This window comes from Prunus mume, linkage group LG7, assembly GCF_029339155.1.
Source record: "Prunus mume cultivar Tortuosa linkage group LG7, ASM2933915v1, whole genome shotgun sequence".
NCBI classification, from domain to species: domain Eukaryota; kingdom Viridiplantae; phylum Streptophyta; class Magnoliopsida; order Rosales; family Rosaceae; genus Prunus; species Prunus mume.
The window spans coordinates 123,586-195,674 of NC_142704.1; the positions used below are offsets into that span (position 1 = coordinate 123,586).

Sequence of the window (72,089 nt, forward strand, 5' to 3'; positions counted from 1 at the left end):
CGATTAGTCCTTGAAATCGGACAATTGAGGGTCGTACGAAGTTCGTTCTGAGATGGAATGGTTGGTGGATTGCATAGTTTTAGGAATTGGATTTCACTCAAAACACACCAAATGACTCCTCCCACCATATTATGATGTTCCCCAAGTTTTTGTCTCAATCCCATATCGATTAGTCCTTGAAATCGGACAATTCAGAGTCGTACGAAGTTCGTTTTGAAATAGAGTGGTTGGTGCATTGCATAGTTTCAGCATTGGATTTCACTCAAAAGCCACCAAATGACTCCTCCCACCATATTATGATGTTCCCCAAGTTTTGGACTCAATCCTGTATCGATTAGTCCATGAAATTGGATAATTCAGGTTCGCACGAAGTTCTTTATGAAATGGGTGGTTGTTGCATTGCATAGTTTTAGCTATTGGATTTCACTCAAAACCCACCAAATGACTCCTCCCACCATATTATGATGTTCCCGAAGTTTTAGACTCAATCGCATATCGATTAGTCCATGAAATCAGACAATTCAGGTTCGAAGTAAGTTCTTTATGAAAAGGAGTGGTTGGTGCATTGCATAGTTTTAGCCATTGGATTTCACTCAAAACCCACCAAATGACTCCTCCCACCATAGTATGATTTTCCCCAAGTTTTGGACTCAATCCCATGTCGATTAGTCCATGAAATCGAACAATTCAGGTTCGTACGAAGTTCTTTATGAAATGGAGTGGTTGGTGCATTGCATAGTTTTAGCCATTGGATTTCACTCAAAACCCACCAAATGACTCCTCCCACCATATTATGATGTTCCCCAAGTTTTGTACTCAATCCCATATCGATTAGTCCTTGAAATCGGACAATTCAGCGTCGTACGAAGTTCGTTCTTAAATGGTGTGGTTGGTGCATTGCATAGTTTTAGGCATTGGATTTCACTCAAAACAAACCAAATGACTCCTCCCACCATATTATGATGTTCCCCAAGTTTTGGGCTCAATCCCATATCGATTAGTCCATGAAATTGGACAATTCAGGTTGGTACGAAGTTGATAACTCATATATTTATACATTTATACCATCCATTTCTAGTCTATTTGTGATGTTTTTGAGTTAAACATGTTGCGTTTTACCCTATTTTGTGTTCGTATGCAGTTGCACCTACTTTAGGATCAAGTTGAAGGCAAAAGAAATCAAAACATGTCATTTTTGGAGCTGGCCACTATTCAAACGTGGAAAGAAATTTTGTGACTGTTTTGAAGTCCAAATAAAGATCCAAAGTGAACCTGGCTTGTTTAAAGACTAAGAGCGGAATGGGAAAGTAATGGGGATTTCTAGCTTTGATTTGGAGGTGCCAAATAAGGCAAAAACGTGCAAAATAAAGGCTGATTTATTAGGATCTCTTTGGAATATCTGACCTCTTTTACCCCATAAAAACTTGCCTTTTAGCCACTTTCACAGACCCTATTTATTTTGGACGAATTTCACAACCCTAGACATCCTTCTTTTTATTCTCCCCTTTCACACACACTAAAACCCTAGCCGCCCATATATTTCCACCATCAAGACTCATCGCAGGAGGCTTGTTCTTGGAGAAGTTCAACATCAGAATTGGTTCAAGGGTTTCCTCTCATGAATTTATTTTCACTCATGTTGTTTATTTTTGTTTTAATCTTTGTGAACATGATGTGTAACTAAATTCATAGCTAAGGATTCGATGTAGCCGTTGCAACATTGATCCATGTTTCTAAGTTAAAGTATTCATTCATCAATCTGTTTCTTGTTTCATTCACTGAATCTATTGTTAAATTTGTTTGTCAATTTTAATGTCTGATCACCATTAGGGTTGCCTACAGATTATCTAGTCAAGGTTATTGTAAACATCATGCTTAATCTTGGTAGACATGTGAATGAATGAAGAGAATGCTATGCAAACATCCTGCCATGTGTTTTTTTCGGTTCTTTGACGTTTTCTTGCATGGTAATGACTCTTAACTTGGAACCAAAGTTGAACATCCCAATTAGGTTGCATATTAGGAGAATTTGATCAAAACCACACATCATATGGCTGATCATATATATGTAAAACGAACTCTGGAAACAGATTGGTAGTTGAATACGGTTTAATTTTATAAACATGGAATTGGTTTTGCAATGGTGAATTCGAAATCCCTGGTCTCATCCCTATTCTTCTTACATCAATATCTCATTCGCTACATTCGTCTTGCATTTTAAGTTATCTTTCATTTACAACACAAACTACTCTCAATTTGTTACTTTCACTTTTAGTTAGGGTTTTTTCAAAACTAGTAATTTATAGAGGTCCAATCGGTCCCTGTGGTTCGACACCCTTACTTGTACCATTATACTAACCATATATTGGCACTTGGAAGGAACACAACAGAAGTTCGTTATGAAATGGATTGGTTGGTGCATTGCATAGTTTTAGGCATTGGATTTCACTCAAAACCCACCAAATGACTCCTCCCACCATATTATGTTGTTCCCCAAGTTTTGGACTCAATCGCATATCGATTAGTCCACGAAATCGGACAATTCAGGTTCACAGGAAGTTCTTTATGATATGGAGTGGTTGGTACGTTGCATGGTTTTAGCCATTGGATTTCACTCAAAACCCAACAAATGACTCCTCCCACCATATTATGATGTTCCCCAAGTTTTGGACTCAATCCCATATCGATTAGTCCTTCAAATCAGACAATTCAGGGTTGTACGAAGTTCGTTACTGAGCAGGAGGGGTTGGTGGATTGCATAGTTTTAGGCATTGGATTTCACTCAAAACCAACCATATTATGATGTTCCCCAAGTTTTTGACTCAATCCCATATCGATTAGTCCATGAAATTGGACAATTCAAGTTCGCACGAAGTTCTTTATGAAATGGAGTGGTGGTGCATTGCATAGTTTTAGCCATTGGATTTCACTCAAAACCCACCAAATGACTCCTCCCACCATATTATGTTGTTCCCCAAGTTTTGGACTCAATCGCATATCGATTAGTCCAAGAAATCGGACAATTCAGGTTCGCAGGAAGTTCTTTATGATGTGGAGTGGTAGGTACATTGCATGGTTTTAGCCATTGGATTTCACTCAAAACGCACCAAATGACTCGTCCCACCATAGTATGATGTTCCTCAAGTTTTGGACTCAATCCCATATCAATTAGTCCACGAAATCGGACAATTCAGGTTCGTACGAAGTTCGTTATGAAATGGATTGGTTGGTGCATTGTATAGTTTTAGGCATTGGATTTCACTCAAAACCCACCAAATCACTCCTACCACCATATTATAATGTTCCCCAAGTTTTGGACTCAATCCCATATCGATTAGTCCTTGAAATCGACAATTCAGGGTCGTACGAAGTTCGTTCTGAGATGGAATGGTTGGTGGATTGCATAGTTTTAGGAATTGGATTTCACTCAAAACACACCAAATGACTCCTCCCACCATATTATGATGTTCCCCAGAAGTTTTAGACTCAATCGCATATCGATTAGTCCATGAAATCAGACAATTCAGATTCGAAGTAAGTTCTTTATGAAAAGGAGTGGTTGGTGCATTGCATAGTTTTAGACATTGGATTTCACTCAAAACCCACCAAATGACTCCTCCCACCATATTATGTTGTTCCCCAAGTTTTGGACTCAATCGCATATCGATTAGTCCAAGAAATCGGACAATTCAGGTTCGCAGGAAGTTCTTTATGATGTGGAGTGGTAGGTACATTGCGTGGTTTTAGCCATTGGATTTCAATCAAAACGCACCAAATGACTCCTCCCACCATAGTATGATGTTCCTCAAGTTTTGGACTCAATCCCATATCAATTAGTCCACGAAATCGGACAATTCAGGTTCGTACGAAGTTCGTTATGAAATGGATTGGTTGGTGCATTGTATAGTTTTAGGCATTGGATTTCACTCAAAACCCACCACATCACTCCTACCACCATATTATAATGTTCCCCAAGTTTTGGACTCAATCCCATATCGATTAGTCCTTGAAATCAGACAATTCAGGGTCGTACGAAGTTCGTTCTGAGATGGAATGGTTGGTGGATTGCATAGTTTTAGGAATTGGATTTCACTCAAAACACACCAAATGACTCCTCCCACCATATTATGATGTTCCCCAAGTTTTGGACTCAATCCCATATCGATTAGTCCTTGAAATCGGACAATTCAGAGTCGTACGAAGTTCGTTTTGAAATAGAGTGGTTGGTGCATTGCATAGTTTCAGGCATTGGATTTCACTCAAAAGCCACCAAATGACTCCTCCCACCATATTATGATGTTCCCCAAGTTTTGGACTCAATCCGTATCGATTAGTCCATGAAATTGGACAATTCAGGTTCGACGAAGTTCTTTATGAAATGGAGTGGTTGTTGCATTGCATAGTTTTAGCTATTGGATTTCACTCAAAACCCACCAAATGACTCCTCCCACCATATTATGATGTTCCAAAGTTTTAGACTCAATCGCATATCGATTAGTCCATGAAATCAGACAATTCAGATTCGAAGTAAGTTCTTTATGAAAAGGAGTGGTTGGTGCATTGCATAGTTTTAGCCATTGGATTTCACTCAAAACCCACCAAATGACTCCTCCCACCATATTATGTTGTTCCCCAAGTTTTGGACTCAATCGCATATCGATTAGTCCAAGAAATCGGACAATTCAGGTTCGCAGGAAGTTCTTTATGATGTGGAGTGGTAGGTACATTGCATGGTTTTAGCCATTGGATTTCAATCAAAACGCATCAAATGACTCCTCCCACCATAGTATGATGTTCCTCAAGTTTTGGACTCAATCCCATATCAATTAGTCTACGAAATCGGACAATTCAGGTTCGTACGAAGTTCGTTATGAAATGGATTGGTTGGTGCATTGTATAGTTTTAGGCATCGGATTTCACTCAAAACCCACCAAATCACTCCTACCACCATATTATAATGTTCCCCAAGTTTTGGACTCAATCCCATATCGATTAGTCCTTGAAATCGACAATTCAGGGTCGTACGAAGTTCGTTCTGAGATGGAATGGTTGGTGGATTGCATAGTTTTAGGAATTGGATTTCACTCAAAACACACCAAATGACTCCTCCCACCATATTATGATGTTCCCCAAGTTTTGGACTCAATCCCATATCGATTAGTCCTTGAAATCGGACAATTCAGAGTCGTACGAAGTTCGTTTTGAAATAGAGTGGTTGGTGCATTGCATAGTTTCAGGCATTGGATTTCACTCAAAAGCCACCAAATAACTCCTCCCACCATATTATGATGTTCCCCAAGTTTTGGACTCAATCCCATATCGATTAGTCCATGAAATTGGACAATTCAGGTTCGCACGAAGTTCTTTATGAAATGGAGTGGTTGTTGCATTGCATAGTTTTAGCTATTGGATTTCACTCAAAACCCACCAAATGACTCCTCCCACCATATTATGATGTTCCAAGTTTTAGACTCAATCGCATATCGATTAGTCCATGAAATCGACAATTCAGATTCGAAGTAAGTTCTTTATGAAAAGGAGTGGTTGGTGCATTGCATAGTTTTAGCCATTGGATTTCACTCAAAACCCACCAAATGACTCCTCCCACCATAGTATGATTTTCCCCAAGTTTTGGACTCAATCCCATGTCGATTAGTCCATGAAATCGAACAATTCAGGTTCGTACGAAGTTCTTTATGAAATGGAGTGGTTGGTGCATTGCATAGTTTTTGCCATTGGATTTCACTCAAAACAATCCAAATGACTCCTCCCAACATATTATGATGTTCCCCAAGTTTTGGACCCAATCCCATATCGATTAGTCCTTGAAATCGGACAATTCAGCGTCGTACGAAGTTCGTTCTTAAATGGTGTGGTTGGTGCATTGCATAGTTTTAGGCATTGGATTTCACTCAGAACAAACCAAATGACTCCTCCCACCATATTATGATGTTCCCCAAGTTTTGGACTCAATCCCATATCGATTAGTCCATGAAATTGGACAATTCAGGTTGGTACGAAGTTCTTTATGAAATGGATTGGTTGGTGCATTGCATAGTTTTAGGCATTGGATTGCACTCAAAACCCACCAAATGACTCCTCCCACCATATTATGTTGGTCCCCAAGTTTTGGACTCAATCGCATATCCATTAGTCCATGAAATCGGACAATTCAGGTTCGCAGGAAGTTCTTTATGATATGGAGTGGTTGGTACGTTGCATGGTTTTAGCCGTTGGATTTCACTCAAAACCCACCAAATGACTCCTCCCACAATATTATGATGTTCCCCAAGTTTTGGATTCAATCCCATATCGATTAGTCCTTCAAATCGGACAATTCAGGGTCGTACGAAGGTCGTTAGAGATGGAGGGGTTGGTGGATTGCATAGTTTTAGGCATTGGATTTCACTCAAAACCCACCATATTATGATGGTCCCCAAGTTTTTGACTCAATCCCATATCGATTAGTCCATGAAATTGGACAATTCAAGTTCGCACGAAGTTCTTTATGAAATGCAATGGTGGTGCATTCTTGATCGATTCACAATTGCATATCATTTTGTACCCTTCTAACTTCGATTTGGTTATGTTATTGAGTCAAGCGTGTGCTTTTAATCCCTTTTCTGTTTATCATTCAGTTCATTGAGCCTTAAGTAGCAATGGTGCCTTTGGATAAGAAAAGATGCAAAATGGTGCAAAAACAGATGGGTTGGCAACTCATTTTGGCCTTAACGTCTTTCTCCCAACTTTGATTGGCCCATATAATATGTGCTGGAAAGATGAGAGTCTGAACTGCAAGATGGACTACTCAAATAGATCAATTGATTAAGTCAACCCCAATCCGTGAGCCCATCAAAATGCACTCCATGCTCAAGAATGCAACTAATTTGTTGAGTCATGTCTTGACAAGACAAAGATGGAAACTTCGAAGGCATGGGCAGTGACATTCCTAGAGGCATGGGCTACACATCAAATCAGCAGCATGGGAACCTAATGGGCAGCTCACAAATGGGAATAGCTAGGAATGGTGTGCTTCACCAGCCAATGGGAGCACAATTTGCACTCTATAAATAGAGTGATGCACACTCATTCAAAGAAATGTCACTCCATTCAGCCTAAAATTCACTTCAGCCATCCTCTAACACTCCCATCCTTCCCAAACACTCCATTCAGTCCCAAATCACCAAAACAGCTCCAACAAGCCTTCCTTCCATTTCCCTACGAATTTCCTCTTTCTCTGCCATCACCACTCACCCAAACTCATCCCAAATCACCTCTTTAGTTGCCATACTCTAGATGTGAGAAAGCTCTTGGAGCAGCATTAGGTGTGGAGAAGCACTTGGAGAAGCCTTGGACACCACAAGTAACTTCAGAAATGGGTTTTTCCACTCTTATTACATTCATTATGTTTTCTCATTTCTGTTTAATTTTCATTTCCATTATGAGTAGCTAAATTCATAACTAGGACTTCGATGTAACCTAACATGAATATTCTGGGTTTATAAGTTGAAGTTTTGAGTTTCAAGTTTGATTCATGATTCATGTTCTTATTCATTATGCTTATCAGTTAATATGCTTGTTTGGATGATTGATCACCATTAGAGCTTGTATATTAGCTATCTTGGTTTGAATCAAGAGTAGACACCATGCTTTGATTCGAATTGAACTATGAATAAGAAAAGTATGTATGGACATTCGACAACAGGGATTAGATACATGCTTGGTTGTTTAAATTGTTCTTCTATGCTTAATGAGTTCCTAATGCTTAATTTAGGTTAGACAACAAATGATCAAGTTAGGGAATTAGGAACACAAGGTTAGGACCAGACACCATGGCCTAATCACACTTTAGCTAGAATCAATCTTTGAATCCGAATTAGACTTGTCACTTGACTCCTTATAACCTAGAATTGAATTGTTATGGTGAATCGAATGCCCTAGTCTCCCAATCTGTTTTCCAGCCCACAAAAACACTCTTTGTTACATTTGCTCACTTTGCTTTTGTTTGAAATTTCGTTTTGCCTCATTTGTTCAACAATTACAATCACTCTTGGTTTAAATTCTATTTTAGACTTAACCTCCAACTTTCTTGAATTTGGTAATCTAAGTACATAACTAATTTTAACTTCTTAGTCCTTGTGGGTACGACCTCGTACTTGTCTTGCTATATTACTAATTGGCCTGTACAATTGCGAGTTAACATATTAACAACAAATTTTGGCGCCGTTGCCGGATTGAATGAAAGTTCTTCCCTGGTTATGTGCCCAAGGTTACCCTATTCTTTTAGTAGTACTAATTAACTCAAGTTATTTTCTGTTTCAGGTAGTTTATGTCTAGAAATCCCTTACTTGAACAAGTGAGGTCTTCATTCCAACGTTCGAGATCTTTGAACACAAGACCATCTTTGCAACCAAACCGGGTGATCTCTGAAATTCAGAATCGTCTAGAAAGAGAGTTGGCAACTGCGAAAGAGCAAGCCATTGCCACATTTGAAGGTCTTGCTATCCACACTGACCTCCCAGGTTCTTCACCTTCAAATTTGGAATCAAGTTCAGACCAAGAAGAAGAAGAAGAGATGGCTGCCAACGAGTTCATGGGAGACCTTGATATCCCAACAATTCCAGCATCCCCTTCAAGCATCTTGCTGCCCACCGCAGCTCGAAACTATGAGCTTAAATCTTCTCATCTTAATATGTTGCCTTCCTTTTATGGTTTACCTAATGAAGATCCATTAACCCATATAAAGGATATTTTTAATGCTGTGAGCTCTTTTCCCTTGACAGGTGTGACGGAAGATCAACTTCGAATGAGAGTGTTTCCTTACACTTTGAAAGACAAGGCGAAATATTGGTTGAATTCTTTGAAGCCTAGTTCACTCACGACTTGGGGAGCCATTCAAAAGAAGTTCTTAGAGAAATACTTCTCCACGCAAAAAACCGACATGCTTAGGGACAAGATCTTACTATTTGCACAACAAGATGATGAGTCATTTTGTGAAGCATGGGAGAGATTCAATGGGCTGCTCAATCAATGTCCTCATCATGGGATTCCATTGAAGCTTCAGATGCGTATGTTTAATAAAGGACTAACCCCCTCTAGCCATAATATTGTCACTAATTTTGCAGGTGGTTCTTATAAGACTAAGACTCCAGAAGAAACATATGAACTCTTTGAGGAGATAGCAATGGAGACCCAACACACCGATACAAGAGGTAAACGTATTGCTGGTGGTTCTAATGATTCTTCCAGTGTGCAGATTTCCAAATTGGAACAAAAGCTTGATGCCCTCCTTGCATTGAACTCAAGAAACCCTTCAAAGGAAGTGTGTAGCATCTGTGAAACTCATGATCATCCTACCATTTCTTGTCCCCTTGGGGCTGCATATCCAGAATTTATGCAAGAGCAAGCTAAGTTGGTGAATTCCTACAACCGAGGTCCAATAAATGATCCATATTCTCAAAGTTATAATCCAGGTTGGAGGAATCATCCAAACTTTTCATGGAGGAATACACAAAATCAAGCGAATCCCCCTTCACTCCAAAGGCCACAACAATCATCATCGTTGGAGGATATAGTGAAGCAAATGGCAATCAACCAATCCAATTTCCAGCAAACTACACAAGCTGCCATCTCCAAGTTGGAAGTCCATTAGGCCAGATAGCTAAAATAGCTCAAAGAGAACACGGAAATGGCCAAGCCAAACCGTGATCAATCCAAAAACCAAGAAGCCAAGGCCGTTCATGTGCTCAGGATCGGTAAGATTGTTGATAACAAAGTTGGTTCTGATCTATCAAATGATGTTGTGGTTGTAGAGGATGAAGATGAAGAGGAAACCACAGCTATGGATGGAGAACAACCCAAAACAACCCAATCTGCTCCTAAGGCCAAATCTGATTCTCAGGGAACCCAATCCATTTCAATTGCATAAAAGAGATGACAAATTTGTGCCATCGTGATCTTCATCAAGATAGATACATCCCACCTCCTCCATATATTCCACGATTCCATTTCAGGCCGTTTGAAGAAGGCAAATCAAGATAAGGCTTTTAAAGAGATTTATGATACTTTGAGTAAAGTTAATATCAATTTGCCCTTGCTTGATGTTGTTAAACAGATTCCTGCATATGGAAAGTTCATCAAGCACTTGATGACTCACAAGCTTAATTTTGCTCCAAGTGAAGAAGTAAAGCTCAACAAGAATGTGAGTGCTGTGTTGCAAAGGAAGCTTCCACCAAAACTAGAAGATCCTGGCAGCTTTGACATTCCCATTAACATCGGAGATAAGACGGTTGGAAGAGCCATGTTGGACTTGGGAGCAAGCATCAATGTAATGCCATATTCAGTTTATCAGAGCTTGGCTTAGAAGGGATAAAGAAAACCTCAATTCGTCTTGAACTAGCTGATCATTCTATCAAATATCCTAAAGGTATTGTAGAAGATATTTTAGTTCAAGTTAATACACTCATTCTTCCGGCTGATTTTGTAGTGATGGATATGGAGGATAACCCATATGGAAACCGCATTGATCCCATTCTCCTCGGGCGACCATTCATGGCCACTGCAGACACAATCATCAAAGTGAAAGATGGCACCCTCTCCATGACTGTTTTGGGTGAAACTGTTGAATTTAAAGTGTTTGATGCTCTCTCTCAACCTTCTATCACTCTTGATACTTGTTTTTCAATTGATGTTGTGGATCATGAGGTTTCTTCTAAAATTATGCAGAAAAAGTCTAATGATGCTCTAGAAGCGGTCCTAACACAAGAAGAGGAAGATCTCTATGAATCGAGTTCCAAGAGGTGATGGCTGCCTTAGAAGTGTTTCAGCCATACCCATCATCCTTTAGGCCACCGCTCGAGCCTCTTGGACCATCCTCCACAAAATTGGAGCCATCCATTATTACCCCACCAAAGCTAGAACTTAAACCTCTACCCAATCATCTTAAACATACTTATTTGGGTGCTAATGAAACTCTCCCTGTTATAATTGCTGCAGGTCTCACCTCACATGAAGAGGACAAATTGAAGTTCGAAGAGCATAAAACAGCCCTTGGATGGACCATAGCAGACATCAAAGGAATTAGTCCAAGCATGTGCATGCACCGAATTTTAATGGAAGAAGACAGCAAACCATCTCGTGATGCACAAAGAAGGCTAAATCCCAACATGAAAGAGGTGGTTAGGGCTGAAGTTTTAAAGCTACTTGATGTGGGAATCATCTACACAATTTCAGATTCTAAGTGGGTGAGTCCTGTGCAAGTTGTTCCAAAGAAGTCCGGAATCACCGTTGTAAAGAATGAGAAGAATGAGCTAGTTCCAACACGAACTATCACCGGTTGGAGAGTTTGCATCGATTACAGAAGTTGAACACATCCACAAGAAAAGATCATTTTCCCTTGCCTTTCATTGATCAAATGCTTGACCGTTTATCCGCCATGCTTACTACTGTTTTCTTGATGGATTTTCAGGGTATAATCAAATTCCCATTGCTCCGGAAGACCAGGAGAAAACCACGTTCACATGCCCATTCGGTACATTTGCTTATAGAAGGATGCCATTTGGTTTGTGCAATGCTCCAGCAACTTTCCAAAGATGCATGATGGCAATCTTTTCTGATATGGTGGAACGATTCATGGAGGTATTTATGGATGATTTTTCAGTTTTTGGTTCATCTTTTGATGATTGTCTTCACCACTTGTCTCTAGTGCTTAAAAGATGTCAGGAAACAAATCTGATTTTGAATTGGGAGAAGTGTCACTTCATGGTAAGACAAGGAATTGTGCTAGGCCACGTTGTTTCAAGTAAGGGAATTGAAGTGGACAAAGCCAAGATAAATATCATCTCAAATCTACCACCCCCTTCCTCTGTTAAAAGAGTTAGAAGCTTTCAGGCCATGCCGGATTCTATAGAAGGTTCATCAAAAAATTTTCGAGCATTTCAAGACCATTGTGTAATCTCCTTGCTAAGGATGCTGTTTTTGAGTTTGACGAACTTGCATGGAAGCTTTTACGACCTTGAAGAAAAAGCTAACTTCAGCCCTATTATCATAGCTCCAGATTGGTCTTTACCATTTGAAATAATGTGTGATGCCTCGACTTTGCTATTGGTGCAGTTCTAGGTCAAAAGAAGAACAAGCTTCCCCATGTGATTCATTATGCGAGCCGGACCTTGAGTGATGCCCAACTCAATTACTCCACAACAGAGAAGGAGTTGCTTGTGTGGTTTTGCTTTAGAAAAATTTCGTTCTTACCTTGTTGGTTCTAAAGTAATTGTTTATTCTGACCATGCTGCTCTTAGATACTTGCTCACTAAGAAGGACGCCAAACCACGCTTGATCAGATGGATTCTCTTGCTACAAGAGTTCGATTTGGAGATTCGAGACGAGAAGGGATGTGAAAATGTGGTGGCTGACCATTTGAGCAGAATTGTGGTTGAAGAGCAAGGAGAAGCTGTACTACCCTTGAATGAGACTTTCCCGGATGAACAACTATTTGTGGCCCAAGTCAAAGAGCCATGGTATGCTGATTTTGTTAATTATCTTGCTTGTGGTGTTCTTAGAAATGATCTAACTTATCAGGACAAAAAGAAGTTCTTTTCCATGGTGAAACATTATGTCTGGGATGAACCTTTCTTATTCAAGCATTGCCCAGATCAACTCATTAGAAGATGTGTTCCAGAAGAAGAACAAGAAAGCATCCTTAGGCATAGCCACGAATTGGCTTGTGGAGGCCACTTTGGAGCTAAGAAAACAGCACTTAAAATTTTGCAATCAGGTTTCTTTTGGCCTACTCTATTCAAAGATGCATTTAATTTTTGTGTTAAGTGTGATAGGTGTCAAAGGATGGGAAACATAAGCCGCAGGAACGAAATGCCATTGAAGAACATACTCTTTGTGGAACTCTTCGATGTATGGGGTATTGATTTCATGGGACCATTCCCATCTTCCTTTGGATATACCTACATACTTGTTGCTATTGATTATGTGTCTAAATGGGTGGAAGCCATAGCCACCAAAACCAATGATCATAAGGTGGTGCTGAAGTTCCTGAGGAACAATATTTTCACAAGGTTTGGTACTCCAAGGGCTGTCATTAGTGATGGAGGCAGCCACTTCGCAACAAGCCATTTGAAGCACTCATGAAGAAGTACAACATCACCCACCGAGTCTCTACACCATATCATCCTCAAACTTCTGGTCAAGTAGAAATAAGCAACAGAGAAATTAAGCAGATCCTAGAGAAGGTGGTGAATAGTACAAGGAAAGATTGTGCCAAGCTCAATGATGCATTATGGGCTTATAGGACTGCATATAAGACTCCCATCGGAATGAGCCCTTATCGTCTTGTGTTTGGGAAGGCTGTCACTTGCCAATGGAGCTTGAACACAATGCTTTTTGGGCCATAAAGAAGTTGAATTTTGATCTGACAAGGCCGGCCATGTTAGAAAGTTTCAGCTCAATGAATTGGAAGAAATTAGACATGAGTCCTATGAGAATGCAAGGCTTTACAAAGAACGAACCAAGAGTTACCATGACAGGAACATTCAACGGAAAGAGTTCACCAAAGGTATGTCAGTTCTTTTGTTTAACTCACGCTTTGCGTCTCTTTCCAGGAAAATTGAAGTCTAGGTGGCTTGGCCCATTCACCGTGGTCAATGTTTCTCCCTATGGAGCTGTGGAGATTCAAAACCCTAAAGATGGCTCGACTTTCAAAGTAAATGGACAACGTTTAAAGCCATTCTATGAGGGAGTCTCAGTTGGAATTCAAACTGGTCATGTGGTGGATCATCTTCCATTCGTACAATCAAGTTAGCTAATCGCATAATGTCTTGCCAAGACATTAACTAAGGCGCTTCTTGGGAGGCAACCCATGTGTTGAAGAATAAGGTGCTTGGTAGCTGTCGACCTAATCGCATCAAGAGGGAGTTTCTCTAATCCTTGGTCTTAAACTTTCCCCTTATTATTTACATGTTCTCACTCATCTTTGTTATGCTTTAACATTGAGGACAATGTTCAATTCAGGTCTGGGAGGTTTTCAATTTTTGTTCATTTGTGTTTACAATTTTCGTCCGCTTGTCACTATTTTTATTTTTATTTTTTTATTTTTTTGAATTTCATACAATCAATGCTATGGAGCTGCCATTGAGATTTTCATATCAGAAATTTTACACTTCACAAAGCTTTTGCTCTTAGAATTCTGGTGGCTAAGGTACCATGCTCAGATTATTGAAGGAGAATAGTGGAGACTACCCTAGTGAGCTATTTCGAGCCTAATTGCATTCTTGAGAGGGTCTAAAGTGTTTCTATTCCTCATCTCTACTTATTTTCTTCAATTCACTCTAAATGATCTCATTGTTCCATTTTGATTGAATACTAAGGATGATTCTCTTTGCAGATATCAGGTGCGTGCTCTCATTCATGAATGAACTCATTGAAGTGATGCTAGGCTATGTGTGTATAACCATTCTCTGTGCTTTCTTTTCACCCTACCCATTCGTGTGTTCCATCAGCTCTCTTGCAGCCAAACACTTCAAGCCTTTTTCTTCTATCACCCTCATAATTCCCCTAACCTTGTATCTCAATCTGAGATATTTAACCTATTATAGCCATACCCTATAGCTTAGAAATATACCAAGGTGTGCCAAGATAAAGTTTGAAGCAAGGAAGTTGCTGCCACATGCCTAAATGTAAATTGGTGTGAATCTGTGCAATGAAGTTAAAGAAGAAGTAGATCAAGTCAGCAAATAAGAAAGATAAAGAGAAAGTGTTTCGGAGAAAGTGTTTCGATTTGATCTAAATGTGAAATATAAGGTCTATGCCAGATGATGCTATGAAGTTGCAGCCATATCATTCTAAATCAATGATACCTTGCAGATCAATGAAGAATGCAACCTTGGTATGTTCTTAAGTTAATTGTGTTCTTTCCAACTCTTCCATTTCCCCTAACCTTAGCCATTCATTACAACCTTGTGAAAGACCTAGCTGATCTTTGAGGATGTATTCATGGGTGCTGGTATGTATGTGTGTATCTCTATTCTTAGTATTTGATTCCCTTCATGAGATCTAACCAAATATCCTGCTTCTATTTCATATACTCACTTATGCTTGTTTGAGAGAATAAAACCATAGGTTCTGAGTGATTGAGTGCTATATGTGAGAATTAGAGTTGAAGCATGTTCTTCCTTCAAGATTTGAGTATGTTTACTTTGAAGCCGTGTGCCTTTGAGCTATAGCTTCCACTTTACACACTTGTTGATCATCTATCTTGGCAACTCTCTGGTGTTGGAGGTATGATTAAAGATTTCTTTCATTTTCATTAGTCGTTTTCAAAGTTAGTTTTCTAACCTTTTGTTTTGTAGAGTCAGTAAAGCGCTTGTGGGTATCGTTTCTGTTAAACCCTCAGGAGACACAACTCCTCCTACTAGGGATGCCTAGAGGTTTAAAGGCTTGTTGCATATGCTCAATGCAAATGAGTTACCCGCAGAAGTGGTTTAGTTAAACTTCTTGTTTTGTTTTTAACTTTGTTTTCTTTTGTTTTGCTTGGGGACTAGCAAAATCTAGGTCTGGGGGTATTTGATCAGTTCACAATTGCATATCATTTTGTACCCTTCTAACTTATGATTTGGTTATGTTATTGAGTCAAACGTGTGCTTTTAATCCCTTTTCTGCTTATCATTCAGTTCATTGAGCCTTAGGTAGCAATGGTGCCTTTGGATAAGAAAAGATGCAAAATGGTGCAAAAACGAGCAGACTGGGTTGGCAACTCATTTCGGCCTTAACGTCTTTCTCCCAACTTTGATTGGCCCATATAATATGTGCCTGGAAAGATGAGAGTCTGAACTCGCAAGATGGACTACTCAAATAGATCAATTGATTAAGTCAACCCCAATCCGTGAGCCCATCAAAATGCACTCCATGCTCAGAATGCAACATTTGCTAGTCATGTGTCTTGACAAGACAAGATGGAAACTCGAAGGCATGGGCAGCTGACATTCCTAGAGGCATGGGCTACACATCAAATCAGCAGCATGGGAACCTAATGGGCAGCTCAGACAAATGGGAATAGCTAGGAATGGTGTGCTTCACCAGCCAATGGGGGAGCACGAATTTGCACTCTATAAATAGAGTGATGCACACTCATTCAAAGAAATGTCACTCCATTCAGCCTAAAATTCACTTCAGCCATCCTCTAACACTCCCATCCTTCCCCAAACACTCCATTCAGTCCCAAATCACCAAAACAGCTCCAACAAGCCTTCCTTCCATTTCCTACGAATTTCCTCTTTCTCTGCCATCACCACTCACCCAAACTCATCCCAAATCACCTCTTTAGTTGCCATACTCTAGATGTGAGAAAGCTCTTGGAGCAGCATTAGGTGTGGAGAAACACTTGGAGAAGCCTTGGACACCACAAGTAACTTCAGAAATGGGTTTTTCCACTCTTATTACATTCATTATGTTTTCTCATTTCTGTTTAATTTTCATTTCCATTATGAGTAGCTAAATTCATAACTAGGACTTGATGTAACCTAACATGAATATTCTGGGTTTATAAGTTGAAGTTTTGAGTTTCAAGTTTGATTCATGATTCATGTTCTTATTCATTATGCTTATCGTTAATATGCTTGTTTGGATGATTGATCACCATTAGAACTTGTATATTAGCTATCTTGGTTTGAATCAAGAGTAGACATCATGCTTTGATTCGAATTGAACTATGAATAAGAAAAGTATGTATGGACATTCGACAGGTGGATTAGATACATGCTTGGTTGTTTAAATTGTTCTTCTATGCTTAATGAGTTCCTAATGCTTAATTTAGGTTAGACAACAAATGATCAAGTTAGGGAATTAGGAACACAAGGTTAGGACCAGACACCATGGCCTAATCACACTTTAGCTAGAATCAATCTTTGAATCCGAATTAGACTTGTCACTTGACTCCTTATAACCTAGAATTGAATTGTTATGGTGAATCGAATGCCCTAGTCGCCCAATCTGCTTTCCAGCCCACAAAAACACTCTTTGTTACATTTGCTCACTTTGCCTTTGTTTGAAATTTCATTTTGCCTCATTTGTTCAACAATTACAATCACTCTTGGTTTAAATTCTATTTTAGACTTAACCTCCTACTTTCTTGAATTTGGTAATCTAAGTACATAACTAATTTTAACTTCTCAGTCCTGTGGTACGACCTGCACTTGTCTTGCTATATTACTAATTGGCTCGTACAATTGCGAGTTAACATATTAACAACAATTGCATAGTTTTAGCCATTGATTTCACCAAAACCCACCAAATGACTCCTCCCACCATATTATGTGGTTCCCCAAGTTTTGGACTCAATTGCATATCGATTAGTCCAAGAAATCGGACAATTCAGATTCGCAGGAAGTTCTTTATGACGTGGAGTGGTAGGTACATTGCATGGTTTTAGCCATTGGATTTCACTCAAAACGCACCAAATGACTCCTCCCACCATAGTATGATGTTCCTCAAGTTTTGGACTCAATCCGATATCAATTAGCCCACGAAATCGGACAATTCAGGTTCGTACGAAGTTCATTATGAAATGGATTGGTTGGTGCATTGCAGAGTTTTAGGCATTGGATTTCACTCAAAACCCACCAAATGACTCATGTCACCATATTATGTTGTTCCCCAAGTTTTGGACTCAATCACATATCGATTAGTCCATGAAATCGGACAATTCAGAGTCGTACGAAGTTCGTTTTGAAATAGAGTGGTTGGTGCATTGCATAGTTTCAGGCATTGGATTTCACTCAAAAGCCACCAAATGACTCATCCCACCATATTATGATGTTCCCAAGTTTTGGACTCAATCCCAGATCGATTAGTCATTGAAATCGATAATTCAGTGGTCGACAAGTTCGTTCCGAGATGGAATGGTTGGTGGATTGCATAGTTTTAGGAATTGGATTTCACTCAAAACACACCAAATGACTCCTCCCACCATATTATGATGTTCCCCAAGTTTTGACTCAATCCCATATCGATTAGTCCTTGAAATCGGACAATTGTAGTCGTACAAATTCGTTTTGAAATAGAGTGGTTGGTGCATTGCATAGTTTCAGGCATTGGATTTCACTCAAAAGCCACCAAATGACTCATCCCACCATATTATGATGTTCCCCAAGTTTTGGACTCAATCCCGTATCGATTAGTCCATGAAATTTGACAATTCAGGTTCGCACGACGTTCTTTATGAAATGGAGTGGTTGTTGCATTGCAAAGTTTTAGCTATTGGATTTCACTCCAAACCCACCAAATGACTCCTCCCACCATATTATGATGTTCCCGAAGTTTTAGACTCAATCGCATATCGATTAGTCCATGAAATCGGACAATTCAGGTTCGAAGCAAGTTCTTTATGAAAAGGAGTGGTTGGTGCATTGCATAGTTGTAGCCATTGGATTTCACTCAAAACCCACCAAATGACTCCTCCCACCATAGTATGATTTTCCTCAAGTTTTGGACTCAATCACATGTCGATTAGTCCATGAAATCGAACAATTCAGGTTCGTACGAAGTTCTTTATGAAATGGAGTGGTTGGTGCATTGCATAGTTTTTGCCATTGGATTTCACTCAAACCCCACCAAATGACTCATCCCACCATATTATGATATTCCCCATGTTTTGGACCCAATCCCATATCGATTAGTGCTTGAAATCGGACAATTCAGCGTCGTACGAAGTTCGTTCTTAAATGGTGTGGTTGGTGCATTACACAGTTTTAGGCATTGGATTTCACTCAAAACAAACCAAATGACTCCTCCCACCATATTATGATGTTCCCCAAGTTTTGGACTCAATCTCATATCGATTAGTCCATGAAATTGGACAATTCAGGTTCGCACGAAGTTCTTTATGAAATGGAGTGGTTGGTGCATTGCATAGTTTTAGCCATTGGATTTCACACAAAACCAACCAAATGACTCCTCCCACCATATTATGTTGTTCCCCAAGTTTTGGACTCAATCGGATATCCATTAGTCCATGAAATCGGACAATTCAGGTTCGCAGGAAGTTCTTTATGATATGGAGTGGTTGGTACGTTGCATGGTTTTAGCCATTGGATTTCACTCAAAACCGACCAAATGACTCCTCCCACCATATTATGATGTTCCCCAAGTTTTGGACTCAATCCCATATCGATTAGTCCTTCAAATCAGACAATTGGTCGTACGAAGTTCGTTCTCCAGATGGAGGGGTTGGTGGATTGCATAGTTTTAGGCATTGGATTTCACTCAAAACCCACCATATTATGATGGTCCCCAAGTTTTTGACTCAATCCCATATTGATTAGTCCATGAAATTGGACAATTCAAGTTCGCACGAAGTTCTTTATGAAATGCAGTGGCTTGTGCATTGCATAGTTTTAGCCATTGGATTTCACTCAAAACCCACCAAATGACTCCTCCCGCCATATTATGTTGTTCCCCAAGTTTTGGACTCAATCGCATATCGATTAGTCCAAGAAATCGGACAATTCAGGTTCGCAGGAAGTTCTTTATGATGTGGAGTGGTAGGTACATTGCATGGTTTTAGCCATTGGATTTCACTCAAAACGCACCAAATGACTCCTCCCACCATAGTATGATGTTCCTCAAGTTTTGGACTCAATCCCATATCAATTAGCCAACGAAATCGGACAATTCAGGTTCGTACGAAGTTCGTTATGAAATGGATTGGTTGGTGCATTGCATAGTTTTAGGTATTGGATTTCACTCAAAACCCACCAAATGACTCCTACCACCATATTATAATGTTCCCCAAGTTTTGGACTCAATCCCATATCGATTAGTCATTGAAATCGACAATTCAGGTCGTACGAGTTCGCTTACGAGATGGAATGGTTGGTGGATTGCATAGTTTTAGGAATTGGATTTCACTCAAAACACACCAAATGACTCCTCCCACCATATTATGATGTTCCCCAAGTTTTTGACTCAATCCCATATCGATTAGTCCTTGAAATCGGACAATTAGTCGCACGATGTTCGTTTTGAAATAGAGTGGTTGGTGCATTGCCTAGTTTCGCATTGATTTCACTCAAAAGTGTTAACTGCAAATTGTACAGGGCCAATTAGTAATATAGCAAGACAAGTACGAGGTCGTACCCACGAGGACTGAAAAGTTAAAATTAGTTATGTACTTAGATTACCAAATTCAAGAAAGTAGGAGGTTAAGTCTAAAATAGAATTTAAACAAAGAGTGATTGTAATTGTTGAACAAATGAGGCAAAACGAAATTTCAAACAAAAGCAAAGTGAGCAAATGTAACAAAGAGTGTTTTTGTGGGCTGGAAAACAGATTGGGAGACTAGGGCATTCGATTCACCATAACAATTCAATTCTAGGTTATAAGGAGTCAAGTGACAAGTCTAATTCGGATTCAAAGATTGATTCTAGCTAAAGTGTGATTAGGCCATGGTGTCTGGTCCTAACCTTGTGTTCCTAATTCCCTAACTTGATCATTTGTTGTCTAACCTAAATTAAGCATTAGGAACTCATTAAGCATAGAAGAACAATTTAAACAACCAAGCATGTATCTAATCCGTGTTGTCGAATGTCCATACATACTTTTCTTATTCATAGTTCAATTCGAATCAAAGCATGGTGTCTACTCTTGATTCAAACCAAGATAGCTAATATACAAGTTCTAATGGTGATCAATCATCCAAACAAGCATATTAACTGATAAGCATAATGAATAAGAACATGAATCATGAATCAAACTTGAAACTCAAAACTTCAACTTATAAACCCGTAATATTCATGTTAGGTTACATCGAAGTCCTAGTTATGAATTTAGCTACTCATAATGGAAATGAAACTTAAACAGAAATGAGAAAACATAATGAATGTAATAAGAGTGGAAAAACCCATTTCTGAAGTTACTTGTGGTGTCCAAGGCTTCTCCAAGTGCTTCTCCACACCTAATGCTGCTCCAAGAGCTTTCTCACATCTAGAGTATGGCAACTAAAGAGGTGATTTGGGATGAGTTTGGGTGAGTGGTGATGGCAGAGAAAGAGGAAATTCGTAGGGAAATGGAAGGAAGGCTTGTTGGAGCTGTTTTGGTGATTTGGGACTGAATGGAGTGTTTGGGGAAGGATGGGAGTGTTAGAGGATGGCTGAAGTGAATTTTAGGCTGAATGGAGTGACTTTGTCTTCTGAATGAGTGTGCATCACTCATTTATAGAGTGTAAATTGTGCTCCCCCTTTGGCTGGTGAAGCACACCCATTCCTAGCTATTCCCATTTGTCTGAGCTGCCCATTAGGTTCCCATGCTGCTGATTTGATGTGTAGCCCATGCCTCTGATTTGATGTGTAGCCCATGCCTCTAGGAATGTCAGCTGCCCATGCCTTACGAAGTTTCCATGCTTGTCTTGTCAAGACATGACTCAACCTAGCAGATTGCATTCTGAGCATGGTGTGCATTTTGATGGGCTCCTGGATTGGGGTTGACTTAGTCAATTGATCTATTTGAGTAGTCCATCTTGTAGTTCAGACTCTCATCTTTCCAGGCACATATTATATGGGCCAATCAAAGTTGGGAGAAAGACGTTAAGGCGAAATGAGTTGCCAACCCATCTGCTCGTTTTTGCACCATTTTGCATCTTTTCTTATCCAAAGGCACCATTGCTACCTAAGGCTCAATGAACTGAATGATAAACAGAAAAGGATTAAAAGCACACGTTTGACTCAATAACATAACCAAATCATAAGTTAGAAGGGTACAAAATGATATGCAATTGTGAACTGATCAAATACCCCAGGACCTAGATTTTGCTAGTCCCCGGCAAAACAAAAGAAAACAAAGTTAAAAACAAAACAAGAAGTTTAACTACACCACTTCCGGGTAACTCGTTTGCATTGAGCATATGCAACAAGCCTTTAAACCTCTAGGCATCCCTAGTAGGAGGTTGTGTCTCCTGAGGTTTAACAGAAACGATACCTAAAACGCTTTACTGACTCTACAAAACAAAGGTTAGAAAACTAACTTTGAAAACGACTAATGAAAATGAAAGAAAACTTTAATCATACCTCCAACAAGAGAGCTGCCAAGATAGATGATCAATAAGTGTGTAAAGTGGAAGCTATAGCTCAAAGGCACACGGCTTCAAAGTAAACATACTCAAATCTTGAAGGAAGAACATGCTTCAACTCTAATTCTCACATATAGCACTCAATCACTCGGAACCTATGGTTTTATTCTCTCAAACAAGCATAAGTGAGTATATGAAATAGAAGCAGGATATTTGGTTAGATCTCATGAAGGGAATCAAATACTAAGAATAGAGATACACACATACATACCAGCACCCATGAATACATCCTCAAAGATCAGCTAGGTCTTTCACAAGGTTGTAATGAATGGCTAAGGTTAGGGAAATGGAAGAGTTGGAAAGAACACAATTAACTTAGAACATACCAAGGTTGCATTCTTCATTGATCTGCAAGGTATCATTGATTTAGAATGATATGGCTGCAACTTCATAGCATCATCAGCATAGACCTTATATTTCACATTTAGATCAAATCGAAACACTTTCTCCGAAACACTTTCTCTTTATCTTTCTTATTTGCTGACTTGATCTACTTCTTCTTTAACTTCATTGCACAGATTCACACCAATTTACGTTTAGGCATGTGGCAGCAACTTCCTTGCTTCAAACTTTATCTTGGCACACCTTGGTATATTTCTAAGCTATAGGGTATGGCTATAATAGGTTAAATATCTCAGATTGAGATACAAGGTTAGGGGAATTATGAGGGTGATAGAAGAAAAAGGCTTGAAGTGTTTGGCTGCAAGAGAGCTGATGGAACACACGAATGGGTAGGGTGAAAAGAAAGCCAGAGAATGGTTATACACACATAGCCTAGCATCACTTCAATGAGTTCATTCATGAATGAGAGCACGCACCTGATATCTGCAAAGAGAATCATCCTTAGTATTCAATCAAAATGGAACAATGAGATCATTTAGAGTGAATTGAAGAAAATAAGTAGAGATGAGGAATAGAAACACTTTAAACCCTCTCAAGAATGCAATTAGGCTCGAAATAGCTCACTAGGGTAGTCTCCACTATTCTCCTTCAATAATCTGAGCATGGTACCTTAGCCACAAATTCTAAGAGCAAAAGCTTTGTGAAGTGTAAAATTTCTGATATAGAAAATCTCAATGGCAGCTCCATAGCATTGATTGTATGAAATTCAAAAAAATAAAAATAATAAAAATAAAAACAGTGACAAGCGGACGAAAATTGTAAACACAAATGAACAAAAATTGAAAACCTCCCCCCCAGACCTGAATTGAACATTGTCCTCAATGTTAAAGCATAACAAAGATGAGTGAGAACATGTAAATAATAAGGGGAAAGTTTAAGACCAAGGATTAGAGAAACTCCCTCTTGATGCGATTAGGTCGATAACTACAAGCACCTTATTCTTCAACACATGGGTTGCCTCCCAAGAAGCGCCTTAGTTAATGTCTTGGCAAGACATTATGCGATTAGCTAACTTGATTGTACGAATGGAAGATGATCCACCACATGACCAGTTTGAATTCCAACTGACACTCCCTCATAGAATGGCTTTAAACGTTGTCCATTTACTTTGAAAGTCGAGCCATCTTTAGGGTTTTGAATCTCCACAGCTCCATAGGAGAAACATTGACCACGGTGAATGGGCCAAGCCACCTAGACTTCAATTTTCTGAAAGAGACGCAAACGTGAGTTAAACAAAAGAACTGACATACCTTTGGTGAACTCTTTCCGTTGAATGTTCCTGTCATGGTAACTCTTGGTTCGTTCTTTGTAAAGCCTTGCATTCTCATAGGACTCATGTCTAATTTCTTCCAATTCATTGAGCTGAAACTTTCTAACATGGCCGGCCTTGTCCAGATCAAAATTCAACTTCTTGATGGCCCAAAAAGCATTGTGTTCAAGCTCCATTGGCAAGTGACAGGCCTTCCCAAACACAAGGCGATAAGGGCTCATTCCGATGGGAGTCTTATATGCAGGTCCTATAAGCCCATAATGCATCATTGAGCTTGGCAGCCCAATCTTTCCTTGTACTATTCACCACCTTCTCTAGGATCTGCTTAATTTCTCTATTGCTTATTTCTACTTGACCAGTTTGAGGATGATATGGTGTAGAGACTCGGTGGGTGATGTTGTACTTTTTCATGAGTGCTTCAAATGGTTTGTTGCAGAAGTGGCTGCCTCCATCACTAATGACAGCCCTTGGAGTACCAAACCTTGTGAGAATATTGTCCCTTAAGAACTTCAGCACCACCTTATGATCATTGGTTTTGGTGGCTATGGCTTCCACCCATTTAGACACATAATCAACAGCAACAAGTATGTAGGTATAACCAAAGGAAGACGGGAATGGTCCCATGAAATCAATACCCCATACATCGAAGAGTTCCACAAAGAGTATGTTCTTCAATGGCATTTCGCCTGCAGGCTTATGTTTCCCATCCTTTGACACCTATCACACTTAACACAAAAATTAAATGCATCTTTGAATAGAGTAGGCCAAAAGAAACCTGATTGCAAAATTTTAAGTGCTGTTTTTCTTAGCTCCAAAGTGGCCTCCACAAGCCAACCTGGGCTATGCCTAAGGATGCTTTCTGTTCTTCTTCTGAACACATCTTCTAATGAGTTGATCAGGCAATGCTTGAATAAGAAAGGTTCATCCTGATATAATGTTTCACCATGGAAAAGAACTTCTTTTGTCTCGATAAGTTAGATCATTTCTAAGAACACCACAAGCAAGATAATTAACAAAATCAGCATACCATGGCTCTTTGACTTGGGCAACAAATAGTTGTTCATCTGGAAAGTCTCATTCAAGGGTAGTACAGCTTCTCCTTGCTCTTCAATCACAATTCTGCTCAAATGGTCAGCCACCACATTTTCACATCCCTTCTTGTCTCAATCTCCAAATCGAACTTTGCAAAGAAGAGAATCCATCCGATCAAGCGTGGTTTAAGGCCCTTCTTAGTGAGCAAGTATCTAAGAGCAAAGATGGTCGTAATAAATAATTACTTTAGAACCAACAAGGTAAGAACGAATTTTTCTAAAGCAAAACCACAAAGAAGCAACTCCTTCTCTGCAGGAGTAATTGAGTTGGGCATCACTCAAGGTCCGCTGCATAATGAATCACATGGGGAAGCTTGTTCTTCTTTTGACCTAGAACTGCACCAATAGCAAAGTCAGAGGCATCACATTATTTCAAATGGTAAAGACCAACTGAGCTATGATAATAGGGGGTTAGCTCTTTCTTCAAGGTCGTAAAGCTTCCATGCAAGTTTCACAAACTCAAAAACACATCCTTAGCAAGGAGATTACACAATGGTCTTGAAATGCTCAAAATTTTTGATGAACCTTCTATAGAATCCGGCATGGCCCAGAAAGCTTCTAACTCTTTTAACAGAGGAAGGGGGTGGTAGATTTGAGATGATATTTATCTTGGCTTTGTCCACTTCAATTCCCTTACTTGAAACAACGTGGCCTAGCACAATTCCTTGTCTTACCATGAAGTGACACTTCTCCCAATTCAAAATCAGATTTGTTTCCTGACATCTTTTAAGCACTAGAGACAAGTGGTGAAGACAATCATCAAAAGATGAACCAAAAACTGAAAATCATCCATAAATACCTCATGAATCGTTCCACCATATCAGAAAAGATTGCCATCATGCATCTTTGGAAAGTTGCTGGAGCATTGCACAAACCAAATGGCATCCTTCTATAAGCAAATGTACATAGAATGGGCATGTGAACGTGGTTTTCTCCTGGTCTTCCGGAGCAATGGGAATTTGATTATACCACACGAAAATCCATCAAGAAAGCGATAGTAAGCATGGCTAGATAAACGGTCAAGCATTTGATCAATGAAAGGCAAGGGAAAATGATCTTTTCTTGTGGATGTGTTCAACTTCCTGTAATCGATGCAAACTCTCCAACCAGTGATAGTTCGTGTTGGAACTAGCTCATTCTTCTCATTCTTTACAACGGTGATTCCGGACTTCTTGGAAACAACACACAGACTCACCCACTTAGAATCAAATTGGGTAGATGATTCCACATCAAGTAGCTTTAAAACTTCAGCCCTAACCACCTCTTTCATGTTGGGATTTAGCCTTCTTGTGCATCACGAGATGGTTTGTCGCCTTCTTCCATTAAAATTGCATGCACATGCTTGACTAATTCCTTTGATGTCCGCTATGGTCCATCCAAGGGCTTTATGCTCTTTCGAACTTCAATTGTCGCCCTCTTCATGAGGTGAGACCTGCAGCAATTATAACAGGAGAGTTTCATTAGCACCCAAATAAGTGTGTTTAAGATGATTGGGTAGAGGTTTAAGTTCTAGCTTTGTGGTAATAATGGATGGCTCCAATTTTGTGGAGGATGGTCCAAGAGGCTCGAGCGGTGGCCTAAAGGATGGTGGGTATGGCTGAAACACTTCTAAGGCAGCCATCACCTCTTGGAACTCGATTCATAGAGATCTTCCTCTTCTTGTGTTAGGACCGCTTCTAGAGCATCATTAGACTTTTTCTCGCATAATTTTAGAAGAAACTCATGATCCACAACATCAATTGAAAAACAAGTATCAAGAGTGATAGAAGGTTGAGAGAGGCATCAAACACTTTAAATTCAATAGCCACCCCAAATACCATGGAGAGGGTGCCATCTTTCACTTTGATGATTGTGTCGCAGGGGCTATGAATGGTCGCCCGAGGAGAATGGGATCAACGCGGTTTCCATATGGGTTATCCTCCATATCCATCACTACAAAATCAGCCGGAAGAATGAGTGTATTAACTTGAACTAAAATATCTTCTACAATACCTTTAGGATATTTGATAGAATGATCACTAGTTCAAGACGAATTGAGGTTTTTTATCCTTCTAAGCCAAGCTCTGATAAACCAATATGGCATTACATTGATGCTTGCTCCCAAGTCCAACATGGCTCTTCCAACTGCCTTATCTCGATGTTAATGGGAATGTCAAAGCTGCTGATCTTCTAGTTTTGGTGGAAGCTTCCTTTGCAACACAGCACTCACATTCTTGTTGAGCTTTACTTCTTCACTTGGAGCAAAATTAAGCTTGTGAGTCATCAAGTGCTTGATGAACTTTCCATATGCAGGAATCTGTTTAACAACATCAAGCAAGGGCAAATTGATATTAACTTTACTCAAAATATCATAAATCTCTTTAAAAGCCTTATCTTGATTTGCCTTCTTCAAACGGCCTGGAAATGGAATCGGTGGAATATATGGAGGAGGTGGGATGTATCTATCTTGACGAAGATGCGATGGCACAAATTTGTCATCTCTTTTATGCAATTGAAATGGATTGGGTTCCCTCGAGTCAGATTTGGCCTTAGGAGCAGATTGGGATGTTTTTGGGTTGTCTCCATCCATAGTCGTGGTTTCTCTTCATCTTCATCCTCTACAACCACAACATCATTTGATAGATCGGAACCAACTTTGTTATCAACAATCTTACTCGATCTCGAGCACATGAACGGCCTTGGCTTCTTGGTTTTTTGATTGATCACGTTTGCTCTGCCATTTCCTGTGTTCCTTTGAGCTATTTCAGTAGCTATCTGGCCTAATTGGACTTCCAACTTGGAGATGGCAGCTTGTGTAGTTGGCTGGAAATTGGATTGGTTGATTGCCATTTGCTTCACTATATCCTCCAACGATGATGATTGTTGTGGCCTTTGGAGTGAAGGGGGATTCGCTTGATTATGTGTATTCCTCCATGAAAAGTTTGGATGATTCCTCCAACCTGGATTATAACTTTGAGAATATGGATCATTTATTGGACCTCGGTTGTAGGAATTCACCAACTTAGCTTGCTCTTGCACAAATTCTGGATATGCAGCCCCAAGGGGACAAGAAATGGTAGGATGATCATGAGTTTCACAGATGCTACACACTTCCTTTGAAGGATTCTTGAGTTCAATGCAAGGAGGGCATCAAGCTTTTGTTCCAATTTGGAAATCTGCACACTGGAAGAATCATTAGAACCACCAAGAACTGCTTACTTTGTATCGGTGTGTTGGGTCTCCATTGCTATCTCCTCAAAGAGTTCATATGTTTCTTCTGGAGTCTTAGTCTTATAAGAACCACCTGCAAAATTAGTGACAATATTATGGCTAGAGGGGGTTAGTCCTTTATAAAACATACGCATCTGAAGCTTCAATGGAATCCCATGATGAGGACATTGATTGAGCAGCCCATTGAATCTCTCCCATGCTTCACAAAATGACTCATCATCTTGTTGTGCAAATAGTAAGATCTTGTCCCTAAGCATGTTGGTTTTTTGCGTGGAGAAGTATTTCTAAGAACTTTTGAATGGCTCTCCAAGTCGTGAGTGAACTAGGCTTCAAAGAATTCAACCAATATTTCGCCTTGTCTTTCAAAGTGTAAGGAAACACTTTCATTCGAAGTTGATCTTCCGCACACCTGTCAAGGGAAAAGAGCTCACAGCATTAAAAATATCCTTTATATGGGTTAATGGATCTTCATTAGGTAAACCATAAAAGGAAGGCAACATATTAAGATGAGAAGATTTAAGCTCATAGTTCGAAGTATGTAAAGCAAGATGCTTGAAGGATGCCGAATTGTTGGAATATCAAGGTCTCCCATGAACTCATTGGCAGCCATCTCTTCTTCTTCTTCTTGGTCTGAACTTGATTCCGAATTTGAAGGTGAAGAACCTGGGAGGTCAGTGTGGATAGCAAAACCTTCAAATGTGGCAATGGCTTGCTCTTTCGCAGTAGCCAACTCTCTTTCTAGACGATTCTGAATTTTAGAGATCACCCGCTTTGGTTGCAAAGAGGGTCTTGTGTTCAAAGATCTCGAACGTTGGAATGAAGACCTCACTTGTTCGAGTAAGGGATTTCTAGACATAAACTACCCGAAACAGAAAATAACTTGAGTTAATTAGTACTACTAAAAGAATAGGGTAACCTTGGGCACATAACCAGGGAAGAACTTTCATTCAATCCTCGGCAACGGCGCCAAAATTTGTTGTTAAAATGTTAACTCGCAATTGTACGGGCCAATTAGTAATATAGCAAGACAAGTACGAGGTCGTACCCACGAGGACTGAAAAGTTAAAATTAGTTATGTACTTAGATTACCAAATTCAAGAAAGTAGGAGGTTAAGTCTAAAATAGAATTTAAACAAAGAGTGATTGTAATTGTTGAACAAATGAGGCAAAACGAAATTTCAAACAAAAGCAAAGTGAGCAAATGTAACAAAGAGTGTTTTTGTGGGCTGGAAAATAGATTGGGAGACTAGGGCATTCGATTCACCATAACAATTCAATTCTAGGTTATAAGGAGTCAAGTGACAAGTCTAATTCGGATTCAAAGATTGATTCTAGCTAAAGTGTGATTAGGCCATGGTGTCTGGTCCTAACCTTGTGTTCCTAATTCCCTAACTTGATCATTTGTTGTCTAACCTAAATTAAGCATTAGGAACTCATTAAGCATAGAAGAACAATTTAAACAACCAAGCATGTATCTAATCCGTGTTGTCGAATGTCCATACATACTTTTCTTATTCATAGTTCAATTCGAATCAAAGCATGGTGTCTACTCTTGATTCAAACCAAGATAGCTAATATACAAGCTCTAATGGTGATCAATCATCCAAACAAGCATATTAACTGATAAGCATAATGAATAAGAACATGAATCATGAATCAAACTTGAAACTCAAAACTTCAACTTATAAACCCGAATATTCATGTTAGGTTACATCGAAGTCCTAGTTATGAATTTAGCTACTCATAATGGAAATGAAACTTAAACAGAAATGAGAAAACATAATGAATGTAATAAGAGTGGAAAACCTATTTCAAGTTACTTGTGGTGTCCAAGGCTTCCAAGTGCTTCTCCACACCTAATGTCGCCCAAGAGCTTTCTCACATCTAGAGTATGGCAACTAAAGAGGTGATTTGGGATGAGTGGGTGAGTGGTGATGGCAGAAAGAGGAAATTGTAGGAAATGGAAGGAAGGCTTGTTGGAGCTGCTGGTGATTTGGGATGAATGGAGTGTTTGGGAAGGATGAGTGTTAGAGGATGGTCAAGTGAATTTTAGGCTGAATGGAGTGATTCTTTTCTCTCGAATGAGTGTGCATCACCTATTTATAGAGTGTAAATTGTGCTCCCTTTGGTGGTGAAGCACACCCATTCCTAGCTATTCCCATTTGTCCGAGCTGCCCATTAGGTTCTATATGTCACGATTTGATGTGTAGCCCATGCCTCGATTTGATGTGTAGCCCATGCTCTAGGAATGTCAGCTGCCCATGCCTTCTAGTTTCCATGTCATTTGTCAAGACATGACTCAACAAATGCAGCTGCATTCCTGAGCATGGTGTGCATTTTGATGGGCTCACGGATTGGGGTTGACTTAGTCAATTGATCTATTTGAGTAGTCCATCTTGTAGTTCGGGACTTCATCTTCCAGCACATATTATATGGGCCAATCAAAGTTGGGAGAAAGACGTTAAGGCCGAAATGAGTTGCCAACCCAGTCTGCTGGTTTTTGCACCATTTTGCATCTTTTCTTATCCAAAGGCACCATTGCTACCTAAGGCTCAATGAACTGAATGATAAACAAAAGGATTAAAAGCACACGCTTGACTCAATAACATAACCAAATCATAAGTTAGAAGGGTACAAAATGATATGCAATTGTGAACTGATCAAAAAGCCACCAAATGACTCTCCCACCATATTATGATGTTCCCAAGTTTTGACTCAATCCAGATCGATTAGTGAAATTGACAATTCAGTTCGCACAAGTTCTTTATGAAATGGAGTGGTTAAGGTATTGCAAAGTTTTAGCTATTGATTTCACTCAAAACCCACCAAATGACTCCTCCCACCATATTATGATGTTCCCGAAGTTTTAGACTCAATCGCATATCGATTAGTCCATGAACTCAGACAATTCAGTTCAAGTAAGTTCTTATAAAGGAGTGGTTGGTATTGCATAGTTATAGCCATTGGATTTCACTCAAAACCCACCAAATGACTCCTCCCACCATAGTATGATTTTCCTCAAGTTTTGGACTCAATCCCATGTCGATTAGTCCATGAAATCGAACAATTCAGTTCAGACGGTTCTTTATGAAATGGAGGTGGTGCATTGCATAGTTTTTGCCATTGGATTTCACTCAAACCCCACCAAATGACTCCTCCCACCATATTATGATGTTCCCCAAGTTTTGGACCCAATCCCATATCGATTAGTGCTGAAATCGACAATTCAAAGATCGATAAAGTTCGCTTTAAATGGTGGTTGGTGCATTACATGTTTTAGGCATTGATTTCACTCAAAACAAACCAAATGACTCCTCCCACCATATTATGATGTTCCAAGTTTTGACTCAATCCATATCGATTAGTCCATGAAATTCATACCAGTTCGCACAAGTTCTTTATGAAATGGAGGTTGGTGCATTGCATAGTTTTAGCCATTGGATTTCACTCAAAACCCGCCAAATGACTCCTCCCACCATAGTATGATATTCCTCAAGTTTTGGACTCAATCCCATATCGATTAGTCCACTAATCGACAATCAGTTCGCATTTAAGTTCGTTATGAAATGGATTGGTTGGTGCATTGCATAGTTTTAGGCATTGGATTTCACTCAAAACCCACCAAATGACTCATGTCACCATATTATGTTGTTCCCCAAGTTTTGGACTCAATCACATATCGATTAGTCCATGAATCGACAATCTGTGTTCGCAGAAGTTCTTTATGATATGGAGTGGTTGGTACGTTGCATGGTTTTAGCCGTTCGATTTCACTCAAAACCCACCAAATGACTCCTTCCACCATATTATGATGTTCCACAAGTTTTGGACTCAATCCCATATCGATTAGTCCTTCAAATCAGACAATTTAGGGTCAGACGGGTTCGCTCCAGATGGAGGGTCGGTGGATGGTATAGTTTTAGGCATTGGATTTCACTCAAAAGCCACCATATTATGATGTTCCCCAAGTTTTTGACTCAATCCCATATCGATTAGTCCTTCAAATTAGACAATTCAGAGTCCTACGAAGTTCGTTTTGAAATAGAGTGGTTGGTGCATTGCATAGTTTCAGGCATTGGATTTCACTCAAAAGCCACCAAATGACTCCTCCCACCATATTATGATGTTCCCCAAGTTTTGGACTCAATCCCGTATCGATTAGTCCATGAAATTGGACAATTCAGGTTCGCACGAAGTTTTTTATGAAATGGACTGGTTGGTGCATTCCATAGTTTTAGCCATTGGATTTCACTCAAAACCCACCACATGACTCCTCCCATCATATTATGTTGTTCCCCAAGTTTTGGACTCAATCGCATATCGATTAGTCCATGAAATCGGACAATTCAGGTTCGCAGGAAGTTCTTTATGATATGGAGTGGTTGGTGCATTGCATAGTTTTAGCCATCGGATTTCACCCAAAACCCACCAAATGACTCCTCCCACCATATTATGATGTTCCCTAAGGTTTGGACTCAATCCGATATCGATTAGTCCTTCAAATCGATAATCTGTGGTCGCACGGTTCATATGAGATGGAGTGGTTGGTGGATTGCATAAGTTAGGCATTGGATTTCACTCAAAACCCAGCAAATGACTCCTCCCACCATATTATGATGTTCCCCAAGTTTTGGACTCAATCCCATATCGATTAGTGCTTGAAATCTGACAATTCACTAAAGCCAGACACGGTTCGCTCTTAAATGGTGTGGTTGGTGCATTACACAGTTTTAGGCATTGGATTTCACTCAAAACAAACCAAATGACTCCTCCCACCATATTATGATGTTCCGGTTTGGACTCAATCCCATATCGATTAGTCCATGAAATTGGACAATCAAAGTTCGCACGGTTCTTTTATGAAATGGAGTGGTTGGTGCATTTCATAGTTTTAGGCATTGGATTTCACTCAAAACCCACCAAATGACTCATGTCACCATATTATTATGTTCCCAAGTTTTGACTCATCATGATATCGATTAGTCCATGAAATTGACAATTCAGGTTCGCACGAAGTTCTTTATGAAATGGAGTGGTTGATGCATTGCATAGTTTTAGCCATTGGATTTCACTCAAAACCCGCCAAATGGCTCCTCCCACCATAGTATGATATTCCTCAAGTTTTGGACTCAATCCCATATCGATTAGTCCACGAAATCGGACAATTCAGGTTCGTACGAAGTTCGTTATGAAATGGATTGGTTGGTGCATTGCATAGTTTTAGGCATTGGATTTCACTCAAAACCCACCAAATGACTCATGTCACCATATTATGTTGTTCTCCAAGTTTTGGACTCAATCGATATCGATTTGTCCATGAAATTGGCAAATTCAGTTCGCACGGTTCTTTTATGAAATGGAGGTTGATGCATTGTATAGTTTTAGCCATTGATTTCACCAAAACCTCCAAATGACTCCTCCCACCATAGTATGATATTCCCAAGTTTTGACTCAATCCCATATCGATTAGTCCACTAAATCTGACAATCTGGTTCAGACGTAAGTTCAAGCATGAAATGGATTGGTTGGTATTGCATAGTTTTAGGCATTGATTTCACTCAAAACCCACCAAATGACTCATGTCACCATATTATGTTGTTCCCCAAGTTTTGGACTCAATCGCATATCGATTAGTCCATGAAATCTGACAACCAGTTCGCAGAAGTTCTTTATGATATGGAGTGGTTAATGCTGTATGGTTTTAGCCGTTGGATTCCACTCAAAACCCACCAAATGACTCCTCCCACCATATTATGATGTTCCACAAGTTTTGGACTCAATCCCATATCGATTAGTCCTTCAAATCAAACAATTTAGGGTCGTACGAAGTTCGTTCTGAGATGGAAGGGTTGGTGGATGGCATAGTTTTAGGCATTGGATTTCACTCAAAAGCCACCATATATTATGATGTTCCCCAAGTTTTTGACTCAATCCCATATCGATTAGTCCTTCAAATTGACAATCTAGGTCGACGGTTCGCTCAAATGGCGTGGTTGGTGCATTGCATTGTTTTAGGCATTGATTTCACTCAAACAAAACCAAATGACCTCCCCATATTATGATGTTCCCAAGTTTTCACTCAATCCATATCGATTAGTCCTTGAAATTGGACAATTCAGGTTCGCACGAAGTTCTTTATGAAATGGAGTGGTTGGTGCATTGCATAGTTTTAGCCATTGGATTTCACTCAAAACCCGCCAAATGACTCCTCTCACTATAGTATGATATTCCTCAAGTTTTGGACTCGATCCCATATCGATTAGTCCATGAAATCGGACAATTCAGGTTGGTACGAAGTTCGTATGAAATGGATTGGTTGGTGCATTGTATAGTTTCGCATTGATTTCACCAAAGCCACCAAATGAGTCCTCCCACCATATTATGATGTTCCCAAGTTTTGACTCAATCTCAGACGATTAGTCCATGAAATTGACAACTAGTTCGCGTAAGTTCTTTATGAAATGGAGTGGTTGGTGCATTGCATAGTTTTTGCCATTGGATTTCACTCAAAACCCACCAAATGACTCCTCCCACCATATTATGATGTTCCCCAAGTTTTTGACTCAATTCCATATCGATTAGTCCATGAAATTTGACAATTCAGGTTGGCAAGAAGTTCTTTATGAAATGGGGTGGTTGTTGCATTGCATAGTTTTAGCTATTCGATTTCACTCAAAACCCACCAAATGACTCCTCCCACCGTATTATGATGTTCCCCAAGTTTTGGACTCAATCCCATATTGATTAGTCCACGAAATCGGACAATTCAGGTTCAGACGGAGTTCTTTGTGAAATGGAGTGGTTGGAGCATTGCATAGTTTTAGCCATTGATTTCACTCAAAACCCACCAAATGACTCCTCCCACCATATTATGATGTTCCCAAGTTTTGACTCAATCACATATCGATTAGTCCTTGAAATCGACAATCTGTGGTCGACAAGTTCGCTTCCAAATGGCTTGGTTATGCATTGCATAGTTTTAGGCATTGGATTTCACTCAAAACAAACCAAATGACTCCTCCCACCATATTATGATGTTCCCCAAGTTTTGGACTCAATTCCATATCGATTAGTCCATGAAATTGGACAATTCAGGTTCGCACGAAGTTCTTTATGAAATGGAGTGGTTGGTGCATTGCATAGTTTTAGCCATTGGATTTCACTCAAAACCCACCACATGACTCCTCCCACCATATTATGTTGTTTCCCAAGTTTTGGACTCAATCGATCTCGATTAGTCCATAAAATCGCATAATCGTTCAAGTAAGTTCTTATGAAAAGGAGTGGTTGGTCCGCTGCATAGTTTTAGCCATTGGATTTCACTCAAAACCCATCAAATGACTCCTCCCACCATACTATGATGTTCCTCAAGTTTTGGACTCAATCCCATATCGATTAGTCCATGAATGGACAATCTGTGTTCGCACTAAGTTCTTCCCAAATGGAGTGCAGTATTGCATGGTTTTAGCCATTGATTTCACCTAAAACCCGCCAAATGACTCCTCCCACCATAGTATGATATTCTCAAGTTTTGACTCAATCCCACATCGATTAGTCCACTAAATCGATAATTCAAGTTGCAAGTTCTTATGAAATTGATTGGTTGGCATTGCATAGTTTTAGGCATTGATTTCACTAAAACCACCAAATGACTCATGCCACCATATTATGTTGTTCCTTAAGTTTTGGACTCAATCGCATATTGATTAGTCCATGAAATCGGACAATTCAGGTTCGCAGGAAGTTCTTTATGATATGGAGTGGTTGGTACGTTGCATGGTTTTAGCCGTTGGATTTCACTCAAAACCCGCTAAATGACTCCTCCCACCATATTATGATGTTCCCCAAGTTTTGGACTCAATCCCATATCGATTAGTCCTTCAAATCCAACAATTCAGGTCGTACGTAAGTTCGCTCGAGATGGAAGGGTTGGTGGATGGCATAATTTTAGGCATTGGATTTCACTCAAAACCCACCATATTATGATGTTCCCCAAGTTTTTGACTCAATCCCATATCGATTAGTCCTTCGAATTTTACAATTCAGAGTCCTACGAAGTTCGTTTTGAAATAGTGTGGTTGGTGCATTGCATAGTTTCAGGCATTGGATTTCACCCAAAACCCACCAAATGACTCCTCCCACCATATTATGATGTTCCCCAAGTTTTGGACTCAATTCCATATCGATTAGTCCATGAAATTGGAAAATTCATGTTGGCACGAAGTTCTTATGAAATGGAGGTTGTTATGCTGCTGTATAATTTTAGCTATTGATTTCACTAAACCCACCAAATGACTCCTCCCACCATATTATCATGTTCCCCAAGTTTTGGACTCAATCCCATATTGATTAGTCCACGAAATCGGACAATTCATGTTCGTACGAAGTTCTTTATGAAATGGAGTGGTTGGTGCATTGCATAGTTTTAGTCATTGGATTTCACCCAAAACCCACCAAATGACTCCTCCCATTATATTATGATGTTCCCCAAGTTTTGGACTCAATTCCATATCGGTTAGTCCTTTAAATCGACAATCAAGGTCGTATAGTTCGTTCTTAAATGGCTTGGTTGGTGCATTGCATAGTTTTAGGCATTGGATTTCACTCAAAACAAACCAAATGACTCCTCCCACCATATTATGATGTTCCCCAAGTTTTGGACTTAATTCCATATCGATTATTCCACGAAATTGGACAATTCAGGTTGGCACGAAGTTCTTTATGAAATGGGGTGGTTGTTGCATTGCAAAGTTTTAACTATTGGATTTCACTGAAAACCCACCAAATGACTCCTCCCACCATATTATGATGTTCCCAAAGTTTTGGACTCAATCCCATATTGATTAGTCCACGAAATCGGACAATTCAGTTCAGATTAAGTTCTTATGAAATGGAGTGGTTGGTATTGTATAGTTTTAGTATTGATTTCACTCAAAACCCACCAAATGACTCCTCCCACTATATTATGATGTTCCCAAGTTTTGACTCAATTCCATATCGATTAGTCCATTAACCTGACAATCAGTGGTCGAAGTTCGCTCTAAATGGCGGTTGGTGCATTGTATAGTTTTAGGCATTGATTTCACCAAAACAACCAAATGACTCCTCCCACGATATTATGATGTTCCTGTTTGACTCAATTCCATGTCGATTCAGTCCAAATTGACAATTCAGTGTTCGCATAAGTTTTTTATGAAATGGAGTGGTTGGTGCATTCCATAGTTTTAGCCATTGGATTTCACTCAAAACCCACCAAATGACTCCTCCCACCATATTATATTTGTTCCCCAAGTTTTGGACTCAATCTCATATCGATTAGTCCATGAAATCGGACAGTTTCGGAGTTAGTAGGGTTCTTTGTGAAATGGAATGGTTTGGTACATTGCATGAACAGCCATTGGTTCATTTCAAACCACAGCTGACTCCTCCATAGTATATGATGTTCCCCAAGTTTTGGACTCAATCCCATATTGATTAGTCCGCAAGCCAGACAATTGAGTTCGAGTAAGTTCTTTATGAAATGGAGTGGTTGGTGCATTTTGTAGTTTTAGCCATTGGATTCACTCAAAACCCACCAAGTGACTCCTCCACACCTTATGCGGTGTTCCCAACTTTTGGACTCAATCCTTATCGATTGATCCGTAATCGGTTTGTTGATTCGTAGGAAGTTTTTATGATATATGGAGTGGTTGGTGCATTGCATAGTTTTAGCCATTGGATTTCACTCAAAACCCACCAAATGATTCCTCCCACCATATTATGTTGTTCCCCAACTTTTGGACTCAATCTCATATCGATTAGTCCATGAAATCGGACAATTCAGGTTCGTAGGAAGTTCTTTATGATATGGAGTGCGTACGTTGCATGGTTTTAGCCATTGGTTTCTTCAAAACCACCAATGACTCCTCCACCATATTATGATGTTCCCCAAGTTTTGGAATCTATCGCATATCGATTAGTCAATGAAGTGGATGGTTCGCGTGTTAGCGCAGGAAGTTCTTTATGAAATGGAGTGGCTGGTACATTTGCATGGTTTTAGCCATTGGATTTCACTCAAAACCCACCAAATGACTCCTCCTACCATATTACGGTGTTCCCCAACTTTTGGACTCAATCTCATATCGATTAGTCCATGAAATCGGACAATTCAGTTCATTAGGAAGTTCTTTATGATAATGGAGTGGTTTATTTACATTGCATAGTTTTAGCCATTGGATTTCATAAACACACCAAATGACTCCTCCCACCATAGTATGATGTTCCCAAGTTTTGGACTCAATCCCATATTGATTAGTCCATGAAATCGGACAATTGGGTTAGTAAGTTCTTTATGAAATGGAGTGGTTAGTGCGATTGCATAGTTTTATGTGGATTTCACTCAAAACCCACCTTGACTCCTCCCCACCATATTACAATGGTCCCCCTTTTGGACTCAATCTCATATCAGTTAGTCATGAAATGGACAATTCGGTTCGTAGAAGTTCTTTATGATATGGAGTGATTGGCATTGCATAGTTTTTACCATTGGATTTCTCAAAAAACCCACCAAATGATTCCTCCCACCATATTATGTTGTTCCCCAACTTTGGACTCAATCTGATTGGTCCATGATGGACAATTGAGGTTGCGGGAAGTTCTTTATGATATGGTGGTTGATTCCACATTTTGTGAGTTTTGGCCATTGGATTTCACTTAAAACCACGAAATGACTCTCCACCATAGTATGTGAGTTCCCCAAGTTTTGACTCAATCCCATATTGATTAGTCCATGAAATCGGACAATTCAGATTCGAAGTAAGTTCTTTATGAAATGGAGTGGTTGGTGCAGCGCATAGTTTTACCATTGATTTCACTCAAAAGCGCTGTGGCTCCTCCCCCATATTCAGATGTTCCCAACTTTTGGACTCAATCTCATATCGATTAGTCCATGAAATCGGACAATTCAGGTTCGCAGGAAGTTCTTTATGATATGGAGTGATTGGTGCATTGCATAGTTTTAGCCATTGGAATTCACTCAAAACCCACCAAATGATTCCTCCCACCATATTATGTTGTTCCCCAACTTTTGGACTCAATCTCATATCGATTAGTCCATGAAATCGGACAATTCAGGCTCGCAGGAAGTTCTTTATGATATGGAGTGCTTGGTACGTTGCATGGTTTTAGCCATTGGATTTCACTGAAAACCCACCAAATGACTCCTCCCACCATATTATGATGTTCCCCAAGTTTTGGACTCAATCCCATATTGATTAGTCCATGAAATCGGACAATTCAGGTTCGTAAAGTTCTTTATGAAATGGAGTGGTTGGTGCAGTGCATAGTTTTAGCCATTGGATTTCACTCAAAACCCACCAAATGACTCCTCCTACCATATTACGGTGGTCCCCAACTTTTGGACTCAATCTCATATTGATTGGTCCATGAAACAGACAATTGAGTTCGCCTGAAGTTTTTTATGAAATGGGTGGTTGGTGCATTCCATAGTTTTAGCCATTGGATTTCACTCAAAACCCACCACATGACTCCTCCCACCATATTATGATGTTCCCCAAGTTTTGGACTCAATCGCATATCGATTAGTCCATGAAATCGGACAATTCGGGTTCGTAGGAAGTTCTTTATGAAATGGAGTGGTTGGTGCATTCCATAGTTTTAGCCATTCGATTTCACTCAAAACCCACGAAATGACTCCTCCTACCATGTTACGGTGTTCCCCAACTTTTGGACTCAATCTCATATCGATTAGTCCATGAAATCGGACAATTCAGGTTCGCAGGAAGTTCTTTATGATATGGAGTGGTTGGTACATTGCATGGTTTTAGCCATTGGATTTCACTCAAAATCCACCAAATGACTCCTCCCACCATAGTATGATGTTCCCCAAGTTTTGGACTCAATCCCATGTCCATTAGTCCTTGAAATCGGACAATTCAGGGTCGTACGAAGTTCATTCTAAGATGGAGTGGTTGGGGGATTGCATAGTGTTAGGCACTGGATATCACTCAAAACCCACCAAATGACTCCTCCCACCATATTATGATGTTCCCCAAGTTTTGGACTCAATCGCATATCGATTAGTCCATGAAATCAGACAATTCAGGTTCGAAGTAAGTTCTTTATGAAATGGAATGGTTGGTCCATTGCATAGTTTTAGCCATTGGATTTCACTCAAAACCCATCAAATGACTCCTCCCACCATATTATGATGTTTCCCAAGTTTTGGACTCAATCCCATATCGATTAGTCATGAATCGGACAATTCAAGGTCTTACGAAGTTCGTTATAAAATGGTGTGGTTGGTGCATTGCATAGTTTTAGGCATTGTATTTCACTCAAAACAAACCAAATGACTCCTCCCATATATTATGATGTTCCCCAAGTTTGGACTCAATTCCATATCGATTAGTCCATGAAATTGGACAATTCAGGTTCGTACGAAGTTCCTTATGAAATGGAGTGGTTGTTGCATTGCATAGTTATTATGTTAATTAAGTTTTGGACTCAACCCATATCATTTAGGTCCAAGGAAATCGAGTCAATTCAGTTCGAGGGAAGTCTTATGAAAAATGGGAGGGCTGGTGCATTCCATAGTTTAGCTCACTTTCCTCAAAACCTCACGAAATGACTCACCAAAATACAGAGTTCTTAATCTTTGACTCAATCCATATCGAATGGAATCGACAATTCTCGGAAGTTCTTTATGATATGGAGTGGTTGGTATGCACAGGTTTGTTTATTGATTTCTTACCTCAAATCCACCAAATGACTCCTCCCACCATAGTATGATGTTCTCAAGTTTTGACCCATATCCATATTATGATGTTCCCCAAGTTTTGGACTCAATCGTATATCGATTAGTCCATGAAATCGGACAATTCCGGTTCAATCCTATATCGCAGGAAGTTCTTTATGATATGGAGTGGTTGGTACCTACATTGCATTACAATCCAGTGTTCATAATTGGGTTTAGCCATTGGATTTCACTTAAAACCCACCAAATGACTCCTCCCACCATATTATGTGTTCCCCAAGTTTTGGACTCAATTCCATATCGATTAGTCCTTTAAATCTGGACAATTCAGGGTCGTACGAAGTGGTCGTAAGTCTTAAATGGCGTGGTTGGTGCATTGCATAGTTTTAGGCATTGGATTTCACTCAAAACAAACCAAATGACTCCTCCCACCATATTATGATGTTCCCCAAGTTTTGGACTCAATTCCATGTCGATTAGTCCATGAAATTGGACAATTCAGGTTCAGCACGAAGTTTTTTATGAAATGGAGTGGTTGGTGCATTCCATAGTTTTAGCCATTGGATTTCACTCAAAACCCACCAAATGACTCCTCCCACCATATTATGTTGTTCCCCAAGTTTTGGACTCAATCGCATATCGATTAGTCCATGAAATCGAACAATTCAGGTTCGTAGGAAGTTCTTTATGAAATGGAGTGGTTGGTGCATTCCATAGTTTTAGCCATTCGATTTCACTCAAAACCCACCAAATGACTCCTCCTACCATGTTACGGTGTTCCCCAACTTTTGGACTCAATCTCATATCGATTAGTCCATGAAATCGGACAATTCAGGTTCGCAGGAAGTTCTTTATGATATGGAGTGGTTGGTACATTGCATGGTTTTAGGCATTGGATTTCACTCAAAACCCACCAAATGACTCCTCCCACCATATTATGATGTTCCCCAAGTTTTGGACTCAATCCCATATTGATTAGTCCATGAAATCGGACAATTCAGATTCGAAATAAGTTCTTTATGAAATGGAGTGGTTGTGCAGCGTGATAGTTTTAGCCATTGGATTTCACTCAAAACCCCCAAATGACTCCTCCCACCATATTATTCCCGGTGTTCCCCAACTTTTGACTCAATCTCATACTCGATTAGTCCATGAAATCGGACAATTCAGTTCGTGAGAAGTTCTTTATGATATCGAGTGATTGGTGCATTGCATAGTTTTAGCCATTGGATTTCACTCAAAACCCACCAAATGATTCCTCCCACCATATTATGTTGTTCCCCAACTTTTGGACTCAATCTCATATCGATTAGTCCATGAAATCGGACAATTCAGGCTCGCAGGAAGTTCTTTATGATATGGAGTGCTTGGTACGTTGCATGGTTTTAGCCATTGGATTTCACTGAAAACCCACCAAATGACTCCTCCCACCATATTATGATGTTCCCCAAGTTTTGGCCTCAATCCCATATTGATTAGTCCATGAATTGATCGGACAATTCACCCTGGTTCGAAGTAAGTTCTTTATGAAATGGAGTGGTTGGTGCAGTGCATAGTTTTAGCCATTGGATTTCACTCAAAACCCACCAAATGACTCCTCCCACCATATTCCGGTGACAGTGGTCCCCAACTTTTGGACTCAATCTCATATAGATTAGTCCATGAAATTGGACAATTCAGGTTCAAGACCTAAGTTCTTTGTGAAATGGAGTGACTGGTGCATTGCATAGTTTTAGCCATTGGATTTCACCTCAAAACCCACCAAATGACTCCTCCCACCATATTATGTTGTTCCCCAAGTTTTGGACCAAATCGCATATCGATTAGTCCATGAAATCGGACAATTCAGGGTTCGCAGAGAAGTTCTTTATGATATGGAGTGGTTGGTATTGCATGGGTTTAGCCACCATTGAATTTCACATAAAACCCACCAAATGACTCCTCCCACCATAGTATGATGTTCCCCAAGTTTTGGACTCAATCCCATGTCCATTAGTCATGAAATCGGACAATTCAGGGTCGTCACGAAGTTCATTCTAAGATGGAGTGGTTGGGGATTGCATAGTGTTAGGCCTTGGATATCACTCAAAACCCACCAAATGACTCCTCCCACCATATTATGATGTTCCCCAAGTTTTGGACTCAATCGCATTCGATTAGTCCATGAAATCGAACAATTCAGTTCAAGTAAGTTCTTTATGAAAGGAATGGTTGGTCCATTGCATAGTTTTAGCCATTGGTTCACTCAAAACCCATCAAATGACTCCTCCCACCATATTATGATGTTTCCCAAGTTTTGGACTCAATCCATATCGATTAGTCCTTGAAATCGGACAATTCAAGGTCTTACGAAGTTCGTTATAAAATGGTGTAGTTGGTGCATTGCATAGTTTTGGCATTGTATTTCCTCAAAACAAACCAAATGCTCCTCCACCATATTATGATGTTCCCCAAGTTTCGGACTCAATTCCATATCGATTAGTCCATGAAATTGGACAATTCAAGTTCGCACTGAAGTTCCTTATGAAATGAGTGGTTGTTGCATTGCATAGTTTTAGCTATTGGATTTCACTCAAAACCCACCAAATGACTCCTCCCACCATATTATGATGTTCCCCAAGTTTTGGACTCAATCGTATATCGATTAGTCCATGAAATCGGACAATTCCGGTTCGCAGTGAAGTTCTTTATGATATGGAGTGGTTGGTATTGCATAGGGTTTAGCCATTGGATTTCACTTAAAACCCACCAAATGACTCCTCCCACCATAGTATAGATGTTCCCCAAGTTTTGGACTCAATCCCATATCGATTAGTCCATGAAATCGGACAATTCTAAGGTTCGAAGTAAGTTCTTTATGAAATGGAGTGGTTGGTACATTGCTTGGTTTTAGCCATTGATTTCACTCAAAACCACAAATGACTCCTCCCACCATATTATGATGTTCCCCAAGTTTTGGACTCAATCCCATATCGATTAGTCCTTGAAATCGGACAATTGAGGTCGTACAAAGTTCGTTACAGAAATAGGCGTGGTTGACCAGTACATTATAGTTTTAGGCATTGGATTTACTCAAAACAACCAAATGACTCCTCCCACCATATTATGTTGTTCCCCAAGTTTTGGACTCAATTCCATATCGATTAGTCCATGAAATCAGACAATTGGCAGGTTCGAAAGTAAGTTCTTTATGAAAATGAGTAGTCGGTGCATTGCATAGTTATTGCCATTGGATTTCACTCAAAACCCACCAAATGACTCCTCCCACCATATTATGATGTTCCCCAAGTTTTGGACTCAATCGCATATCGATTAGTCCATGAAATTGGACAATTAGGATGTGAGGAAGTTCTTTATGATATGGAGTGGTTGGTACATTGCATAGGTTTAGCCATTGGATTCACGAAAACCTACCAATACTCCTCCCACCATATTATGATGTTCCCAAGTTTGGGACTCAATCCCATATTGATTAGTCCATGAAATCGGACAACTTAGGTTCGAAGTAAGTTCTTTATGAAATGGAGTGGTTGGTGCATTGCTTAGTTTTGCCATTGGATTTCACTCAAAACCCACCAAATGACTCCTCCCACCATATTATGATGTTCCCCAAGTTTTGGACTCAATTCCATATCGATTAGTCCTTGAAATCGAACAATTGAGGAGTAAAATGAAGTTCGTTCTTAAATAGTGGTTGGTGCATTGCATAGTTTTAGCCATTGGATTTCACTCAAAACAAACCAAATGACTCCTCCCACCATATTATGATTTCCCCAAGTTTTGGACTCAATTCCATATCGATTAGTCCATGAAATCAGACAATTCAGGTTCGAAGTAAGTTCTTTATAAGGGTGGTCGGTGCATTGCATAGTTATTGCCATTGTTTCCTCAAAACCCACCAAATGACTCCTCCCACCATATTATGATGTTCCCCAAGTTTTGGACTCAATCCATATCGATTAGTCCATGAAATCGGACAATTCAGGGTCGTACGAAGTTCGTTCTTAAATGGCGTGGTTGGTGCATTGCATGGTTTTAGGCATTGGATTTCACTCCAAACAAACCAAACGACTCCTCCCACCATATTATGATGTTCCCCAAGTTTTGGGCTCAATTCCATATCGATTAGTTCATGAAATTAGACAATTCAGGTTCGCACGAAGTTCGTTATGAAATGGAGTGGTTGGTGTATTGCATAGTTTTGGCCATTGGATTTCACTCAAAACCCACCAAATGACTCCTCCCACTATATTATGTTGTTCCCCAAGTTTTGGACTCAATCGCATATCGATTTGTCCATGAAATCGGACAATTCAGGTTCGCAGGAAGTTCTTTATGATATGGAGTGGTTGGTACATTGCATGGGTTTAGCCATGGGATTTCACTTAAAACCCACCAAATGACTCCTCCCACCATAGTATGATGTTCCCCAAGTTTTGGACTCAATCCCATGTCCATTAGTCCTTGAAATCGGACAATTCAGGGTCGTACGAAGTTCATTCTAAGATGGAGTGGTTGGGGATTGCGTGAGTGTTAGGCATTGGATATCCTCAAAACACCAAATGACTCCTCCCACCATATTATGATGTTCCCCAAGTTTTGGACTCAATCCATATCGATTAGTCCATGAAATCGGACAATTCAGGTTCGAAGTAAGTTCTTTATGAAAAGGAATGGTTGGTCCATTGCATAGTTTTAGCCATTGGATTTCACTCAAAACCCATCAAATGACTCCTCCCACCATATTATGATGTTTCCCAAGTTTTGGACTCAATCCCATATCGATTAGTCCTTGAAATCGGACAATTCAAGGTCTTACGAAGTTCGTTCTGAAATGGCGTGGTTGGTGCATTGCATAGTTTTAGGCATTGTATTTCACTCAAAACAAACCAAATGACTCCTCCCACCATATTATGATGTTCCCCAAGTTTCGGACTCAATTCCATATCGATTAGTCCATGAAATTGGACAATTCAGGTTCGCACGAAGTTCCTTATGAAATGAGGTGGTTGTTGCATTGCATAGTTTTAGCTATTGGATTTCACTCAAAACCCACCAAATGACTCCTCCCACCATATTATGATGTTCCCCAAGTCTTGGACTCAATCGCATATCGATTAGTCCATGAAATCGGACAATTCAGGTTCGAAGTTCTTTATGATATGGAGTGGTTGGTACATTGCATAGGTTTAGCCATTGGATTTCACTAAAACCCACCAAATGACTCCTCCCACCATAGTATGATGTTCCCCAAGTTTTGGACTCAATCCCATATTGATTAGTCCATGAAATCGGACAACTTAGGTTCGAAGTAAGTTCTTTATGAAATGGAGTGGTTGGTGCATTGCTAATTTTAGCCATTGGATTACACTCAAAACCCACCAAATGACTCCTCCCACCATATTATGATGTTCCCCAAGTTTTGGACTCAATTCCATATCGATTAGTCCTTGAAATCGATCAATTCAGAGTCGTCACGAGTTCGTTACGAAATGAGTGGTTGGTACATTGCATAGTTTTAGGCATTGGATTTCCTCAAAACAAACCAAATGACTCCTCCACCATATTATTTGTTCCCAAGTTTTGGCTCAATTCCATATCGATTAGTCCATGAAATCGGACAATTGGGTTGATATATTCTTTATGAAAAGTGGTGGTGCATTACATAGTTACCATTGGATTTCACTCAAACCCACCAAATGACTCATCCCACCATATTATGATGTTCCCCAAGTTTTGGACCCAATCCCATATCGATTAGTCCTTGAAATCGGAAAATTCAGATCGTAGGAAGTTCGTTCTTAAATGGCGTGGTTGGTGCATTGCATAGTTTTAGGCATTGGATTTCACTCAAACAAACCAAATGACTCCTCCCACCATATTATGATGTTCCCCAAGTTTTGGGCTCAATTCCATATCGATTAGTTCATGAAATTAGACAATTCAGGTTCGCACGAAGTTCGTTATGAAATGGAGTGGTTGGTGTATTGCATAGTTTTGGCCATTGGATTTCACTCAAAACCCACCAAATGACTCCTCCCACTATATTATGTTGTTCCCCAAGTTTTGGACTCAATCGCATATCGATTTGTCCATGAAATCGGACAATTGAGTTCATGGGGAAGTTCTTTATGATATGGAGTGGTTGGTACATTGCGTGGTTTTAGCAATTGGATTTCACTCAAAACCCACCAAATGATTCCTCCCACCACAGTATGATGTTCCCCAAGTTTTGGACTCAATTCCATATCGATTAGTCCTTGAAATCGAACAATTCAGGGTCGTACGAAGTTCGTTCTGAAATGGCGTGGTTGGTACATTGCATAGTTTTAGGCATTGGATTTCACTCAAAACAAACCAAATGACTCCTCCCACCATATTATGATGTTCCCCAAGTTTTGGACTCAATCGCATATTGATTAGTCCATGAAATCAGACAATTCAGGTTCGAAGTAAGTTCTTTATGAAAAGGACTTGTTGGTCCATTGCATAGTTTTAGCTACTCGATTTCACTCAAAACCCATCAAATGACTCCTCCCACCATATTATGATGTTCCCCAAGTTTTGGACTCAATCCCATATCGATTAGTCCTTGAAATCGGACAATTCAGGGTCGTACGAAGTTCGTTCTGAAATGGCGTGGTTGGTGCATTGCATAGTTTTAGGCATTGGATTTCACTCAAAACAAACCAAATGACTCCTCCCACCATATTATGATGTTCCCCAAGTTTTGGGCTCAATTCCATATCGATTAGTCCATGAAATTGGACAATACAGGTTCGCACGAAGTTCGTTATGAAATGGAGTGGTTGGTGCATTGCATAGTTTTAGCCATTGGATTTCACTCAAAACCCACCAAATGACTCCTCCCACCATATTATGTTGTTCCCCAAGTTTTGGACTCAATCCATATCGATTAGTCCATGAAATCGGACAATTGAGTTCACAGAAGTTCTTTATGATAGGGAGTTTGTTGCGTTGCATCGTTTTGCCATTGGTTTCATAAACCCACCAAATGACTCCTCCCACCATATTATGATGTTCCCAAGTTTTGGACTCAATTCCATATCGATTAGTCCCAATTTGGACAATTCAGGTTCCACGAGTTCTTTATGAAATGGAGTGGTTGGTGCATTATAGTTTTAGTCATTGTATTTCACTCAAAACCCACCAAATGACTCCTCCCACCATATGTTGTTTCCCAAGTTTTGGACTCAATCGCATATCGATTAGTCCATGGAATCGGACAATTCAGGTTCGCAGGAAATTCTTTATGATATGCAGTGGTTGGTACATTGCTGGGTTTTAGCCATTGGATTTCACTCAAAACCCATCAAATGACTCCTCCCACCATATTATATGATGTTCCCAAGTTTTGGACTCAATGCATATCGATTAGTCCTTGAAATCGGACAATTGAGTTAATGCAAGTTAGTTACGAAATGGCGTGGTTGGTGCATTGCATAGTTTTAGGCATTGGATTTCACTCAAACAAACCAAATGACTCCTCCCACCATATTATGATGTTCCCCATGTTTTGGACTCAATTCCATATCGATTAGTCCATGAAATTGGACAATTCAGTTATACGAGTTCGTTATGAAATGGATTAGTTGCTCGTTGCATAGTCTTAGGCATTGGATTTCACTCAAAACCCACCAAATGACTCCTCCCACCATATTATGATGTTCCCCAAGTTTTGGACTCAATCCATATCGATTAGTCCTTGAAATCGGACAATTGAAGTGCGTCTGAAGTCGTTACGAGATGGAGTGGTTAGTGGATTGCATAGTTTTAGAATTGGATTTCCTCAAAACACGAATGACTCCACCCACCATATTATGATGTTCCCCAAGTTTTGGATTCAATTTCATATCGATTAGTCCATGAAATCATACAATTGAGGTTAGTATGTTCTTTTGAAAGGAGTGGTTGGTATTGCATAGTTTTAGCCATTGGTTTCACTCAACACAAACCAAATGACTCCTCCCACCATATTATGATGTTCCCCAAGTTTTGGACTCAATTCCATATCGATTGGTCCATGAAATTGGACAATTCAGGTTCGCACGAAGTTCTTTATGAAATGGGGTGGTTGTTGCATTGCATAGTTTTAGGCATTGGTTTCCTCAAAACCCACCAAATGACTCCTCCCACCATATTATGATGTTCCCCAAGTTTTGGACTCAATCCCATATCGATTAGTCCTTGAAATCGGACAATTCAGTCGTACGAAGTTCGTTACGAAATGGAGTGGTTGGTGGATTGCATAGTTTTAGGAATTGGATTTCACTCAAAACACACCAAATGACTCCTCCCACCATATTATGATGTTCCCAAGTTTTGGATTCAATTCCATATCGATTAGTCCATGAAATCATACAATTGAGTTCAAGTATGTTCTTTTGAAAAGAAGTGGTTGGTGCATTGCATAGTTTTAGCCATTGGATTTCACTCAACACAACCAAATGACTCCTCCCACCATATTATGATGTTCCCCAAGTTTTGGACTCAATTCCATATCGATTGGTCCATGAAATTGGACAATTCAGGATTGCACGAAGTTCTTTATGAAATGGGGTGGTTGTTGCATTGCATAGTTTTAGACATTGGATTTCACTCAAAACGCAGCAAATGACTCCTCCCACCACATTATGATGTTCCCCAAGTTTTGGACTCAATCCCATATCGATTAGTCCATGAAATCGGACAATTCAGGGTTGTAGTAAGTTCATTATGAAAAGGAGTTGTTGGTCCATTGCATAGTTTTGTACTGATTTCACTCAAAACCCACCAAATGACTCCTCCCACCATATTATGATGTTCCCCAAGTTTTGGACTCAATCCCATATCGATTAGTCCATGAAATCGGACAATTGAGTCGTACGAGTTCGTTCTGAAATGGCGTGGTTGGTGCATTGCATAGTTTAATTGGATTTCACTCAAAACAAACCAAATGACTCCTCCCACCATATTATGATGTTCCCCAAGTTTTGTACTCAATTCCATATCGATTAGTCCATGAAATTGGACAATTCAGGTACGCACGAAGTTCTTTCTTAAATGGAGTGGTTGGTGCATTGCATAGTTTTAGGCATTGGATTTCACTCAAAAGACCAAATGACTCCTCCCACCATATTATGATGTTCCCCAAGTTTTGGACTCAATCGCACATCGATTAGTCCATGAAATTGGACAATTCATGTTTGCAGGAAGTTCTTTATGATATGGAGTGGTTGGTACATTGCATGGTTTTAGCCATTGGATTTCACTCAAAACCCACCAAATGACTCCTCCCACCATATTATGATGTTCCCCAAGTTTTGGAATCTATCGCATATCGATTAGTCAATGAAATTGGATAATTCATGTTCGCAGCAAGTTCTTTATGAAATGGAGTGGTTGGTACATTGCATGGTTTTAGCCATTGGATTTCACTCAAAACCCACCAAATGACTCCTCCCACCATAGTATGATGTTCCCCAAGTTTTGCACTCAATCCCATATCGATTAGTCCATGAAATCGGACAATTCAGTGTAATGCAGAGTTAGTTCTGAAATGGTGGTTGGTGCATTGTAGTTTTAGGCATTGGATTTCACTCAAAACCCACAAATGACTCCTCCACCATATTATGATGTTCCCCAAGTTTTGATTCAATTCCATATCGATTAGTCCATGAAATCAAACAATTCAGGTTCGAAGTATGTTCTTTTTGAAAAGGAGTGGTTGGTGCATTGCATAGTTTTAGCCATTGGATTTCACTCAACACAAACCAAATGACTCCTCCCACCATATTATGATGTTCCCCAAGTTTTGGACTCAATTCCATATCGATTGGTCCATGAAGTTGGACAATTCAGGTTCGCACGAAGTTCTTTATGAAATGGGGTGGTTGTTGCATTGCATAGTTTTAGGCATTGGATTTCACTCAAAACCACCAAATGACTCCTCCCACCATATTATGATGTTCCCCAAGTTTTGGACTCAATCCCATATCGATTAGTCCTTGAAATCGGACAATTGAGGGTCGTACGAGGTTCGTTCTGAGATGGAGTGGTTAGTGGATTGCATAGTTTTAGGAATTGGATTTCACTCAAAACACACCAAATGACTCCTCCCACCATATTATGATGTTCCCCAAGTTTTGGATTCAATTCCATATCGATTAGTCCATGAAATCATACAATTCAGGTTCGAAGTATGTTCTTTTTGAAAAGGAGTGGTTGGTGCATTGCATAGTTTTAGCCGTTGGATTTCACTCAACACAAACCGAATAACTCCTCCCACTATATTATGATGTTCCCCAAGTTTTGGACTCAATTCCATATCGATTGGTCCATCAAATTGGACAATTCAGGTTCGCACGAAGTTCTTTATGAAATGGAGTGGTTGTTGCATTGCATAGTTTTAGACATTGGATTTCACTCAAACCCACCAAATGACTCCTCCCACCATATTATGATGTTCCCCAAGTTTTGGACTCAATCATATCGATTAGTCCATGAAATCGGACAATTCAGGTTCAAAGTAAGTTCATTATGAAAGGAGTTAGGTCCATTGCATAGTTTTGTACTGGATTTCACTCAAAACCCATCAAATGACTCCTCCCACCATATTATGATGTTTCCCAAGTTTTGGACTCAATCCCATATCGATTAGTCCATGAAATCGGACAATTGGTCGTCATTCGTTACGAAATGGCGTGGTTGTGTGCATTGCATAGTTTTAGCATTGGTTTCCTCAAAACAAACCAAATGACTCTCTCCCACCATTATGATGTTCCCCAAGTTTTGTACTCAATTCCATATCGATTAGTCCATGAAATTGGACAATTCAGTCTGCAGTTCTTTACGAAATGGGTGGTTGGTGCATTGCATAGTTTTAGGCATTGGATTTCACTCAAAAGAAACCAAATGACTCCTCCCACCATATTATGATGTTCCCCAAGTTTTGGACTCAATCGCACATCGATTAGTCCATGAAATTGGACAATTCAGGTTCATGGGAAGTTCTTTATGATATGGAGTGGTTGGTACATTGCATGGTTTTAGCCATTGGATTTCACTCAAAACCCACCAAATGACTCCTCCCACCATATTATGATGTTCCCCAAGTTTTGGAATCTATCGCATATCGATTAGTCAATGAAATTGGATAATTCATGTTCGAAGCAAGTTCTTTATGAAATGGAGTGGTTGGTACATTGCATAGTTTTAGCCATTGGTTTCATCAAACCCACCAAATGACTCCCCACCATAGTATGATGTTCCCAAGTTTTGCACTCAATCCCATATCGATTAGTCCACAAATCGGACAATTGAGTTAAATGCAGTTCGTTCTACGAAATGGAGTGGTTGGTGCATTGCTTAGTTTTAGGCATTGGATTTCCCTCAAAACCCACCAAATGACTCCTCCCACCATATTATGATGTTCCCCAAGTTTTGGATTCAATTCCATATCGATTAGTCCATGAAATCATACAATTCAGGTTCGAAGTATGTTCTTTTTACAAAGGAGTGGTTGGTGCATTGCATAGTTTTAGCCATTGGATTTCTCAACACAAACAAATGACTCCTCCACCATATTATGATGTTCCCAAGTTTTGGACTCAATTCCATATCGATTGGTCCATGAAATTGGACAATTGAGTTCACGAAAGTTCTTTATGAAATGGGGTGGTTGTTGCATTGCATAGTTTTAGGCATAGGATTTCACTCAAAACCTGTTGCTTCAATTCCTAAAAACTAAAATGAGTTATTAAAAACAGCAACTTTAATTCTACTTAAATTTTGAACCGTTTATAGTATAGCTTATGTAAATCAAATTGATCCACAGAGAATGGTAACTTGGTTCCAAGTTAAATTACTTAGAATGCTGGAAAAACATAGAACAAAGAAACCGACTAACTAGCTAAAGGCAAGGTCAAATTCAACAATGCCTCTTGCTAATTACTCAAGGTCTAGACAGAATCCTGCACCACACGCCTTTTTCGAAATGGGGGTTTTGTTGTTGAAATGAAAGAAGAGCGTGAAATGAAAGTGCTCAGTAAACAACTGGCAGCAATTAAAAGTTGTGAAACAAAGATTGAGAGGTGTTAAAGCCTTGGAATCTACCACTAGTCTTCCTATCAAGTTATGAATGCATAGAAATTGACTCAAGCTTCATCAACAATGATTATGCATACAAGCCTATGGTATCTGGAGTGCGGGATGCATGATTCTCCTAAGGCATGTGATTATGCATGGTATCTACACAACGTGATCTCTAATATGCAACCTAAGCATGGTATCTACTTAGAATAAAGCATACAAAGTCATTAAGCTCCTTGAGAATATGATAATCACACAAGTCCTAGAACATGGTATCATCCTAGTCAACCTATGGTTATTAACCCCTTGAATGATTCTTAGGCCATTCATTATGTTGCTTGTGAAAGGAGAGTAATTGGTGAATCTAAACCCCTTCCCAACCTGTGCTAGATGCATAAAATCTTAGTGCTTCTCCAGAAAACATACATCAAGCACATAATAAACTAGATTAACAACAGTAATGAAAGCAAAAATCAATTAACTATAAAATCATCCATAACATTGAATATTCATGACTAGGGCTTCATCCTAAGCCTAACTAAATAGTTAGTTGGACATAACTATGAGTACATAAAATAAGAAATACATAGATAGGATAAAGAGAGGAAGAACTAGATGATGGCGAAGAATTCCAGGGACACTCCAGGTCTCTTCTCTCTTTGTGGTGAATCTGAATGTGTGTTTGAGAGTAATGGATGAAGTGAATGTGTGTGTCTGCCTATCTCCCTTGAATGAGTGAGCAGCTCTCTATTTATAGAGAGAAATTTCGTCCTCCCCTTTGGCTGGTGAAGCACACCTCTCTTAGCTGCTCCCAACTGCTCCCTTCTGCTCATGCTTGCCACTTGCTCCAGCTGCCCATGCTTTGGTATGGTGTCTTTATGGAAAGCTTGACTTTTGTTCATCTTTCTGAGTTCCTGAGCTGATTTGACTCCCATGTATGGCTGCCCATGCTGAGCACATGGCTCTAGGGATGTAGATGTGATGGCAGCCAATCATGACATTTCTGTGACCTTGGTTCAGTCTTTGACGTGCTAAGGGCTCCAGATTTATCCAATTGGGCTGAAATTTGGATATGTTATAATAGACACCCATTGGAACAACTTCTATCAAGGATGTCTCCTCATCCGACCTGTGTATGTTGCTGAAATGAGGCCTGCAAGATGACCTACGAAACTGGACTGACAAGGAGTGTGGCCCAAATTGGGTTTGTCTTTAAGCCCATATTCCTCTTATCCCAATCAGCCCTTAACAAGCATGGATTGCATCAAATGTGATCTCTTGCTGTCTTAACCTACAAAACACACAAACATAGGTAAGAGACTCAAAATAAAGAGAAGCTAAACAAAATTACTAAGCAAAGAAGGCATGCAAATGTGTGTATGACCTTATCAAAAATGCCCCAAACTTAGATTTTACTAGTCCTCAAGCAAAACAAAGGAAAATACCATTTAGAAAACAGGAAATAAGCTGCTAGCCTTCCAAACAATATCCTCAAAGAATCACCGAAATATATGGTTCCAAAGAAACACAACAATCACAATCTAAGTTCCACACATGATTCAAGGGTAACCAAGGCTCACAATGACATCCTTAAGTGTAGTGTGTGAATGCCAAATCAGAACAACACCTGCAACTCAAATAAGTACATGCACACACTTAGAGCAAAATCAAAAATTCCGAACCCCATAAGCTCATTATCCAATCTTCTCTCCACATAATACCATGCAACACCAAGGATCAAAAGGACTTTACAAGGGTAGTAATGAGGTTTAGGGTAGTGGTTGAACGAAAGAAGGGATATGAGATATACAATATTTTGAGCATAATTAAAGCATAGGTAAGAGCATAAGAGATTACTGAACTTTGTAACAAGCAAGGAACACATACATGAGCAGATTTTCAACATAATTTCAACAATTTCATATCTGTTTATTTGGCCTAATTTTGTGGCTCTTTACCCTAGATCACCATGATCTTCTCTTTTATAACACCCTAGGGCCGTGACTACATTGGTCACACTTCATTACCTCTTTTGATTAGTTACCAATACCCCCAAACTTATTTCTTTTCAATACTTGGGTTATGGCACTAATGATTCACTTTTGCTCCAAAAACCTTGCATTCTTTATAACTCTTTTTTGAAGATAACTTTAATTGCTCATAGAATAAGTAAGAATAAGAAAACAGAGGTTCATTATGGTAGGAATGGTTTACACAAAGAAAGGCTTAACGCATGCTCAAATGGGTTGAGTATGGATGAATATGTGTAGAGGGATGGTTAGAAAAGCTCAAACGGTTCAAACATGGCCTAAATCACTTCCTAAGCATTGTATGGCAACAAAATGTCTCAAGAGATATTCAAATAAGTTCTAGAGTACGAAACCAAGATCATGAGATAAGTAGAATTGCATAACATCTCCAAGTAACAAGAAATTGGACTAACTCAGCAAAGTGCTCAATAAATGCAAGGATGGCATGCAAGACAGAGTTAACTCAGAACCACACAAAGTCCTTAAACAATGACTATCAATCTCTAAGAAACCATATTAGTATTAGATCCAAGTCTTATCATAGGTGTTTGGAAGGATAACAAGACAAGACACAAAATCCTGCGTTTTTAGACATTAGACACACTCAAAATTTTAAAATTTTTAAAATTTTGACAATTTGAAACAACATAACTAAATCCTTCCCCCCAAACTTAAATGAAACATTGTCCTCAATGTCTAGAGTGTAATAAAAGCAATGCCTCATAAATGAAAGGAAAGAAGATAAGGGAAAGACATAACCAAAGGTTAGAGTTCAGAAAAACTCCCCTTTGAGGCAATTAGGACTCAAGCAAGCTTCCTCGCATATTCTATCTTCTCCTCGTCACCTTGGGTTGCCTCCCAAGAAGCGCTAAGTTTTATGTCTTCAGCTGGACGTCCAAACACAGTGAGCTTCAAGAGAGTGGTGGAGGCTCCTTGAGTGCTTGAGACTCAATATTGGCATCAAAGTTGGCATCAAAGTAAGGTTTCAACTGATGTCCGTTCACCTTGAAGGTGCTGCCATCCTTAATATTTTGAATCTCCACCTGCGCATGATCAAACACATTAGTAATAACAAAAGGGCCAATCCACCGAGGCAGAATTAAGCTTACAGGAAGAGCTTAGGCGTGAATTGAATAGGAGAACCTTCTGCCCTTCTCAAACGTCTTCCTAAGAATTTTCTTGTCATGATATTGCTTTGTTTTCCTTGTAAAGCTTAGCGTTCTCATAAGCTTCATGTCGCAACTCCTCCAACTCATTGAGTTGAAGCCTCCTCTTCTCACCAGCAGCTTTCATATCAAAATTGAAGGCCTTGATTGCCCAATAAGCTGTGCTCAAGCTCCACTGGTAAGTGACAAGGTTTACTAAAACAAGCCTATACGGAGACATACCTATAGGAGTCTTATAAGCAGTCCTATAAGCCCACAGTGCATCATCCAAACGCATGGACCAATCCTTCCTTGTGGTGTTCACTGTCTTTTCAAGTATGTGCTTAATCTCCCTATTGCTTATCTCAACCTGCCCACTAGTTTGAGGATGAGAGGGTGTTGCCACCTTATGCGTGATTCCATATTTCTTCAAGAGGCAAAAGCTTGGTTAACAAAGTGGAGCCACCATCACTAATGATTGCTCTAGGTGTGCCAAACCTTGTAAAAATATTTCCTTTGAGAAAATGATCACAACCTTAGCATCATTAGTTCTAGTGGCAATGGCTTCCACCCATTTGGAAACATAATCGATAAAGACAACTAATATATATTCAAATCCATAAGAGGTAGGAAAAGGGCCCATGAAATCAATTCCCAAACATCAAATATATCAATGATTAAGATATTAGTGAGAGGCATCCCATTTCTAGCATTTAAATTACCCATCCGTTGGCATCTATCACATGAAGCACAAAAAGCATAAGCATCCTTAAAAGTAGGCCAAAAGAAACTGACAGTTGTAGCACTTTGCTCGTCTTCTTTGCTCCAAAATGGCCTCCGCATGCATGGGAGTGACAAAACTCTAGAATGCTCTTAAAATCACCTTGGCACACACCTTCGAATTCTTGGGTGGGGGCAATGCTTGAATAGATATGGATCATCCCAAAAGTAGTATCTTGCTTGCTTCCTAAACTTCACGTTGGAACGTAGAGAACCACTGTAGGGAGTTCATTAGTGCACAAATAGTTAACAATATCAGCAAACCAAGGCAATGGATTGAGGGAATTCAAAGCACAAATGGAAAGAGTTGCTCATCGGGAAGCTTTCACGCAAATGGCAATGAATCCTCCTCTTAGTTAGATACATGTACCAATCTACTCAAGTGATCACAACGACATTCTCACTTCCTTTCTTATCTTTTATCTCCAAGTCAAACTCTTGCAACAAGAGAATCCATCTAATGAGTCGTGGCTTGGCATCCTTCTTGGCTAACAAGTATTTTAATGCTGCATGATCAGTGTAAACAATAACCTTGTTAGTAATCAAATATGATCGAACTTCTCTAAAGCAAATATGACAACTAATAACTCCTTCTCTGTGGTGAATAGTTGAGTTGGGCATCGTTGAGGGTTCTACTAGCATAGTAGATGGCATGTGCTTCTTATCAACTCGCTGTCCCAAAACAGCTCCAACGGCATAATCGAGGCGTCACACATCAATTCAAAAGGCAAGCTCTAATCTGGTGGTATAATGATTTGGGGCAGTTGTGAGCATCTTCTTCAAAGCATTGAAAGCATTCTCACAGCTTTGATCAAAGACAAAATCCATGTCCTTGGCAAGGAGATTGCACAAAGGCCTCGCAATCTTAGAAAATTCCTTAATGAAACGCCTATAGAAACCTGCATGGCCAAGGAAAGAACGTACTTCTTTGACAGAAGTAGGTGAGGGCATGGAGGCAATCAAATCAATCTTAGCTTTATCTACCTCGATTCCTTTACTAGAGATGACATGACCAAGAACTATGCCTTGGTTAACCATAAAATGACATTTTTCCCAATTAAGCACAAGGTTAGTCTGTTCACATCTAGCCAAGACCTTAGATAAGTTATGCAAGCATTGATCAAAAGAATCACCAAAGACAGAGAAGTCATCCATGAATACCTCAATGAACCTTTCTACCATGTCGGAGAAAATGCTCATCATGCACCTTTGAAAAGTGGCTGGGGCGTTCTGAGAGAAAAAGGCATCCTCCTATAAGCAAAAGTGCCAAAGGGACATGTGAAGGTCGTCTTCTCTTGATCCTCCGGGGCTATGGCGATTTGGTTGTAGCTGAATATCCATCAAGGAAGCAATAGTGGCTATGGCTAGCCAATCTCTCAAGCATCTGATCAATGAATGGAAGAGGAAGTGATCTTGCTTGTTGCTATGTTGAGCTTCCTATAATCGATGCAAACTCTCTGCCCGTAGTCACCCGTGTAGGTACAAGCTCATTTGCTTCATTCTTCACCACTGTGATACACGACTTTTTGGGAACAACACCTTGCACTGGGCTCACCCATTTACTGTCAGAAATAGGGTAAATAATACCAACATCTAAAAGCTTCATTACCTCTTTTCTTACCACCTCCTTCATGTTCGGATTGAGAGCGTCTTTGGGCATCCCTCTTAGGCATTGCATTGTCTTCCAATAATATCTTGTGCATGCACAGTGTTGGGCTTATGCCTTTGATATCTGCAATGCTCCACCCAATTGCAGTTTTGTACTCTTTTAGAACTCTCAAAAGCTTCTTCTCATCATTTGGTTCGAGATGTGAGGCAATGATAACAGGTAGAGTCTTATTTTCATCTAAATAGGCATATTTAAGGTGTTTTGGCAATTCCTTTAATTCCAACTCTGGTGCCTGCACAATAGAAGGTAAAACCTTATTAGTAGGTGGGGGTAATGATTCAAATTGGTTTGCATACCTCTTTCCAACTTCTATGTAGCTATCCATGCTTCTTCATGCAAACAAGCTCAAGAAGTAAAGGAGATATCACAGCCTCTAAGCTGTCCACTTCTTCTTTCCTTATGCTTTGTGTAATGCATGCTTCAATGGGCTCCAAATAACTCATTGGCAGTGCTTCTTTCACCATAGTATCAATTGCATCAAGCTGGAAAACTTCATGCTCATCACTTGGAAACTTGGAGGCTTCAAACACTTTGAATGCTATTGTCTCATCAAACACGTTCATGGTCAATGTACCCTTCTTCACATCAATAATAGCACCGGCATTGCCATGAATGGCCGACCTAGAATGAGTGGTAATCTGATTGTCATGAATTGGTGCTTCTTCCATTTCCAACACCAAGAAATCTGTGCAAAATTAGCTCTTCCACTTTCACCAAAACATCTTCTAGAATGCCCTTAGGGTACCTAATAGTTCTATCTGCCAATTGAATGCTCACAGATGTGGCTTGCAACTCACCAAGTTTAAGTTTTCATAAACATGATATGGCATAAGGTTTATAGAAGCACCAAGATCAAGCAAAGCTTTTTGAAACTTAAAATCACCAACTATACAAGGTATAGAAAATGAACCTGGATCCTTTAGCTTTGGAGGTAGCTTTCTTTGTAACACTGCACTTACCTCTTCACTCAATGCAACTTGTTCATGCTCTTTGAATCTCCTCTTGTTAGTGCATAGATCCTTCAAAAATTTTGCATACTTTGGAATCTGAGCAATGGCATTGAGCAATGGGATGTTGATTTGCACCTTCTTGAATGTTTCCATTATCTCATCCAAGCCTTGATCTTTCTGACTTTGATAACCTGCTGGGAAAGGGTGCAATAGGCCTAAAAGCATTAGTTGAAATTGGAACTTGATTAGCATTAGATGATACCTTAGGGTTTGTGCTCTTTCCAGAAGGATTGAGGGACTGTTTGTCGGAAGTTGTGGGCTGCTCATGTGGTGGCTGAATAATCTCACGTTTTCTTCATCTTCTTGCTCTTCGTTGACATCTCCAACCTTGTTATCAACTTGTTTACCACTTCTCAAGATGTGCACTGCTTTAGCATGCTCTTGATGCCTTGGATTCACCTCTGTTTGGCTTGGAAATGTGGATGCCCTATTGCTCGCGGAGGATGCAATCTGCCCAACTTGCACTTCTAGTTTGTTCACATTTGAAGATTCTGATTGGTTTGCATCTGTTGCCCCATGAACTTCTTGAACATGTCTTGCAATTCTCCCATTTGATCACCCCTTTGCTCTTGCACTTGTTGGGGAGCTTGCTGGAATTGCCTTGTTGTATTTGAAATCCTGGGCAGGTCCTTGAGATTGTTGCACATTTGAGTTATTGCTCCACTTGAAATTAGGATGATTTCTCCACCGGATTGCACGTGTTTGAGTAAGGATCATTATTAGGATTCCTTGCTTGAAGGGCATTTGCTTGTTCTAGCATGTGCTCTGCAAAGATTGGTCTTGAACTTCTACTTTGTTTCCTAGAGGGCCAGCCACCGCCTGTTGAAGCAAAGAACACATAACATCAAGTTTTGCAGCAATCTCATTATTAGTACTTACCTCAGAGACCACAGCTTTCATAGGAGCTCTCTTCCTTTATTGTGGCTCCATTGTTGAGAGTTAGCACTCAAGGATTCAAAGAGAGTAAAAGCCTCCTCTGCTGTTTTGTTCATCAGTCCTTCTCCACTTGTTGCATCTACCATCATCCTTTCGGAATCAAGCAAACCTTCATAGAAAGATTGCATTTGCATCCAACTCTCTATGTTGTGGTGTGGGCAAGAACTTATCATCTCCTTGTACCTCTCCCAACATTCATGAAAAGCTTCTCCTTCCTTCTGTGGAAACCAAGGATTTCCTTTCTAATCTTGTTAGTCTTTTGAGCCGGAAAGAATTTCTGCAAAAACTTATTAGAAAGCTCTTCCCAAGCATGAATTGAAGCATTAGGCAAAGAGTATAACCAAGACTTAGCTTTATCTTTTAAAGCTGAATGGAATAGCCTCATCTTAATCTGCTCATCATCAAGGCCATGAATTTTGATCGTAGCACATATTTCAAAGAATTGCTTAATATGCATGTAAGGATCCTCTGTGGTATTACCATAATAAGTTGGAAGAAGATGAATCATACCACTTTTAAGCTCAAACACATGTCAACTGTGAGTTGAGGATAGACGATGCACGAAGGTTGATCGGTGACTTTGGGAATGGAAAACTCACGAGGTTTCCGAGGTTGGACAACAAGTGCATTACCACCTCCTTCAACATTATTGTTGTTGTTCGGAATCTCTGCCATCGTGCTTGAACCTTCAGATTCGGAACTTTTAGAATCGCTTGAAGAACTATAATTCCTCCTTAAACGTACCGACGTAAAGAGCGGTTCTTGGTGAAAGTGGCTCAGGTGAACTTTTTTGCTCTGGTCGATTCGGACATGCACACACCAAGGAACTCAATTCAGTGCTTTCAATGGAGATAATAACTAAATACAAAAACTGAATACTAAAGAAAAACCAGCGAAAAGAAACAAATGAAACAAACAAAAACAAAACAATCAAAGTAATCTAACTATAGCACCAACGCACGGTTCCCGACATTGTGGCGGCGTAAAAAACTTGTTGCTTCAATTCCTAACAACTAAAATGAGTTATTAAAAACAGCAACTTTAATTCTCGCAAGTGCACGAACCGTTTATAGTATAGCTTATGTAAATACAGGTCGATCCCACAGAGAATGGTAACTTGGTTCCAAGTTAAATTACTTAGAATGCTGGAAAAACATAGAACAAAGAAACTGACTAACTAGCTAAAGGCAAGGTCAAATTCAACAATGCCTCTTGCTAATTACTCAAGGTCTAGGACAGAATCCTAGCACACACCACTTTCGAAATGGGGGTTTTGTTGTTGAAATGAAAAGAAGAGCGTGAAATGAAAGTGCTCAAAGTAAACACTGCGCTTGCAATTAAAAGTTGTGAAACAAAGATTGAGAGGTGTTAAAGCCTTGGAATCTACCACTAGTCTTCCTATCAAGTTATGAATGCATAGAAATTGACTCAAGCTTCATCAACAATAGATTATCATACAAGCCTATGGTATCTAGGAGTGCGGGATGCATGATTCTCCTAAGGCATGTGATTATGCATGGTATCTACACAACACGTGATCTCTAATATGCAACCTAAGCATGGTATCTACTTAGAATAAAGCATACAAGAGTCATTAAGCTCCTTGAGAATATGATAATCACACAAGTCCTAGAACATGGTATCTGTCCTAGTCAACCTATGGTTATTAACCCTTGAATGATTCTTAGGCCATTCATATGTTGCTTGTGAAAGGAGAGTAGGGTGGTGAATCTAAACCCTTCCCAACCTGTGCTAGATGCATAAAATCTTAGTTAGCTACTCCAAGAAAACATACATCAAGCACATAATAAACTAGAGATTAACAACTTGGTAATGAAAGCAAGGAAATCAATTAACTATAAAATCATCCATAACATTGAATATTCATGACTAGGGCTTCATCCTAAGCCCTAACTAAATGGAGTTAGTTAGACATAACTATGAGTACATAAAATAAGAAATACATAGATAGGATAAAGAGAGGAGAAGAACTAGATGATGGCAAGGAATTCCTGGGACACTGCTCGAAATCTCTTCTCTCTTTGTGGTGAATCTGAATGTGTGTTTGAGAGTAATGGATGAAGTGAATGTGTGTGTCTGCCTATCTCCCTTGAATGAGTGAGCAGCTCTCTATTTATAGAGAGAAATTTCGTCCTCCCCTTTGGCTGGTGAAGCACACCTCTCTTAGCTGCTCCCAACTGCTCCCTTCTGCCTTCTGCCCATGCTACCACTTGCTCCAGCTGCCCATGCTTTGGTATGGTGTCTTTATGGAAAGCTTGACTTTTGTTCATCTTTCTGAGTTCCTGAGCTGATTTGACTCCCATGTATGGCTGCCCATGCTGAGCACATGGCTCTAGGGATGTAGATGTGATGGCAGCCAATCATGACATTTCTGTGACCTTGGTTCAGTCTTTGACGTGCTAAGGCTTAGATTTATCCAATTGGGCTGAAATCTGGATATGTTATAATAGACACCCATTGGAACAACTTCTATCAAGGATGTCTCCTCATCCGACCTGTGTATGTTGCTGAAATGAGGCCTACAAGATGACCTACGAAACTAGACTGACAAGGAGTGTGGCCCAAATTGGGTTTGTCTTTAAGCCCATATTCCTCTTATCCCAATCAGCCCTTAACAAGCATGGATTGCATCAAATGTGATCTCTTGCTGTCTTAACCTACAAAACACACAAACATAGGTAAGAGACTCAAAATAAAGAGAAGCTAAACAAAATTACTAAGCAAAGAAGGCATGCAAATGTGTGAAATTATGACCTTATCAAAACCCACCAAATGACTCCTCCCACCATATTATGATGTTCCCCAAGTTTTGGACTCAATCCCATATCGATTAGTCTTGAAATCGGACAATTCAGGGTCGTAAGTTCGTTCTGAGATGGAGTGGTTAGTGGATTGCATAGTTTTAGGAATTGGATTTCACTCAACACACACCAAATGACTCCTCCCACCATATTATGATGTTCCCCAAGTTTTGGATTCAATTCCATATCGATTAGTCCATGAAATCATACAATTCAGGTTCGAAGTATGTTCTTTTTGAAAAGGAGTGGTTGGTGCATTGCATAGTTTTAGCCGTTGGATTTCACTCAACACAAACCAAATGACTCCTCCCACCATATTATGATGTTCCCCAAGTTTTGGACTCAATTCCATATCGATTGGTCCATGAAATTGGACAATTCAGGTTCGCACGAAGTTCTTTATGAAATGGGGTGGTTGTTGCATTGCATAGTTTTAGACATTGGATTTCACTCAAAACCCACCAAATGACTCCTCCCACCATATTATGATGTTCCCCAAGTTTTGGACTCAATCGCATATCGATTAGTCCATGAAATCGGACAATTCAGGTTAAGTAAGTTCATTATGAAAAGGAGTGGTTGGTCCATTGCATAGTTTTAGCCATTGGATTTCACTCAAAACCCATCAAATGACTCCTCCCACCATATTATGATGTTCCCCAAGTTTTGGACTCAATCCCATATCGATTAGTCCATGAAATCGGACAATTCAGGGTCGTACGAAGTTCGTTCGAAATGGCGTGGTTGGTGCATTGCATAGTTTTAGGCATTGGATTTCACTCAAAACAAACCAAATGACTCCTCCCACCATATTATGATGTTCCCCAAGTTTTGGACTCAATTCCATATCGATTAGTCCATGAAATTGGACAATTGGTTCGCACGAAGTTCTTTAGAAATGGAGGTTGCATTGGTGTTTAGGTTTTAGTCGATTTCATGTGGATTCAACACTCCAAGCAACTCCTCCTCCCACCATATTATGATGTTCCCCAAGTTTTGGACTCAATCGCACATCGATTAGTCCATGAAATTGGACAATTCAGGTTCGTTCGAGGAAGTTCTTTATGATATGGAGTGGTTGGTACATTGCATAGTTTTAGCCATTGGATTTCACTCAAAACCCACCAAATGACTCCTCCCACCATATTATGATGTTCCCCAAGTTTTGGAATCTATCGCATATCGATTAGTCAATGAAATTGGATAATTCATGTACGACGTCGTTACAAATGGAGTGGTTGGTGCATTGCAGTTTTAGACTTTTTCCTCAAAACCTACCAAATGACTCCTCCCACCGCGTATGGTTCCCAGTTTTGGTCAATGCCATCGTACATGAAATGCATTCAGGTTCGATAAGTATTATGAAAAGGTAGTTGGTCCATTGGATTTTAATACATTTCTCAAAACCCACCAAATGACTCCTCCCACCATAGTATGATGTTCCCCAAGTTTTGCACTCAATCCCATATCGATTAGTCCATGAAATCACAATTCAGGTCAAGTACGAGTTCGTTTAAGAAATGGAGTGGTTGGTGCATTGCATAGTTTTAGGCATTGGTTTCACTCAAAATGGACCCACAAATGACTCCTCCACACCATATTATGATGTTCCCCAAGTTTTGGATTCAATTCCATATCGCCTCATTAGTCCATGAAATCACAATTGGTTGAAGTATGTTCTTTTTGAAAAGGAGGGGTTGGTGCATTGCATAGTTTTAGCCATTGGATTTTACTCAACACAAACCAAATGACTCCTCCCACCATATTATGATGCTCCCCAAGTTTTGGACTCAATTCCATATCGATTGGTCCATGAAATTGGACAATTCAGGTTCGTACGAAGTTCTTTATGAAATGGGTGGTTGTTGCATTGCATAGTTTTAGGCATTGGATTTCACTCAAAACCCACCAAATGACTCCTCCCACCATATTATGATGTTCCCTAAGTTTTGGACTCAATCCCATATCGATTAGTCCTTGAAATCGGACAATTCAGGGGTCGTACGAAGTTCGTTATGAGATGGAGTGGTTAGTGGATTGCATAGTTTTAGGAATTGGATTTCACTCAAAACACACCAAATGACTCCTCCCACCATATTATGATGTTCCCCAAGTTTTGGATTCAATCCATATCGATTAGTCCATGAAATCATACAATTCAGGTTGAAGTATGTTCTTTTTGAAAAGGAGTGGTTGGTGCATTGCATAGTTTTAGCCGTTGGATTTCACTCAACACAAACCAAATGACTCCTCCCACCATATTATGAAGTTCCCCAAGTTTTGGACTCAATTCCATATCGATTGGTCCATGAAATTGGACAATTCAGGTTCGCACAAAGTTCTTTATGAAATGGGGTGGTTGTTGCATTGCATAGTTTTAGGCATTGGATTTCACTCAAAACCCACCAAATGACTCCTCCCACCATATTATGATGTTCCCCAAGTTTTGGACTCAATCGCATATCGATTAGTCCATGAAATCTGGACAATTCAGTTCAAGTAAGTTCACTATGAAAAGGAGTGGTTGGTCCATTGCATAGTTTTAGCCACTGGATTTCACTCAAAACCCATCAAATGACTCCTCCCACCATATTTGATGTTTGTTTTGACTCAATCCCATATCGACTAGTCCATGAAATCGGACAATTCGGGAGTCGTATCGACGAAGTTGCTCGTTCTGAATGGCGTTGGTGCATTGCATAGTTTTAGGCATTGGATTACTCAAAACAAACCAAATGACTCCTCCCACCATATTATGATGTTCCCCAAGTTTTGGACTCAATTCCATATCGATTGGTCCATGAAGTTGGACAACCAGGTCTGCACGGTTCTCATGAAATGGGGTGGTTGTTGCATTGTAGTTTTAGACATTGGATTTCACTCAAACCTACAAATGACTCCTCCCACCATATTAGATGTTCCCAAGTTTTGGACTCAATCGCATATCGATTAGTCCATGAAATCGGACAATCTGTGTTCATAAGTTCATTATGAAAAGGAGTGGTTGGTCCATTGCATAGTTTTAGCCATTGGATTTCACTCAAAACCCATCAAATGACTCCTCCCACCATATTATGATGTTCCCCAAGTTTTGGACTCAATCCCATATCGATTAGTCCATGAAATCGATAATTCGTGGTCGTAAGTTCGCTTCGAAATGCGTGGTTGTGCATTGCATAGTTTTAGGCATTGGATTTCACTCAAAACAAACCAAATGACTCCTCCCACCATATTATGATGTTCCCCAAGTTTTGGATTCAATTCCATATCGATTAGTCCATGAAATCATACAATCTAAAGTTCAAGTATGTTCTTTTGAAATGGAGTAGTTGGTGCATTGCATAGTTTTAGCCATTGGATTTTACTCCACACAAACCAAATGACTCCTCCCACCATATTATGATGTTCCATAAGTTTTGACTCAACCATATCGATTGGTCCATGAAATTGGACAATTCAGGTTCGCACGAAGTTCTTTATGAAATGGGGTGGTTGTTGCATTGCATAGTTTTAGGCATTGGATTTCAAAACCCACCAAATGACTCCTCCCACCATATTATGATGTTCCCCAAGTTTTGGACTCAATCCCATATCGATTAGTCCTTGAAATCGGACAATTCAGGTCTTACGGTTTTGCCTAGGAAGTCATGGTGCATTGTAGTTTTAGGCATTGATTTCACTCAAAACCCACCAAATGACTCTCCACCATATTATTCCCAAGTTTTGACTCAATCCCATATCGATTAACTTGAAATCGGACAATTCAGTGGTCGCACGGGTTCAACTGAGATGGAGTCGTGGGTGGATTGCAAAGTTTTAGGCATTGGATTTCACTCAAAACCCACCAAATGGCTCCTCGCACCATATTATGATGTTTCCCAAGTTTTGGACTCAATCCCATATCGATTAGTCCATGAAATTGGACAATTAATATTTGTACGAAGTTCTTCATGAAATGGAGTGGTTGGTGCATTGCATAGTTTTAGGCATTGGATTTCACCCAAACCCACCAAATGACTCCTCCCACCATATTATGATGTTCCCCAAGTTTTGGACTCAATCCCATATCGATTAGTCCATGAAATCGGACAATTCAGGTTTGTACGAAGTTCTTATGAAATGGAGTGGTTGGTGCATTGCATAGTTTTAGGCAATGGATTTCACTCAAAACCCACCAAATGACTCCTCCAACCATATTGTTCCCCAAGTTTTGGACTCAATCCCATATCGATTAGTCCTTGAAATCGGACAATCTGTGTCTTCAAGTTTGTTCTGAGATGGAGTCAGTGCATTGCATAGTTTTAGGCATTGATTTCACCTAAACCCACCAAATGACTCTCCGACCATATTGTTCCTAAGTTTTGACTCAATCCTATATCGATTAATCCTTGAAATCGACAATTCAGTATCGCACGTTCAATCCGAGATGGAGTCGTGGGTGGATTGCATAGTTTTAGGCATTGGATTTCACTCAAAACCCACCAAATGACTCCTCCCACCATATTATGGTGTTTCCCAAGTTTTGGACTCAATCCCATTTCGATTAGTCCTTGAAATCGGACAATTCAAGGTCGCATTGGTTCGCTCAAAATGGAGAGGGTTAGTGGATTTTATTTTAGCATTGATTTCACTCAAAACCTACCAAATGACTCCACCATATTATGATGTTCCCAAGTTTTGGACTCAATCCCATATCGATTAGTCCACGAATCGGATAATCTGTGTCACAGGTTCGCTTACGTAAATGGAGTGGTTGGCATTGCTTGTTTTAGGCATTGGATTTCACTCAAAACCCACCAAATGACTCCTCCCACCATATTATGATGTTCCCCAAGTTTTGGACTCAATCCCATATCGATTAGTCCATGAAATCGGACAATTCAGTTTATTAAGTTCGCTTTATGGGAGTGGTTTGCATTGCTTAGTTTTAGGCATTGGATTTCACCCAAAACTCACAAAACGACTCCTCCCACGATATTATGATGTTCCCCAAGTTTTGGACTCAGTCCTATATCGATTAGTCCTTGGAATCAGACTATTCAGGGTCGTACGAACCTCGTTCTAAAATGGAGTGGTTGGTGCATTGCATAGTTTTAGGCATTGGATTTCACCCAAAACCCACCAAATGACTCCTCCCACCATATTATGGTGTTTTCAGTTTGGACTCAACCCATTTTGATTAGTCTTGAAATCTGACAATCTCAGATCGCACTTAAGTCTGCTCAAATGGAGGTTGGTGATTGCATAGTTTTAGGCATTGATTTCACTTAAACCCACCAAATGGCTCCTCCCACCATATTATGATGTTCTGAAGTTGTGACTCAATCCCATATCGATTAGTCCATGAATCGGACAATTCATATTTGTATGAAGTTCTTTATGAAATAGAGTGGTTGGTGCATTGCATAGTTTTAGGCATTGGATTTCACTCAAGACCCACCAAATGACTCCTCCCACCATATTATGATGGTTTTGACTCAATCCCATGTCGATTAGTCCATGAAACGGACAACATATTTGTATGAAGTTCTTTATGAAATGGAGGTTGGCATTGTATAGTTTTAGGCATTGGATTTCACACCAAACCCACCAAATGACTCCTCCCACCATATTATGATGTTCCCCAAGTTTTGGACTCAATCCCATATCAATTAGTCCATGAAATCGGACAATTCAGGTCGTACGAAGTTCGTTATGAAATGGAGGGTTGGTGCGATGTATAGTTTTAGGCATTGGATTTCACCCAAACCCACCAAATGACTCCTCCCACCATATTATGATGTTCCCCAAGTTTTGGACTCAATCTCATATCGATTAGTCCATGAAATTGGACAATTCATATTTGTACGAAGTTCTTCATGAAATGGAGTGGTTGGTGCATTGCATAGTTTTAGCGATTGATTTCACTCAAAACCCACCAAATGACTCCTCCCACCATATTATGATGTTCCCCAAGTTTTGGACTCAATCCCATATCGATTAGTCCATGAAATCGGACAATTCAGGTCGTACGAAGTTCGTTACGAAATGGAGTGGTTGGTGCATTGCATAGTTTTAGGCATTGGATTTCACTCAAAACCCACCAAATGGCTCCTCCCACCATATTATGATGTTCCCAAGTTTTGTACTCAATCCCACATCGATAAGTCCTGAAATCGATTATTCGTGGTCGTATTGGGCTCGTCAAATGGAGTGGTTGGTGAATTGCATAGTTTTAGGCATTGGATTTCATTCAAAACCCACCAAATGACTCCACCCACCATATTATGATGTTCCCCAAGTTTTGGACTCAATCCTATTTCGATTAGTCCTTAAATCGGACAATTCAGGTCGAAGTTCGCTATTTAAATGGAGTGGTTTAGTACGTTTTAGGCATTGATTTCACTCAAAACCCACCAAATGACTCCTCCCACGATATTTCGATGTTCTGTTTTGACTCAATCCCATATCGATTAGTCCATGAATCGGACAATCTGAGTTTGTACGAAATTGAAATGGATGGTTTTGCATTGTATAGTTTTAGGCAATGGATTTCACCAAAGCCACCAAATGACTCTCCAACCATATTGTTCTCAAGTTTTCACTCAATCCCATGTCGATTAGTCCAGAAATCGACAATCCAGTTTGTAAAGTTCTTTAGAAATGGAGGTTGGTGCATTGTATAGTTTTAGGCATTGGATTTCACTCAAACCCACCAAATGACTCCTCCCACCATATTATGATGTTCCCAAGTTTTGACTAATCCCATATCGATTAGTCCTGAAATCGACTATCTGTATTTTATCGGTTCTCAAAATGGAGGTTCGCATTATATAGTTTTAGGCATTGATTTCACTCAAACCCACCAAATGACACCTCCCACCATATTTTGTTGTTCCCATGTTTTGACTCAATCCCATATCGATTAGTCCATGAAATCGGACAATTCAGTTTGTACGAAGTTCTTTATGAAATGGAGTGGTTGGTGCATTGCATAGTTTTAGGCAATGGATTTCACTCAAAACCCACCAAATGACTCCTCCAACCATATTGTTCTCAAGTTTTGCTCAATCCTATATCGATTAGGCCATGAAATCGAGACAATTCAGTCATAATGTTCAAGCATTTAAACATGGTCGGTGGATTTTAGTTTTAGGCATTGGATTTCACCAAACCCACCAAATGACTCCTCCCACCATATTATGGTGTTTCCCAAGTTTTGGACTCAATCCCATTTCGATTAGTCCTTGAAATCGGACAACTGTGGTCATACAAATTGCTCAAATGGAGTGGTGGATTGCATAGTTTTAGGCATTGATTTCACTCCAAACCCACACATGACTCCTCCCACCAGACATGATGTTCCCAAGTTTTGACTCAATCCCATATCGATTAGTCCATGAAATCGACAATCTATATTTGTATAAGTTCTTATGAAATGGAGTGGTTGGTGCATTGCATAGTTTTAGGCGTTGGATTTCACTCAAAACCCACCAAATGACTCCTCCCACCATATTATGATGTTCCCCAAGTTTTGGACTCAACATATCGATTAGTCCATGAAATCGACAATTCAAAGTCGGATTAAGTTCGTTACTTAAATGGAGTGGTTGGTGCATTGCATAGTTTTAGGATTGATTTCACCAAAACCCACCTGGCTCCTCCCACCATATTATGATGTTCCCAAGTTTTGTACTCAATCCCATCGATAAGTCCTGAACGTGATTATCAGTGTATCGACGGCTGCTCGAAATGGAGGGTTGGTAATTGTATAGTTTTAGGCATTGATTTCACTCAAAACCCACCAAATGACTCCACCCACCATATTATGATGTTCCCTTTTGACTCAACTTATTTCGATTAGTCCTTGAAATCGGACAATTCAGGTTGTACGAAGTTCGTTATGAAATGGAGTGGTTGGTGCATTGCATAGTTTTAGGCATTGGATTTCACTCAAACCCACCAAATGACTCCTCCCACCATATTATGATGTTCCCCAAGTTTTGACTCAATCCTATATCGATTAGTCCACAAATCGGACAATCTGTGTTTGTACGGTTATTTATGAAATGGAGGTTATTGCATAGTTTTAGGCAATGGATTTCACTCAAAGCCACCAAATGACTCCTCCAACCATATTGTTCCCAAGTTTTGACTAATCCCATGTCGATTAGGCCATGAATCGGACACCGGTTTGTACGAAGTTCTTTATGAAATGGAGGGTTGGTGCGCTAGTTTTAGGCAATGGATTTCACCAAAAGCCACCAAATGACTCCTCCAACCATATTGTTCCCAAGTTTTGACCAATCCATCCCATGTGGTTAGGCCATGAAATCGGCATCAGTCAGGCCAAGTTCTTTAGAAATGGAGGTTGGTATTGTATAGTTTTAGGCATTGATTTCACCCAAACCCAATAAATGGCTCCTCCCACCATATTATGATGTTCTAAACTTTTGGACTCAATTCATATCGATAAGTCCTTGAAATGGACTATTCGTATCGCATTTAAGTTAGTTCTCAAATGGAGTGGTTGGTATTGCATAGTTTTAGGCATTGATTTCTCTAAAACCTACCAAATGACTCTCTCCCACCATTATGATGTTCAACTTGGACTCAATCCCATATCGATTAGTCCTTGAAATCGGACAATTCAGGGTCGTACGAAGATCGTTCTGAAATAGAATGGTTGGTGCATTGCATAGTTTTAGGCAATGGATTTCACTCAAAACCCACCAAATGACTCCTCCTACCATATTGTTCCCCAAGTTTTGGACT

At 39.8% G+C, this 72,089-nt stretch overlaps 2 protein-coding genes, 3 non-coding genes and 2 pseudogenes across 5 annotated transcripts; 4 read left to right on the forward strand and 3 right to left on the reverse strand.

The window, feature by feature from the left end:
- Positions 1-8,941: 8,941 nt before the first annotated feature.
- On the reverse strand, positions 8,942-9,048 carry LOC148915133 (small nucleolar RNA R71). Its single transcript, XR_016122391.1, has one exon. It is a non-coding gene; the product is annotated as a small nucleolar RNA R71 (small nucleolar RNA).
- A 535-nt stretch (positions 9,049-9,583) lies between these two features.
- Positions 9,584-10,803, forward strand: LOC148915134 (uncharacterized; annotated as a pseudogene).
- Positions 10,804-13,136: 2,333 nt separating this feature from the next.
- On the forward strand, positions 13,137-13,810 carry LOC148915135 (uncharacterized). The gene is made up of 3 exons (XM_089041185.1): positions 13,137-13,358; positions 13,429-13,564; positions 13,611-13,810. The coding sequence occupies exons 1-3, from the start codon at positions 13,137-13,139 to the stop codon at positions 13,808-13,810; spliced, it is 558 nt and encodes a 185-aa protein (XP_088897311.1).
- A 10,222-nt stretch (positions 13,811-24,032) lies between these two features.
- LOC148915136 (uncharacterized) lies at positions 24,033-24,678 on the reverse strand. The gene is made up of 2 exons (XM_089041186.1): positions 24,634-24,678; positions 24,033-24,515 (listed from the first exon to the last, which is right to left on the reverse strand). Exons 1-2 carry the CDS (start codon positions 24,676-24,678, stop codon positions 24,033-24,035), a joined length of 528 nt encoding a protein of 175 aa, XP_088897312.1.
- Positions 24,679-26,254: 1,576 nt separating this feature from the next.
- On the reverse strand, positions 26,255-27,718 carry LOC148915137 (uncharacterized; annotated as a pseudogene).
- A 531-nt stretch (positions 27,719-28,249) lies between these two features.
- Positions 28,250-28,356, forward strand: LOC148915138 (small nucleolar RNA R71). The gene has a single exon (XR_016122392.1). It is a non-coding gene; the product is annotated as a small nucleolar RNA R71 (small nucleolar RNA).
- Positions 28,357-60,657: 32,301 nt separating this feature from the next.
- On the forward strand, positions 60,658-60,763 carry LOC148915139 (small nucleolar RNA R71). Its single transcript, XR_016122401.1, has one exon. It is a non-coding gene; the product is annotated as a small nucleolar RNA R71 (small nucleolar RNA).
- Positions 60,764-72,089: the final 11,326 nt, after the last annotated feature.

Excerpts from the sequence above, each read along its gene's own strand:
- LOC148915135 (XM_089041185.1), top strand. The coding sequence starts at position 13,137 with ATGAAGAAGTACAACATCACCCACCGAGTCTCTACACCATATCATCCT. Across the intron at positions 13,359-13,428 it reads GTCTTGTGTTTGGGAAGGCT|GCCGGCCATGTTAGAAAGTT; the intron begins GTCACTTGCCAA and ends TGATCTGACAAG. Across the intron at positions 13,565-13,610 it reads ACGGAAAGAGTTCACCAAAG|GAAAATTGAAGTCTAGGTGG; the intron begins GTATGTCAGTTC and ends GTCTCTTTCCAG.
- LOC148915136 (XM_089041186.1), bottom strand. The coding sequence starts at position 24,678 with ATGTGTTCAGAAGAAGAACAGAAAGCATCCTTAGGCATAGCCCAG. Across the intron at positions 24,516-24,633 it reads CATCCTTAGGCATAGCCCAG|GTGTCAAAGGATGGGAAACA; the intron begins GTTGGCTTGTGG and ends TAAGTGTGATAG.